This window comes from Pipra filicauda, unplaced genomic scaffold (genome assembly GCF_003945595.2).
Source record: "Pipra filicauda isolate LSUMZ 115617 unplaced genomic scaffold, ASM394559v2 scaffold133_size2016399_pilon, whole genome shotgun sequence".
Classification (NCBI taxonomy): Eukaryota; Metazoa; Chordata; class Aves; order Passeriformes; family Pipridae; genus Pipra; species Pipra filicauda.
The window spans coordinates 362,739-425,969 of NW_024103807.1; the positions used below are offsets into that span (position 1 = coordinate 362,739).

Sequence of the window (63,231 nt, forward strand, 5' to 3'; positions counted from 1 at the left end):
AAATCAAAACCCCAGAAGCTTTTACTGATTTCCTCTTGTTTGTATCTATTTATACTGAAATTGTTATTGGAAACACTTTTGACACTTTGTATTAACCAAAAGGCCTTTTCTTCGATAAGCTTAAGTAATTGACAATGTTACTAAAGAAAAATAGTATTCAGCCTTTGAGGGAAACTAAAGCTCTCACTGGGTAAACTCATGACATTTTAGCCCCACTTAAAAATGAAGCTTAGTCATAAAAAGGAACAGGCAAAGAAACTGAGATAAGAATCTTTACTTTTTTTTTTTAAAGGTATTTTTTGAAATCTCTTATCCATGCGATTTGTACGTATAGAAACATTGTTTTCAGCTCAGTGGGTCTTTTTTGATGGATTTCTTCAACTTGAATACTTCTAGTGTTCATGCTTTGAATAAAGTAATTTGTATATTTTGAAACTGCCCTGCATCATGGTCATTGTTGTTACTTGTATAAGTCCTTACTATTACTCTCATTAATGGAAGATGTAGAGGCTGTAAGATGACCCAAGCGCTAATCAAACACAGAACACAAAATATGGTTCTTGACTTAAGTTGTCCTTAGGCAGGACAACTGGCAGACTGCAGTTCAGGAACAACAACAACAACAAGCCAACAACAACAAGCCAACAACTGAGCAGCCAGAATTACCTTTATAATCATGACATTTAAAGTAATAATAAAAAGGTGGCTGCCTTTTATTTAGTTCTAGTTTAGGAATCTTTAAATATTTTGTACAGAAGCTCAGGCTTTCTGCAACCTCTTAGCCAGAGGACAAGAAAGCACTATTTTTAAAATGAAAGCCGAGAAACCCATGTAATCAGAAGCTTTAAGGAAAATACCAAGTGTCATGAGAGTAGGCAGCACTGTAGTTCCCTACCACAGTTTTCCTTCAGATTCTGTTTTTAATGCAAAATTAAAGGTTCTTTTGCCTTTACATTCTTCAATACTATGGTTAAATGCAATATGGTGCCCTTTAAGTAAATGCTCTTTTTACAAGCAATTTGATCATCTTCAATTATGCTATTATCAACAGCTGAGATTAGTTTTTTAAAAAAAATCAAAGGTTTATAATTATATCCAATTTTCCTCTCATTAGGGACAGTAAAGTCTAGAAAGTCATTTTGCTTTTTTGTTTATTATAAGCTTCCTGTCACAATAATTTTCAGACTGATGCATTAGAACAACATGAAATGGTTTGAACTGCAACAAAAGAAGCAGGAAATAACTTGCTACAAAAATCTTCATTTTTTTTTTCCTCTAGGACTTCGAAATCACATGGAAGTATTTATTTGATGTAGATTAATTTGGCTACTTTAAATAAAACTTTAATTCAGAGTTAAATTTGATCTACCTGTCTCTAATTTGGAAGGGAGAATCCCGAGATTTATAGATCATGTTCTTTTAATGTAGTGCCTGTAACATAATATGCCGGTGCAGCAGTGAATGGCAGAGGCTCTGCCTGTGAAAATCTTCTGGAACTATTTGCTTTAGAGCTCTCTGATCTGATTGTGAATTTATATTAATTTATTTTAATAAAATAGCCTGCTAAGGATAACACCACCTAGTAGATAACTGTAGCAGAGACTGTCTGTAGCACACCATGTTAGTGTTTCTGGAAGTGCAACAATACTGCCCTACCAATAAAATGAAATACTAATAAATGATGTGTGCAGAAGGCATTCCATCTGACTGTCTTGAAGTCGAACTGGAGGAGCTGCCTGACAAGGGCCATCCTCTGATGATGCAACAAGCATCATAAAAGTCCACCCCAGCCTTCCCAAAAGCAGCTGGGAGTAGCTGTGACTCCCTGGTAAGAAGAATGGGTAGAAGGTCAACATGTACTGCAAGACTTGGGCTGAAACAACAACAGCCTCTCTCAAATTGTGTTGTCTTCTCGGGATCTCTGTCTCCAGGTACTGCAGTAGATAAACAACTGGTAACAAATGTATAAACATCCCCGGAAGAGGATATAGAGCCAAAACAATGGTGTAGTAGTATCTGAAGCTCCCCCAATGCCACAGACGATCTTAGGAGATAGCTGAAAGCATTCCCATTTCTCTTCTCAACAACATTCTCAGTACATTGGGACAGAGGAGCAGAGTGTATTGGGGTCCTACTACCCAGTGCGTGGTCAGAAGGAAGCACTAAGCTGGACCTGCAGTGCTGCACGGGGGCTGAAACCAGGCAGCCAGTGCCCACGTGGATCAGGCAGGGTGCTGCTCTGCTAGCTGCATGGAAGGAGTAGCTGGGTTACACACTCAAATTCATTATCCTGAAGAAACAAAACCCATGTTAGCTGTTTGTAAGAGAAGAATTATTTTCTCTCCATCCTAGAAGCCCATGCAGGGAGTTTGTACCCCTGGGGTAGGAATGAGAATTGTCAGCATATAGGAATGAGCAATAAGTATTATCAGCATGTAGAACCTGGTAACATACTACAGATGACATTGTAATCAATCCAGAACAGTATGATTTATATTAATAATGCACCAATTATCTAGATGAAGTACTGGTTCCTTCCAGATCTCAAGTCTAAATTGTCAATGGAGAACCCCCAGCAAACGGGTGATATTGTAGGACTTTCTAAGAAGAATTTACATCTAACCCATTCAGTATTTTAGTCAGAGACCAGAAAATTAAATATAAAATTACTGCTGATAAAATTCACACGTGACATCAAGATTAGCGAACTAGGGAAGAGGAGGTGTTATGCTATCTGATCTGGGAGTGCTTGATGTGAGAAGTATGGACCCACTCCCAGAAAGGGGTTTTGTGTGCAGCGCCATGCATGGCAGTACAAGCACAGGCCATTCCCAAGGGATGAAGGAACATCCCCTGGATAACAGCAGCTCTGTAAAGGGTAAAGGACAAACAGCTTCATGAGGAACTTGCAGTTTCATGACATGACAAAATACTATGATGATCCTGAAAGCAAAGCTGTAGAGATATTTGTATATAAATATATACGTGTATTTTTGGTTAAGTGGATCCTATATAGCCAGGGGGCAGTTCAGGCAACCATATTTTAAAAAGGATGTTGAAAAACTGAGCGGGGTTCACACGAAAAACCAGGAAAACAATATAAGGACTGGTAAAAATAAATAACTTCTGTTGAGAAAAATTTCTTAACTTAGCAGAAAGAAATATTTTGAATTGACAAGATGACAATATAGATAATACCTTCCCAGGAAGAAAATACTGAGAATGTATCAAAGCATAAAGAAAAGTATAAAAAGAACCAGTGGCTAGAAGATGAATGCAGCCAAATTCATACAGAGAGTCCAAGCCCAGATTCATAATAAGGAGGGGGGGTGACGACAAAGGGAAAGATAAATTCTTTATCTCTTGATTTCTGCAGATCAGAACTCAAGTGTCTTTCTTAAAGACAGCTTTATAGTTAAACACAAGTTATTTGGCTCAAGTCAGGGCAGCTACTTGTGATATACAGGAGTGCACATTCCTGTGGACTGCCAAAACATGTGATGGATGCCTAGAAACAAACCACTGCATTTTGAAGTGCTTGTGAGCAGAGACATTCCTCACTTTCCAGTCTTTGGGCCAGCTACGGAGAGACCATTTCATATGGAAAAGCAGTTCTGGTTATTCAGTAAAAATATACCAGTGCAAATTCTCAGATCCTATTGTTTGAAAAAGGCACTATTTGAATGTGCCTCCTCTAGTCCAAAAGATTTCAGGACAAGTTTTGGGCTAGGTGATTTTCTTTCTGGCTATGATTCGAGTGCTCATTCCGCTGCCATCCCTGCAGCCTGAGGCATGGGCACCAATCTGGGTACCAATACTATGATAACTAAGCAGCTTTCTTCTTCTTTTGGTGGGTTATGACCCTGAGACTAGCTCAGTTAGTTAGAGCATGGTGCTAATTATGCCAAAGTCATGTGTTTGATTCCCATACAGGCCATTCACTAAAGACTTGATGATCTTTGTGGGTCCCTTCCAACTCAGAATATTCTGGTTCTGTGAAACCAGTTCAGCTTTCTGCTCCAGCTCATGGTCTGCAAACAGCCTTGTCAGCACAGCCAGGGCTGGGGAGCCATGACAGCACCCACCCACCACAGAGCAGGAAATACTAAAGATATCACTGCCTCAGAGGTGCAGATGCCTGGTTCATTGTTGCCAAGGGAAAGGTCCAGCTTTCCTCCTCTCCCCCAGTAGCATGGTCCCACCACCTCTTTTTGCTGATGTTGGCAATTTCGTGGCTAATTCTCTGCTGGGTTAGGCATCCAGCTCAGAGAGAGCAGCCTAAGGACTGCTGGAGTGGCTCTATCTACCTGCTGCATCACCCTATCTCTATCATCAGACCACACCCTCAATTACCCATATAGCTCTACAGCATTCCCAGGAAGGGCTGGCTCCATATACTATGCTAAACCCCAGGCAGGATCATCCCTTTCTCCCTGCTGTTTCTATAAGTGCCTTTTCCCGCTCCCTTATTAGCACCAGAGCTGCTCTGGCTCCGGGATGAGCAGGCTCAGTGGCACAACAGGTCAAGCTTGGAGAACAGAGTGAATGGTAGAAGGTTGCACCCAGAAGTTTCTTGCTTACCAGTTGAACTCAGCAATGTGTGTCTGCCTTCTTGTGGAATGGTTCATCAGGTTTATTCCAGTGACACCCATAAAATTCAAGGAGAGCACTCCATTGCTAAAGGATTCATATTCTTCTACCAATAACAGTGGAAGACTCACACAGCATGATGAGGAAAAAGACCCAGCATTGCTGAATAAAGGTCATTGCTGTTTCTATCGTATAGCAGAAATAAAAACACAAGCTGCAGCTCTGCACAGTTACATGCTCTTCAAAGAGCTCTTCCCCCGCACCTCTTTCAGTGCCTGTCCCACCCTGCTACAGTAATTTGTAACTATGGGTTTCTGGCCGAGTTTCCTTCTCAGTCATGTAATTTCCTTTTCTTTTGTGGGACATTTGCAGATTTTCAAAGGGAAAAATTTGTATTCTATTTCACCATCCAACAACCCATCAATGTGGAAGAGAAATGTACCTAATTTTTGTGTGGCTTCTTACCAATGTTTTTAATGCTAAAATACAGTTAACAGTGAGTGAGAGCATCAGGACAGTGGTCCTGCAAATCTGAATCTTTTCTGTGTGTAGGAAAGGTGTTACCTGGATAATAGCAATAGGATTAACCTTTCTACTTGCAACAGAGTGACTTTTCCTGGAGGAAGAAAAACTTCAGCCCCAAGCAACTACTTCCTTGAAGCTTGGGAAGCAGATGTCAGCCTTTTGGTATTGATGTGGTTATGTAGGATGTTGACAATCTTAAACAAGGGAATGTTCAGTAATGCCAGGGCTGCTGTGTGCAACAGCTTGCAGAAGAACCTGTACGTTTTTCTGCCTTTCCTTAGGCACCCCGTTGAAGACAGTCAGGCATCCCCCACCACCCCAGACCACTTCCAGAATGGGTCCTGACTTCCACTCTCTTTGCAATGTTGAGCCTGAGCCACTAGGCCTTTTTAGGGAATGATATGCTCATTGCACAAAATACATCCAGCCTCTTTTGCTGCAGGGGTTGAATTTCACAGCCGACAGATGTACCCGCAGATGTACCTGCCGACTCCCAGCACTTTGAGCTCTGATGATCATTTAAGCGTGGTTGTTGACAAATTCAATTCAGTTTTATCCACTTTCACACACATTATTTTTCATACCACAGGCTAAAAGCTCTGTGTCAGTAGAAGAGCCTTTTTGCCTCTGCAGGGGACTATCCAGCATTTCATGGAGGAACAGATTTGATGGTATAATACTGGAAAGTGGACACCTAATTACCTCATTCCTTACTGATGTTGCCATTTGTAAAGTTTTTTTCTGAGAGCCTGTCAGACAGAGGGGAATTGGTGTGGGTGATGGAGTGAGGCTGAATGCACTCATTAAAACAAATTAATGCTATATCTTCTTAGTAAGTGAAGAGGCAGTTTGTTGGAGAAGGGGAGCCTTTCCAAGCCCCAAAGGTAACATTTTTGCAGAGAGAGTACAAGTTTGCACTATGTTCCTTTCATAATAAGTTTCTAGACAGAAAAGATACATCTTCTTCACAGGGATTTTATTTCCTGATGTGGTGGGTTGACCATGGCAGGACATCAGGTGCCCACCAAAGCTGCTCTATCACTCCCCTCCTCAACTGGACAGTGGAGAGAAAGTACAACTAAAGGCTCATGGTTTGAGATTATGACAGGGAGAGATCACTCACCAGTTACCATCAAGGGCAAAAATGACTCAACTTGAGAAATTTAGCTTATTACCAATCAAATCAGCATAGGACAATGAGAAATAAAAACTAAATATGAAAACACCTTCCCCTACCCCTCCCTTCTTCCTGCTTAATTTTACTCCTAAATTCTCTAACGCCTCCCCTCCAGCGGTGGAGGGGATGGTGGGGAGGGGGTGGGGGGGGATGTGGGGGGGAACGGCGACAGGAGAGAGAGAAGAGAATGGGAGAGGTGGCCAGTGGGCCACTGCTGTGGTTAGTTCAGAAGTTGTCTATGCTGCTCCTTCCTCCTCAAGGGGAAGACTCCACATACTCTTTCCCTGTTCCTGTGTGAAGTCCCTTTGATGGGCTGCAGTTCTTCACAAACTGCTGTCGTGCAGGTCCCCCACAGGGTCACAAGTCCTGCCAGGAAAGTTGTTCCATTGAGGACTCTTCTCTCTGTGGGCCCACAGGTCTTGCCAGGAGCCTGCTTCCAGTGTGGGCTTCCCATTGGGCCATAGCCTGATTTGGGCATCCACCTGTTCCAGTGTGGGATCCTTCAGAGGGAAAAAGTAGATATCTGCTCCAACATGGACCTCCATGGGTTGCAGGGCCACAGCCGGCCTCACCATGGTTTTCTCCACAGGCTGCCAGGGAACCTCTTCTCTGACATCTGGAGCACCTACTGCCCCTCCTCCTTCAACTGCCCATGGTGTCTGGAGAGCTCTTTGTCTCACATATTCTCACTCATCTCTCTGGCCGCAATTGCTGTTGTGCAATTTTTTCCTCCGTCTTAAATGTGTTATCCCAGAGGCACTACTACAGCTGCTGATGGACTTGGCCTTGACCAGCAGCGGTCTATCTTGGATCTATTAGACACAGGGGAAGCTTCTGGCAGAAGCCACCCCTTTGCCCCCCCACAACCCAAACCTTGCCACACAAACCCAACACACCTGACTATTAAACATATTAAGGCAACTGACACACATTAAGACAATGCAACTCCCTCTCAATAAATTAGCATGCCTGTGTCTACAAGAAGACATAATAGCTGTTATTTATATTGTACTTACATATTTTCTTTATAAATAAAAGCTTTATGCCTCCCTTTGAGCCTGCTCTTAGAGCCTTTGACTACAGTACCTACAACTAAACTACTACTTCAAATTAGCATGGCGTTCAGTGTGCATTTGTATTACTGCCCTGATTTTTATTGGTTTGTTAATTATTATTTTTTTCTCTCAGTTCATTCATCAATCATATTTACAAACCCGTTGTTGTACTTACTGCCAGATTAGTGTTCTCACACATTTCAGCACACAGACAGAAACTGCAAACTAGGGCAGCTTTATTAGGATCTCTAATATTTCTGAGGAGTTTGAAGGTGCTGACAGCTTATAGTATGTCTTTCCCAGGCAAGTGCAAGTGCCTCAAAGTCCATCTATCTGCAATTACTGGAAGGGGTAAAATTACAGAGCACGCTTTTCCTCTGAGAAGGAATCCTCTCCCCAGAGGTTAGGACTGGGGAACAAAAAGTATATTACAACTGGAGATGTGACAAATTATACTCCTCTGAACTTCTGAATAATCATCCGTGCCACACTGGCTGCCTTTGCAAAGCAAGCTTGTTTAGAACCCAAGCTGATTACCTTCCTTGTTGTTTTGCCAGGTAGTTTAACTTTAGTCATACATCAAGACCTAACCCTGAAGTTCTGCCACCCCTCAATGCTCACTGACAGCAATGGAAGCAGCTCAAGGATGGCAGAAGCAGGCCTCTATTGTGCTTGGGCTATGTCCTTTTTTACTTTTTGTCCTGACTCAATTATTCTCTGCTTCACACCACTCTTTTATAGTAGGCACCTCAGGGTGGAGGGTATGAGGAAAGGGTTTTATTTTTCAGGACTGCAGAAAATGGTGTTTCTCAGGGCTACAGAAAAAGGGAAGTAGTTTCAAATATCCAAGTGGGCACATTGTCACCACAGCCCTGTTTGCATACAAGCCCATTGTCAACCAAAGAAACTGGAAAATTATGGCTATTTATCTATCCTTCTTTTTACCCCCCGTTGTGCCTCTTTTGGCAGAGCAGCTGAAGAGTTTGCATTGTTTCAAATTTAATGCTTGCAGATGGTTTTATTTAGAATCTGTTTTATTGGTGAGACATGCTTCCTCTGTTTATTAAATTATGCCTACTTTTTTTGTCATCCATCATGTTGCCCGCAATTTCTGCACAGATCTCGAGGGTAGGGCTGGTTGTTGCTGTTGCCGTTGGGTGGATTACTTTTTTTGGGGGTAATTTGAAATATGATCGAACTCCGAGCGCCAGGGAAACACGGCTGGTGCTGACATTTTTCTCACAGAAGAGCATGACGTTCCCGACGGGCGAGCAGAGGCGCGGGGCGCTGCCGGTGAGAGGGGCGCCCGGCCAGGGGCAATTCCGCCCCTGCCCCCGGCCGACGGGGGAGCCCCGGGGCACGGCCCCGGGCGGGGGTCACGTCTCGCCGCCGTCGCCCGGAGGCGGGCGGCCCCGAGGGCGCGGGCTGCCGAGTCCGGGCCCGGCTCCGCGGAGCGCCGCGGCGGCTGCCGGGCGGTGGCAGGTGGTGGCCGCGGCAGCGCTCGGAGCGGAGCCCGGCGGCTCCACCGGGCCGGGCCCCCTCGGCCGGCAGCTCCCCCCGCGCGGTGCCCGCGGGCCGCCCGCGCGGTTTGTGTCCTGCGGAGCCCCCTCGAGCCCCCGGGTGGCCGCGGGCGCAGATCGCCGGCGGCTCCGCGCGGAACTCGCCAGCTCGGGAGCAGGAGGTGGGAACCGCGGGCGGTTTGGGTTTGCTCGGCTTCTTCTGGGTTTGTTTGGGTTTTTTCCCCCCCTGCTTTGTGCGGCTTTTTGGGGTTGGTTTTTACTATTTTTTCCCCTCCTCTTTTCCCAGCTCGGGTATTTGGAGGGAAGGCGGGAGCACCGCTGCCCCGGGAGAGACTCGGCGGGCCGGGCCGGACCGGGCCGGGCGGGCCGGCGGCACCTCCCCCCGGTTCGGGGGGTCCCCGGGCTCGGCCCCCGAACGCCCCTCTCTTCCGTTCTCCATGTCATTTCCTGTGCTAATAAGATGGTGGTCACGGCCGGGAGGGAGGGAGCCGCCGCTGCCGCCTCCGCCGAGCCCGGCCCGGCCCCGGGACCCGTCCTCGCCTGGGACTAGCCAGCGGGGCCGGCGGGGTGGGAGGGCGCAGCCAGCCGGGCTCCCCCCGCCCCTCCCAGGCGGAGCGGGCCCCCCGACGCCGAGGCGGGCTCCCCGCGCCCGCAGCGCCGAGGTGAGTCAGCCTCGCTGGTAGCCAAGGTGGCCACGAAAATGGCTGCGGAGCGACTGGGGGGGGACCCGTCCCAGCCTGGGGGGGGGTCCGGATTAAGGGGTGCCCGCAGCGGGCGGGGCGGCGGCAGCGACCCGCGGGCACAAGTATCGCCCCCCCCTCCCCCGCTCTCCCCTCCGGGGCGGGCAGCGCGGAGCCCGGCCCGTCCCCGCCGCTCCCGCCGCGCCGCTCCCGCCCGCGCCGCGGCTGCGCCCGCCCGGCTCCCCCCGCACCCCCGCGGCCGCCAGCGCGGCCCGTGACTGACGCGCCCGGCGGCCAATGGGCGGCGGGGGCGGACGGGCGCGCGCCACATTGGAACGCGGGGGCGGGGCCGCGCGGGGCGCTCCTGGGGGCGGCGGCGGGGGAGTGGGACCGGGGTCGGGACCCGGGGGAAACGGGAGTACAGCGGTGGCTGCACCCTGCTTGCGGGCACCGTGCTTGCAGCATCACTCGGGCCCCGTGCAGAGCTCCAGGGAAGAGTTGCCCTCGCATAGCTTAACCAGGATGCTCTGTTAACTCACGTGGAAAAACTGCAAATGCATATTCTTGGGCTTTTTCCCCTCTATTATTTTTTTTAAAGTTATAGAATCTTTCAAGCTTCCTTGTAAATGTTCCTGTATTCCTTGTCCTATTTCTAAGGGAAACAGAAGATGCCTCCCGCCTTGCCTTTCAGATTCTCGAGAAGAAAAAAAAAAAGCTGGCCTGTGGGCAAAACTGTTGGCTTAGTGTTGCTTCCTCTTTCTCCTGTGATTAATGCCTCTCATTAATGGGAGGAGAACTGGCAGAACTAGCTTAAAAAAATACCAGCCTAACTGTAAGATAAGGTTGTTTTCCAGCACTGCAGGTGTGTGCAGTGTTTTGTTGAGCAGCAAGAGAGCCCCAGCCCCAAATATCCAGCAGCCCCCTGGATCCAATCCTGCTGGTGAGGTTTGACTCCCTTGACTCCCAGAGAGACTGGCAGAGCATGAGCTCACTGCCTGGATTGGGCTTTGTGTCCCCTAAATTTCTGTGTGTCCAGTCACCAAGATTATAAGCAGTGAAAGCCAAAATGGAAATGACTCTCCTGTCTCTCTGGATTTTGTATAAACCCCACAATAGATGCACATGTCTGATGAGGACGGTGTGTTTTTTCAAGTGCAGGCTGCAATCGGAAACGAAAGTGTTCAGTTGATGGGTGTTTGCTTCTTGCAAGGGGCGCTCGGACCAAAGGTGCTTCTGCTCAAAAAAGAATAGTTTAACACAGGACTGAGTGATGTAGAGCTCTTGAATCACATGCAGCCTGCAAAGAGTTCAAGTGTCGGGGCTGTTGGTGGGGCCAGAAGAAGGACTGTGTTAGTGAAGGAAGGGTTGGCTAGCTGGAACTGCTCACCAGGGAGGATTTGAGGTAGCCACGGGAGATGCTGAAGGTTGCCCTGGCTCTTGGCTAGATGCTGAATTGGCCAATCCCACTGCAGTGTGGAGTAGCAGAATAGGGGAAGTCACAGTTCCCTCCTGCCTAGGAGTAATGTCAAAAGCTGCTGCTCCTTCTGGCTCTTTGTGGGGCATGAAGGAAGTCCTGCAGTTCTCAACTCAGTGCTGGCTTTGGTGTGGAGCTTTCTGGTTTTGGGATACCAGCCTGTTACTCCTTTAGCATCTTTGTGGACCATGCATGAGGCATGGTGTTTTCTGGGCCAGTTTATGGGGGACTCTTTCAATGCGAGCCTTACTAGTCGCTGATAGCAATTACTTGCACTTTTTTGACAATTAAAGAGGAGGATTATTGTGAGTGTGATACCTGATTTTAAATAGTAATGGCAAAAGCAAGAACTTCTCTGAAACGTTATTTTTTATGAACTGAGGCAAGGTCCATCTAATTGGAATGGGGTGGGGGCAGGTTGTTGCTTGTATTCCTTGCTGGAAAGTGATGGACCTGCTTGAGATGGGTAGGAGCAGTGTAAAGGTTGTGTCCATGAGTACTGCAAGAGGAGCCTGAAGCGGGAGGGCTCCTCCACTGCAGCAGGCTGGTATTGTGATTGGGGGCCCACAGGCATTGTGGTCAGTGGAAGTTGCCACCCTGAGTCAGGAATCAAAGTATATGTATATATTGAGGAGAAAAACAACAAGCCCAGGCGAGAGAGGTCTTTTTATAGAGAGTACTGTGTACACTTTATCCTTCTGTGTTTTTTTTTAATATTCTTTTTTCCTTTTGTAACTCCTGTCTCATGCTGGTTAATTCCCAAGTGGAGTTGTGGTTTTTTAAGCTTTTTTCCCCTCATGTCCATTTATGTAAGAGAAGTACGTGCTTTTACCTAGCTCTTTATTCTTAAAGTTGCTGTTAGCAGGGCCTGTCTCTTGCTGGTTCAGCTGTAAGTGCTACTAAACCATTTCCAGAGCTCTTAAAATACTGCCTATCATTCGTGTCATTTTGGAGTAGCATATTTAAAATTGTTTTTCCCAGCCCAGTGTTGTTACACAGGTGTGAAGATTTGCACGGAGAAACTAAAATAGTCCCAAAGACAAAATGTTTTGGGTTTGTTTTTAGTTTGATAAATAATAATACTGTAGGTTAACTGGGGGTCCTCCAGAAGGAAGAAATAAGCTGTTAAAATTTGATCTGAGGATACAAGTCAGGGCAACTGTGAGAATTAGCTATTCTTGTTCCCAGTGGCTTGAGTGCGGGTGGGAACTTCTGATGCCTCTTTTGCATTGGGAACATGTGTATCTGAGACCTATGGTTTTCCTAAGTAAAAACAAGCAAACATCTCTTTTATTCTTCAATTTGGATTCCAGCTTTCTGGCATTTTTTAAGAAATCTGGAGTCAGTTGGATGCACGTCAGGGTATGCTTGATGTATCTTCTTGCATCAGTGTTGAGTTGACTGATCTGGTCTATCACCTGAGCACAAACCCTTGCGACCCCAGGGTTGAGGGCTGCTTGAGGCACAGGCTGGGGAAGGGGAGTCAGTACGTGCAATTGAGCTTGCATTGAGCAAGTGGCAAAATTCCTCCTGGCCTGCCACTGGGCAGCCTGGCTGTGGGATGCTTACTTTGCTGCTTCATGTTTCGCTCCTTGTCATGCTTGTGGTGTATTTCATTGCAAGTGCGTCTGTACAGCACTCCTGCCTGAGGCTCTGTTGTAGTGGGTGAAGTTTCTTGGACCAGAGCTCTTGTGCAGCTGCAGACAGTTTTAGTGCCTCCTCTTGCACTGACCTCTCTTCAACAGTGGAGTAAAGAAGGCTTTAATTTCACAGGCTTTTCCCTTCTTCCCGTGACCTCTTCTCTGCTACTGAAGGCATTTATAAATAAAGCCTCTAGAGCAATGTTCCATCTAAAGCTGCATAGTGAAATGTTGCTTTTCAGGAATCCCTGCTAGTTAAACTTGCCTGTACAAGTGGGTTCCCGTAGCAAGTCCAGCCACCCAAAGAAAAAGCAGAGATAAGGTGAGAGGTTTGTATCACCCTTAATGACATTTTCAGAAAGAAGATGAGGGAAAAGTGCTTTGGAAAGGGAGGAAGTTTGCAGATAAAAGAGGCCAAAAAGCAATGGAAAACACAGCCATTGTGGGGCATCTTTGAAAGGTGGGAGCAGCCAAGGTGGATGGAGAAGAAATCTGGTGAGGAGGGCAACACAAGTATCCCATGTTAGAGAACCTTTTCTTTATAATGCCCACCATGTGATAGGCACTACAATGCGATAGAAAAGACCGGGAGGATTGAGAGCAAGGAGGCAAAAAAGCAGAGGTGAAGGGGTAAATTTTGGCTTGACATCTAGAATCATGTTTGCAATGTGATTTTTTTAGAAGTCTAGTCACTGTCTTCACCACGTAGGCTTTGGACTTCCACTAGAGTCAGTGAAGGTGGTACTAGCACTGACATTTTTCCTCCTTCCATTCCAGCCTCTACACATAATTGTCAGAACCTATGTTTCTGCAGAGAGACAATCAAGCAATTAAGAACATTGACACTTAAGGCTTTGCTGTTATGCTTCTGGGTCATTGATCCGTTTGTGGGAGCAGGATAGTTTGTATCCTTCAGAGCTGTTGCTCAAATGCCTCGTTATCCTTTAGGACTGGGAGGCAGTACTCTGGCATTTCAGACTCAGAACAGTTTCCCTGCAGTCAAAAGGTAAAAACATTATACATATAATTTAAGATTTAAGCTGCAAAAACTGGCAGCCTCCAGAGGGAGATCAGTAATGCGTACTGCAGAACTGTTTCAGTGCAGTCCCTCAGTCATGGACAGCCATAGTAAGGGGCCCATCAGAAGGGTCAATCATAAACCAAGTTGTCCAGTTCGAACACACTCTGATAAATGGCTTGGTTTCTCTGCCCCCTTTTCTTCTCTCCTCCTTATGCTTTGGCTTTTCAGAAAGACTAGTTTTCCTTTGCCTGTAGTGACTTGTCCCAGAGAAGGGACTGCTGTTCTAAAATCTCGGCATTGAGCCCTACCAGGGCTGCCACTCCCAGCGGCTCAACCAGGCTGCCTGTGCTGCTGTCAGCTGAGGGCTGGCTTTTGCCGGTGGAAACTTAAGTGTGGGTACTGGGTGAGGTGTATAAGGACAGAGTGGTAAAAGTGCATGGGAGGTGATGTGGGGGATTATCTTGTGTGCCAGCTATAGAACTGCTGTAATTAACTCCCCCTGAGAGTCAGTGGTGCTCCTGCCTTGCGCACTGGGGAGCTGATACACTGAGCATCCTTTGCCAGCCCCCAAGCCAAGTTATTGCTTCATGCTGCAGAGCACTCTCTCCAGGCTCCTGACTATGGATCAGGCCATCTGGGGCTTCAATGGCCCCCACTAACATCCTTTCAGTGTTGAAGGCTGGTACTTGGAGCTGATATTGGTCAGGGCCATCAGGCATTTGCAGGCTGATAATCATTTTGAAATATTGGCCAGTACATTCTTTTTTTGGTACAATGAAGCTTGATTTTGAAAATGCATCATATAAGCTGTATCATAATATGCTGAGTGGAGTTAAATGTGGTTCTTCAGCTGCAGATTAAGTGTACACAGCATCTTCCTGGAAAGATGTCATGAGTTTGACTGGGATTACCTTTCCGCTCCCAGCATGTTCCTCTTCACACCTTTCATTTCTATAAACCTTGACTTCCTCATGTCTGTGTATATCAAGGGGGTTTGCTGTTGTTTGGTTTTTTAAAATCTCTCTTCTTCTGAGGCTGCTGGAGTACTTCATGTCGTCTTCTGTTTTCTTTACACTGGAAACCTCTTGCCTGGAAAGGCTAATGATAATGTTAAATATGCCACAGTTCACAGAGTCCAGTCTTTTTATTCCTTCAGATGAAATGAATGAAAACACTTGGACACTGACTTCAGGAAAAATCAATACTGATGAGACAGAAACATACTTTTATGAACAATAAAATATGGTCTGTAGTTGTCATATTTCACACCGAGGCATGCAGACTATCTTTTCTGAGATCAAATTAGTTCAATCAGCTTTTGAAGAAACTTTTTAATTACTAATTTTCTCTTCCCTTCGTGATTGGAAAGAGAACATTCTTAGGTATGATATGTGTGTAAGTTGCTTTGTTCCTTGAGAAATTTTACCTAAATCAAGTAGTTAAGGACTAGTGTTTGGGTGTAGTGGTATCTCACCCTTGGCACGGAGTCACAGCAGCTAATGCTGCATTGCTGTTGCAAAGGCAGTACCTCCAGGATGGTGGATCCACTTACTGCATCTCCTGGATGTGTTGAGAGCTTGCACCAACTAAATCAGATGCTAATGTATCCTCTTTAGGTTTGATGGACTTAACGGGTGGTTGGTTGGGTTTTTTTAACTAGGTCTCATTCCTAGTCAGGTGATGAAATTCTGTTAGGGTAGTTGGTGAACTTTGTAGTCCCTCAGTGACTTATGTATGTGAAGTGACTCTGATGTGCTCCCTCTGCTTATTGGACTGGGATTGAATGAGTTCTTGGGCTCTTTTCATGCTTCTGTTAATCAGCGTTTTAAAACTGTCCATAGCATAAAGGACCAGGTATTTCTGTGCAACCTAATGCCTTTATGTAGAAGATGCACTTGAAGAGCGGGGGTTACACAAATGGACCAGAAGTGCTTGGCCCCTGCTGGAAATTTTTTTCTAGTTAGCTGTGTTACAATCTACAGGGTTTGAACACCTCTCTCTCTCTATGGAAGGGAATGTGCAGATCAAGTGGTGGTAGTGGTGCATTCAGCACACGGATATCTGATTTCTTGGCAGATCCGACACTGGAGTATCTGGACTCCTGCCTGCCCCAAGGAAAAGGGTCGGTGTGACCCATGCTCAACCAGTACTTATCCAAGCCAGTAACATGAGCCCCTAACCTGTAGACAGATTTACCAGCTCTGAATAATGTCTGTTGTGCTGTGAGATCTTATCTTCCTAATGGCCTGCAAGAGGGTACAAATGAGGAGAAATAAATATGGCTCTTGCTTTTGCTTCCTATGCATTTTGTGGAACTGTCAATTTGTTCTCATTCTTCCAACTGTGTTCATTAGTGCTTTTAAAAGATTGAGCTAGTTTGTCAGAATTTTGGGAACAAGTATGATTTGCTCCTACCTTCTCATTTTCCCCCAAATATTCTTTCCCTTTTTGCTGAACAAGTAAAAAGAAAGGAGCCACTTGCCTTGTCCTGAGGCTCAGGTAGAGTGAAACCACTGTAACAAGCATAGAGGAACTGTCATATAACATCCTTCAACAGAAATGAACAGGCACCAACTGGATAAATGGTGCCAAAGCAGGATTTTATCTTTATTTTGCATCTATACACACAGGTCCCAATGGAATGGGGATCCCCCTGCACCTGGCACTGCCTCTTCCTAGAGGTATCCGTGCTGCAGAGGCTTTACAATTTGACTGTTGATTCCTGAAGCTTTTGAGTTGGATGGTGGGAAGGGGCATTGCTCAATAACCAGATGCCTACTGGAAGTCCAGAGGTCTCTTGGAAGGGTGACAGTTTCTCATCTGTCTTTGGAATAAAGAGTTTTGGATTGTGATTTGTAAGTAATACCTTCTGCTCAAGAAACTTTCCGTCATGTGGCTGTGTCAAGGGTGAAATTGTGTTTTGTTGTTCATGACAGAATTTAAGGGCAGTCTTACAAAAAAAAATTGATGTATATAAAGGCAGACCAGCAGTTGGTTGTTGCTTTTGAGTGTGGTGTTGGCTTTGTGCAGGAAAAGGGAGCTCCAGCAAAATGCACTGAGTTTTCTGACTCAGTGAGGCAGTTTGAATTTAATGCGTAGCTTGGCCATGGCTTACAGATGTGTGTGTGAGCCTGTCCATCCTGTCCGGTCTTCTGACACCACTAAACATTTGACACTGGAAGAAAAAGACAAAGTATTGCAGGTAATTTTTTTTTTTTTTTTAGGAAAAGAAAAAGCTGGAACTTCTAGAAAAGTGTTAAGTGAAAGCCTGTCTTGTTAGAATATGGATGTACTTTCAGAGGGGCTAATTTAGACACTAAGGAAATATATGTGGAGCTGATTACTGGCCGGGTGCCAGTCACTGAAGGGCACCGGAGGCTGAAATGCCAGGCACTGCTGGTAGTGCTGGCACTTCAGCTCACGACGGTTGGGTTGCATGAATTATCTCTCTGCCTTCCAGCTAATTTTATCCTGTTGATTTTTCATGAATCATTTCCCATCTCTGCGGGTTAGAAATTAAAGTGGAAGTTTGCTAGCCAGAATAGCCACATCTGCTATTTAGAAAATAGTGTCTGGGGTTTGCTTCCTGCCCACCCCTGCGCCTTCCCTTCCCTTTCCCTTTTTGCCTCCATCATTGTTCAAATACATGAATCACTAGTGTTGCTCACCCACAGAAATTTTCAGGCTGGCCAACCTGAATGAGTGCAGGGGTCCTCTGGATGTGCGTGACCTCAGTGTGGGTGGCTGGGCAATGGGGGTGGCAGGCGGGTGCTGAGTGCTATGTGGCAGGGTCCCAGATGCACAGTGAGGCTGGCAGGACCTCACTGGAGCATCTTGAGTTTCCTGCATGTGCCTTATAAAATATTAAAGGCACTTTTCCCTCTCCCGACACAGCAGAAGAGTAGGAGTGAGGCGGTGGCCTAGCCTGTTGCATGCCTACCCAAGCGCTTCCTCACTTCAGCCTTTTTGTCTGTCCATGGACGAGAGTAGATCATTTAGGCAGTAAAGTCACATCTCTGCTTCCCTTTGTTGAGCTGTGTGCTCTTGATTTCCATTGAGGCTGACGTCTGGGCCAGCAGCAGGGAAAGGATAAGTTCATTATCCAGAAGTTGAGCACTACAAGTAGGGATCCAGGGACACACATAGCAGTTGTATAGCTTGGGGCCCTGTGGGTAAGCAAAGTTTTGCTGGCAGCTGTGCTAAGGAAAAAGCACATTCCCATTAAACATAGTGAGCATTAGGTGAATGAGAGGAGGTCTCTAGCTTGGTGATGTTCATTTTTAATCAGTCTTGGGATCACAGCAAATGCAGGAGACTGAAAGAGTAATCGTATTGGGACGGTTTTGAAAATTGCCAAGTGGATGGCCCAGGAAATGAGAGGCTGAGTAGCATGACACCAATCCTGGGTGAATATAAAGTTATTTATGCTTGAAAACTGGTGTTACAGAACGTGTCTTGTACTTCTTAAAACAGGTCTGATTTTGTTCTTTGAGAAGCTTATCATTGGTTTAAAGAAAGATCTGTAGATGTGATATATTTACATATAGAAGCATATAAGTCAGTGCGTGAGAACCCAGTTAATATCTAATGCCAGGGAATATTAATAAAATACGAATGGCTTAGGAACTGAAGGTAGTGATTGATAGAGAGTCAGCATCCAATAAATATACTGAAGTGGCAGTATAAATAGTAAAGAGGATGAAGGATACTCTAAGGTAAAGGACAGTATTAGCACACTAATAAATCAACTGTTTGCAGATTAACTTTAAGCTGAACATAGAAAATGGTTTTTCAGCATCAAAAGATCACAGTTCTGGCATTGCCACTTTAGATGAGTGGAGCAAATAATCCAGCTATTTTAAGCTAGAGCTTGATCATTTTACAGAAGAGTCTCTGCAACATGATATGTGGAGGCTGCATTTTCAAAGAAGTAGACTTGATGACCCTTCCCTTCAGATGAGAGGAAGAGAGAAGCTAGTTCTGCCTGACACTTACTCAGTGATGCAGAAGAAAGTATGACACCACTGACAACACGTGAAGATGAAACATGTTTGGTGGATTGTAGCTGTTGATAGGGGCAGGATGGTATAATGCAGTTGGTTTGGTAAATGGAGCCATTGAAACAAAATAATTTTCATGCAGCCAAGTGAAGAGTTATGAATCTGGAAAGGCACGTCCTGAACGTGATCTGCGAAGGGAGGCTGTGTCCTGAGCAGTCTCGTGTGAGAACATAGGGGTCAGAATGGGCAGGCAGCTCTGGGGAGCTTTCTGTGCCAGGTCCTAGCTGGAAAAGACAACCATGATTTTGGACACAAACAGGGCGGTAATGAATCAGGGTGAGGAGGCAGTTTTATGTCTGTAACCCTTACATTTACTTCAGACTCAGTCTCACATCAGTGTGGCTTTCTAGTGCCAGCATCTTGAAGCAATGTAGAGAAAATTGGAAGGATTATACAGCAGAATGATGAAAATTGTTGGAAAACTGAGAAGATATTGCATGGGTACATATCCAGGGCTCTGCTATGTATGTGGTTTAATTCAGTGCTTATCGCTATTGCTATCCAAACACCTTTCAGTAGTGCTTTAAGGAAGAAGGCTTACACCTGCCACTTAGTTGTACGCTTATTCTGTCCTTGGGGAGAAAAATGTTGGTGGAATAGCATCTAGTTTTAGTACTGGGGTTTTGTGTCTGTTTGTTCTAACTTTATAAATGAAGGTATATATTTATGTTGAAGAAGCCAAAGGCAAAGGAGTGCAACTGGCAGTTCTGACCAAAGATGGTCAGAACACCATTAACCTGGGAAGCAATTCTTTCCATTTGTTCAAAGCAATGTCCCAAGATGTCAGGTATTTCAACCTTTCCCGCCTAGTTGCAGGGCCCTTTGAAAGAACAACTGACTGGTGCCCAGAACTAGAGAAGTCATATAAAACTTGTCTCTGAGGGGGATTAACAGTTGAGATGAACTTCTGATGAAGTGTTGACTTCTCTCCCTCTTGCTAGACTCAGATGGAGGCTTTTGTCCTGTTTGTAGGCTAAAGGAAAGGGAATGGGACATACAGGGGATCGGTCACGTTGACCTAATTCTCCTTCCTACCCTTAAACTGTGAATCTGAAATCAGTGCAAGGAGCTGAGCACAACAAAAATGAGAAGTTTCCATGTATTTTAAAATTGCAAGTCACATATTCAACTGCAGTACCTGCCTTGGTTCTGTGGCATGTCACACTGTTTCAGAGGCTTTTAGGCTGCATAGGAGCTTTATCTTGTTAGCATCCTGGTTTTTTGAGTCCTTACTGAGCACTTAACATAGGGAAGTTGCATCAAATAATACCTGGTTTGCATACACTTGTGCTGATCCATGACAGCATATGGGTCATCTTTCTACTCTTAGATCAACAAAGGGCAAATGCTCCCAACTGACCATAATACAGAATTTCATGTCAAATCTTTTAGTCATCAGCATTTTCCATCTTCACTAGAAGCCACCATAAAACAAACTTAAGACTGGTTCAGGGTTTTTTTTCAGAGGTTCTCTTCCTTCTTCCCCCTCTGAAACGCATCTGTCATGAAGTGGATCATGGCAGGTTTTGATAACCTGTTTTGCCAATGAACCATGTAGGAGTGACAGTGTGAACACATCTTGCATCCATTTGAAATGACAGGAGGAGTTCCAGGTTGGCAAATGGGAATTTCCCTATTCCCAACCTGTCTGCAGTCAGGATGACAGCGGGAATTTGGTGTTGTGGCACCCCTATGCTGTTTGTCATGTCAGTTGGGCTAGTCATTAAACCATTGGTCTTGGGCTAGTCATTAAACCACTGTGAACTCTAAGCCCTCCCTGCTGGAAAACAGGTTTAAGTCTTTGCGGTTTTGAAGCTTTCTCTCCAACCTTCTTCAGAAAGCTGCAGAAAAACTGGTAATTTTTCCAGGTATCTTTCATGTAGTCCTGACATTCTTCAGCGTTCTTTCGAAGCTCAAAGAATGTAGTGGAGTAATTGGCAATGATTTAAACAAGTCCTGATCACAGTCCATGGCTGCTCAAATCCTACATCATGCATGCCCTATAATTTTCACTAATTAAGTTTGAATTTGTGACTGCTTCAGCTTGTCTCCAGCTGTGCTGGCTGCATTCAGCCCTGCTCTGTGGCTGTCAGAGAAGAGTCCTGGTTTTGCAGCAGGTTGGGAGGCAGGTCATCGGCTCTTGCTGTGCCACCACCAGCCTTCACTGTGCCAAGGCGCTGCTTTGCTGAACCACAGGGTGGAGGACAGCTTCATCCACAGGAGTGTTGTACCTTTGGGGGGAAAGTTACGCCAGCACTGTGGCAACTGTCAAGGCAAAAGCAATTTTCCTAGTGGCGCATTGGGTTATATCTGTCTGTGGACAGTGGTCCTCCTCTGAGCAAACTGGTTCTCCCTCTTATTTTGTGGGATCTTTTAGTGTTTGATTTGGCTGCGAGCATGAGCTGCATAGCCAGCTGGTACTTCATAAAGTGACCTGAAGTGGTTGGCACGGCCAAGGACCTTGGTAAACGAATTCACCTCAGGGAGAACGGTCAGCCTGGGTCTTCCATGGCTGCATGGGGAGGAGAGCTCAGAGCCTTGAATGCTGTGCTTTATTCCCCCTTCTCAGCTCATCAGTAGCTGACTGTTCTGGATTACTATTTCTGGTAATAATATGCAACTGTAGAAAAAGCATATGAACTCAAGTCCATCTTTCACCATGGGCCTGCACTTTAAAAACGTGGTACAAGCTGTGCGAGAACTTTCTTAAAAGAGGGGATGACCTCCAGAAGGCCAGCAGAGAGAAACTGAGTGAAGGAGCTGTGTGCTGAGAAGGGGATGGATTCCTATACGACTGTTTCACATGCAAGAATGTCCGAGTCTGGGAAACCTGCCAGTAAAATGTAAAATTAAAGCTCTGTTTTGGAGGCTGATCCACGCAGATAAGAGTCTGTGACTGTTAACTAATAACTACAAGAGGGGCAGTGATAAAGGCAGCATACTCGAGGACAGGAATTCACAGGTTTGTTCATGTTTAACCCCATTTGGAGGTTTTTTCCTGCATTAGAGATTAACAACTCAGATGTTCTTGTGTTTTCTACTTCCCTGATTTTGAGCAATATGGTGAAATCACTGGGAATCTTAACCTGTGTCATGCAGAAATGTGACAGGTCCTCGCCTACTTTTGAAGAAAACAGGAGAGGTTATGTGGCAGTGCCTGTGAACCTGGGGACAACCCAGGGACGCCTCTTGGGATTTGCAGCAGTCTCACTGGTGTCCTGGGCCCACTGAGGACCGTTGTGCTTCATACCTCAACTGCCTTTGCTGTCCAAAGAGCTGGATGTTGTGTGCAAACAGCACCTGAACGTCACAGCATCTCTCTCACCTGGGGGTTGTTCTCTCTGACATGCTGCTAGGACTTTACAGTAGGCTGTGTGCGCATTGACATTTGGAGGGCCGAACGTCCTGGTGGGCGCAGGAACATACACGTGGGAGGCCAAGTACCCCCTGGGAATACCTTTAGCAGTAACCAAGGAGCCTGCTCTCCTTATGCTTCTTGACATCACCTGAAATCTTCAGAGGCTCTTCATATTTAGGTGCTAGAACAAACACAACGATAAAAATTGCCAGTAAAACCCCACAACAATGAAGTGGAGGCAGTGAAAACTGCAGAATGTGAACTCTTGTACCTGTGGAAAACTAAAGGGGGAGGAGAAAGGGCAAGAAAGAGAAACTAATGGGCAGTGAAATTAAGAAAAATTAAACACCGCTTTAAATAAATCAGAAGATAAAAGAGTCCTAAAAGCACAGTCATCTGCTGAGGTCTGGAACTGGAGAAATCTCATGTGTTTCTTTTCTGGCAGAAAAGCTAGAAGATGGTACCAGTTACAGCAGCAACGTAATGCTCTCTGTTGTAGCAGTAGCTTGGGAAATTACCAAATAGCAGCTACTAGAGCAGTACTCTTTAAAGTTTGCTGTTCTGACTAACTTGCTTTCAGGGATTCTAAAAGGACTGGCTGAGCAGCACTCTCTGGGTCATAAACGCTAATTTAAAAATAATTTTTTTTAAAGAAAAGCATACATAATGACTTAGACTGAAAAAATGTTGTGTGTTACTCATAAGGAAGTAAGCCAATTTCAAGTTTAATTGGGCAAGCTAGAACACTAACTGCAATCTGATGTTTGCTTCCAGTAAAATAATGTAATAGCTGATATGTATTGTTTTGTTCATGATTTGAGCGGGTGTTAATTGTAATATTCAGTCTGTACTGATTTTTTAAAAATCATTCTTTTCTAACAGTGTGATTTTCTGGTGTTGCTGTAATTTTACTTGATAAAGGTAAAACTGTTGGTATGTCTTGCATGTTTATTGCAGTGAAGTTGTGCCACAGGTCATGGGAATAAACAGGTAGGATGATTCAGTGTGTCACACACACACTGTTGGAGTGAGTCCAGAGGAGGACTGTGAAGATCAGACGGCTGGAGAACCTCCTGTGAAGACAGGCTGAGAGTTGGGGTTGTTCAGCCTGGAGAAGAGAAGACTCTGGGAAAACCCTATTGTTGCCTTTCAGTACTTGAAGGAGACTTGTAAGAAGGCTGGGGACAAACTTTTTAGAGGGGCCTGTAGGAACAGGACAAGGGGGAATGGCTTTAAACTGGAATAGGATAGATTTAGATTAGATATTAGGGAGAAATTCTTTACTGTGAGGATGGTGAGACACTGGAACAGGTCGCTCAGAGAAGCTGTGGCTGCCCCATCACTTTAAATATTCAAGGCCAGATTGGATGGGGTTTTGAGCAGCCTCATCTAGTGGAAGGTGTTCCTGCCTATGGCAGTGGGATTGGAACTAGATGATCTTTAAGTCCTTTTCAGCCCAAGTCATTCTATGATTCAATGCATAAAGAAAAACCTGACTAAATAAAAGGTCACATTTTTTTGTGACAACAGAAGGAGAGCCATTGCTGATAATTGTAGTAGTGTCAGCTGGGAATAGTTTTTTTGGCTTGATGCTATCAAGTGGCAGGAGTGAGTCTCTTCTCTCATTTAACAAGTGATAGGATGTGAGGAAATGCCTTCAAGTTGCACCAGAGGTGTTTTAGATTGGATATTAGGAAAAATTTCCTCACTGAAAGAGTTATCAAACATTGGAAGAAATTGCCCAGAGAAGTGGCTAAGTCTCCTTTGCTGGAAGATGTTTAAAAGACACGTAGCTGTGGCACTTAAGGTTGTGGTTTATTGGTGGACTTGGCAATACTAAGTTTATGGTTGGATTTGATGATTTTAAAGGTTGTTTCCAGCCTAAATGATTCTGTGATTTAGTGATGGACTTGACAGTGCTAGATTTACATTGGGCTCGATGATCGTGGAGGTCATTTGCAGCCAAAATGATCCTTTGATTTTAAGTTTGTTGGTGTCCTGGAAGAAAACCCATGAAATTGGGTTATGTTTGTGGACAACATAAAGTCTGGGCAAGTGGCAAGTAATGAAAAGAGGTGAGTCAGTGGTGGAGTTGGGATTGAATGTGTGCTGAGTGAGACAATGAGGAGGTGTGTGAAAGCCTTAAAGCAGTCATCTAGTCTCAGGGCAGGTGGGAGGGCTGACAGGATGCATGGTGGCCTGGGAGCTGTCGCAGGAGCGAGAGCTCTTACAGCAGCACGGCAGCTCACCAAAAACAGAACCCAAGCTGGGCACAGTTGGCAGAAAGTAAGTGCATTACTTGGACACAAGCATGGATATCCAGAGCAGGGCCAGGGAGGGTGTTATCTTGGTGCAAGGTGCTGCTCCTGCCAGCACAGGAGTGCTGTGGCCAGTGCTGCACAGGAATGTTGCTGATAAGTTAGAGGGAGTTCAGGGGGCACCATGAGAAGGGAGGGCTGCAAAATGTGCCATACAGTAAAATATGGAGCTTTGTGTGTAAAATAAACACTGTGTTTCTTCCCTTTTTTTCCCCCCTTGTTTGGAGATATGCTGTGATTTAGCCTGAAGTTCACTGAAGGAAGCACAGTGACCTGCCGTGGCAGAAGGTCAGACTGTGTCGTCACAGGGTTTCTCTTGCTCTGTAAGTCTCCATGAGGCAAGAGTGGGAAAGGAAAAGCCACTTTATCTTCAGAGACAGATGTCTGTAACTTTTCCTACAGAAGCCTTGGGGGATATGGGTGTTTTAACTCCAGGTGTCCTGTCTTCCAGGTGTCCAAAATGGAAGTAGTTGGTTGTTCTGATTGAGAGCATCTGCCCTGCAGCCAGCATCCACCTTTCCTGTGCCAGTATAGGCCCCACAGCTAACTAGCTCTGGGGCACCTGTCTCTTCTTGTCTTTTAACATTTTCTCCCTCCCCAAGCTTTTTCCCTCTTCAGCTACTTTACTGCAGACTTTCCAGAAAAGACTTCTCCTTTGGGAAGGGCAAGTAGGCCCTACCTGCACCACCAGCTGGTGCATAGGTACGGGACTGGAGAGCTTCCCTCTTGCTCCAGAGAGCACAGACAAGGGACTCAGCTTGCCAAAATAATGAGCCCCTCTTTGCCCTTAGTATCGCTTTCCTTCTGAATGATGGTGGTAATTCTGAAAGAAAACGTGTTTTGTTTTTGGCATTCTGTACAGGCTTAAAAGTGCATGTGTTTGCCTGTGTCTAGTACTTACGCTGAGGCTTTGCTTTCAGACCACTATATGAATATTAAGTAATGCTCCTTGATACAGCCCTGATAAATGTCTTTCAGGGTGCACATTGACATGTGAGAAGTGGGACTGGAAGAACTATTCATTTGTTCCCTGGCACAAAGAGGAGCCAGAAAGGTTGGGGATAGTCTTCTTGCTGTAAACAGAGCAGAAATGAAGATCAGACTTCCATGGTGTTCAGCCCCATACAAGCATGTGTGGAATAAAAAAATTCCTGTCTTCAGGGTTTTATGAGCTTAGAACTTGAATTTAGGAATGCCCTGAGCTGAGTCATGATGGGGATGGGCTCTTCCACCAGCTCCCCCAACAGAATGGGTCTGATCAGCTGCTTAGGCCCTTCCAACAGCACTGCAGGTGTGCAGGATAACAAAGCATGTCATCCAGCAGTGGACATGGAAAGGGTGATCCCAGGGGGCTTTGGGGGGAGCAGTGTGAAATCTGTCTGATCTGGTATGGTACTTGAGAGCAGCCAGTTCATGTGCTTTGGAGGAAATCTTAAGATGAATGCAATGAAGTGACAAGCACTCAGCTTTATTACTCTTCTCAAGCTGGGATGCTCTTAAGCTTAGTGGCCCTTCCAAAAATCTAAATTAAACCCATTCCGAATTATCATCACTTGACACATCTATATTTTCTCTTCAGCACCATCCCATGATGGGATGAGGAGGGAAGTGTTATCATTTTAGAGCTTGCTGTCCTTAGACATCATTAAGTGACTGTTGATTCTGTGATTCTGTGAAGTGGCTCCTGGCTCTTTTGTTGAGCAAAGGGAGAGGCATTTTCACTACAACAGACTCATGTGCCAAAGGGGTGGCTCAGTTCTGGACCTTGCAAAGGACAGGAAGATTGAGACCATAATTTGTGCAATCTTGGTGGAATCCTGAAGGGCACTGTAGGCACTTACCTGTTTGTTAGAGGTGTCTAGAGCACATGGAAAGCTCCATCCACAGGGGTGTAGTACACTGCACTCTGTTCCCAGATGGAAACTGGCATATGTTATGTCCGTAGACAGATCCTGGTTCAGTGCCACAGTCTGTATTCCTCTTTATTGTCGTTCTGTCCCCAAAGACATGCTCTGAGGTAGTGGTGCTCCATGTTGCCATAACATATCACACCCATCAGTCTTAAATTCCAAATGCAACATTTTTAATGGGCACTGTGAAGCATACTTCAGATTCTCCATGCCTCAGGTTGCTCTGTGGTGTTTCATGCTCTTCATCTGACCTAGAGCTGAACTGCTTTTCCCTCCCCAGCCCTGGAAGACTTTTCCACCTACATGCATGTGTAGGTGCTCCAGTGTGTGATGGCAGCTCTTGGTGCCAGGAGGGTGCCTGCTCTGCTGGCTGTATCCTGGCCTGGGAGAGGAAGCATGTGATTTCCTGATGCTCATACTTCTCCTCCCTTCCTTCATTCCCTTTCAGAACATGAGTGAGAACTTGAAGGACTGTTTGATCCAGACCCAAGCTTCCTTAGGTGAGATGGTGACGATAAAAACAGAGGCCTGCTCTCCTTGCCGGGACCAGGAGTATGGACAGCCTTGGTATGTGGTTGAGCTTCAGACTGATGTACTCCTTCTCTCCACCTACCCCCCAGCTGGTTTTGGGGAATATACTTGAACTTCTTGAAGTTAGTAAAGCCCTCCCTTGTGAGGTCAGCCTTGGAGTGTTTGACAAGGGTGCTCACCTACTAGTGCACCTACTCTAGATGAAACCACTACCTGCTGTAGGCTTTAACCTTAAGCCATCTCAGATACTAGCTTTTGGCAGGTTGGATGGCAAGTTGAATTATTTCTCTGCTGCAGTTTTAGGACTAAAGAAGTTTGTCAGGCCCCATTGCCTCAGCTCCTCTCTGTGTGCAGTCCCAATGTCTTGGTAGGTTAAGATCATCTTTCTGTCGTTTCCTCCTCAGCTCTGGAAGGCCTGACCCACAGTCCATAGAGATGGAGCCCAAGAAACTGAAAGGGAAACGGGATTTAATCATGACCAAGAGCTTTCAGCAAGTGGATTTCTGGTGTAAGTATATTGTGAGTGAGGGAAAAGCACCACTGCTGCTTGTATAGACTTTGGTCTGTCCCTGCTGGTACCCTACTGGTTTGGGGCAAGAAGCAGGGAAAAAAGAAGCCAGGGACAAATTTACATGCTCTCCTGCAAAGACCGGCACATTTAAAAGAGAAGCTGTTGCACAAAATCAGCTTGTCCATGAAGGGGTTATGCAGAGGTAGGGAACTAGGTGGAAAGTAAGCTGGAAACATGAAAACACACATTGGAAAATCCTGAGAGTCTGCAAAAACTGAAGACTTGAATTCACAGACTGCAAAGGGAGCACTGTGCAAACAACAACTCTTTCCCCTATAGTCTGGAAAAGAAAACTGCTGCCACTTATGCATACCTACAAAAAAGCAGACCTGCATCCCTGTCTGGACACAGGGAAAGTGCCTGGGGATGCTGTCTCTCTCCCAAGCACAGAATGAAGGCTGTAGTATGAGGGATGTTTGTTTTAGCTCCCTCTTTGGCGTGTGGGGAATCAAATCTTGGTTGGAGGACTTAGCTGCTAACCAGGGATGTGCAGGAACCTCCAGCCTCTGTCTCTGCAGGCAGTGACGGGGCCTTTCCCTGTGCATGCAGCCATCAGTGGCAAATGTGTGTAGAGCATCAGGGTTTATGCAAATGCATGTGTTGGTTAGGCAGGTGTGGGTTGGGGCAGAACCCTTGCTGAGAGATGTGGAGAAACAAACCAGTGAAGTGACTGCATGTGTGGATACTGGAGAGGGGGCTCAGCTTGGCAGGGGGAAGGACAGGGAGCTGGCCTGAGCACTGTGCATCCCGTGCATTGCGTGAACTGCACAGACATCACGTGTGCCCAACCTAACCCTGGTTCCCTTTGCATCTGCAGTCTGCGAGTCCTGCCAGGAGTACTTCGTGGATGAGTGTCCGAACCATGGCCCCCCAGTGTTTGTGTCTGACACGCCAGTGCCTGTTGGCATTCCTGACCGGGCAGCGCTGACCATCCCTCCTGGAATGGAGGTGGTTAAAGAGCCCAGTGGGGAGAACGATGTGCGCTGTATGAATGAGGTGATCCCCAAAGGTCACATCTTCGGGCCGTACGAAGGGCAGATCTCTAGCCAGGACAGGTCTGCAGGATTCTTCTCGTGGCTGGTGAGTGACGAGTCTCCCCAACTAAGTGACACCTCAGCCATACAGCTCAGAGCTGGGGGAGTTATGGGCTTGTGGTGCCAAACTTTAGCCATCTTCCCCCTTCTCTGAAGGTCTTCTGCTGACCCACATGTGCACGACGCAACCATCGACCTACCAGAAATATTAGCAACTTAAGGGTATAGATATGTGAAAGGAGACCAGGTGCCATGACATCTGAGTTCAGTTCACAGTTGTAGGAAGAAGAACTTGCTTCTGCTCTCTCTCTTGCCAAGAACCGTGTTCTTCCATCCCCACTCAGTCTAGGTGTCCTCTAGTACCTTTCTCTGCTCTGGTCATCATTTTGATGATAGAGGAAGGATTCTATCTAGAGATTGCAGAGCTCTCTCATGGGCCTAGAGCACTCTCTTCCAGATTGCCTGAGCAGAGGAGATGGCCAAGAGGGCAGAAAAGAGATCCAATCCATCAGGAACCGATCTACGTGCAGACTCCAGCACCAAACCCTGTATTTTTTCCCCTCATACAGGCCTTGGGTAGCATATGAGATAGACCTGTCACTGGATCAACAGATGTTAATTATTATGAGAAATGCAATGTGGGATTTGAGTTATAGGTGGGGAAAAAACTGAGAGCTGCTGATATTAAATGCTCCTCATACTTCTCCATTTGTAAAATAAATGTGTCTCAGCCCTGTCCTGAAAGGGAAGTTAATCTTTTATTTCTTGGGATTGTTAGCAATTTTGTTAGCTGCATCCATGGTTTTGTTACAGATATCTGTACATAGAAAATGCCTCTTAGTTCAGAGTAGCCTCCACACACACATTCAGGTCAGCAGCCTGTTAGTACCAGGAAAGCTGAGATTGATGACAGAGTTTCACATCTTGACTTAGGGCTGGAACTGAAGCAGCGATCTGAGATTCATATACGTTCTTCTGCCTTGACCTGTTGGTTGACGTGCTGCATCTGTTCTCTTGTTCCATAGATTGTTGATAAGAACAACCGCTACAAATCCATTGATGGGACAGATGAAACCAAAGCAAACTGGATGAGGTGAGTCCAGTTCTCTTCTGCCTTTCCTTTTGGGGCTCTGTCTTCAAGAGAGAGGCCATCAAACACTACTTGTTGTTTGTCAGAAAAAAACCCCAAAATATCACCACCCGTTTTGTAAATGGTGTGCTTGTGCTCTTTCGGTATTTATTTTAATGAGTATCCTTTGGTGTCAGATTCCTTTAGAAAGGATCTAAAACAGGACATAGATGTGTGTATGGAGGGATGACTGTTTTCTGGAATAAGGATAAATGATAAAGATGATCCTATTTATCTACTCTTAAAAATGCTGACAGGTCTTACTCCATTTTTTTATTTTTTTTTTTTTTATGTTATGTTCAAATATTTGCAAAATGCTTTGCATTATCCCCAGGGTAACATTTGATTTGGTTTGGGTTTTTTTGTTCCTTCCTATTTGAAAGAGACTGAAAGAGGTGCTTTTTTTGTTTTCTTTCTGGGCTTCACTTGAAACAGCTGTCTGTGGTGGTTGTCATTTGGCAGTGTCAGCTGTCCTGTGCGAGGAGAAAGGCAAAAAGAGTGAGCTGCAGCAGCACCAAAGGCAGACCTGATGCATGGGCTTGCGCTCCCTCTGCCGGCCCCGCGCCTTGGCAGAGCAGGGTCTCAGTACTGAGCCAGGAGTGGGGCTGGCTCTGGTTTGGGAACTGCAGCAGGAAGGGAAAGTGTGTAACCATGACGCAGTGTTTCAAGTGCTGGCATATATCTGTAAAATGTAGGTCACTGAGGCCTCATATGTGTGGTATGTCACCAGAACAGGACATTGCTCTATACCGAGGCCTGTCCCACATTCAGACCAATCCTGTTTTTAGGGGTGAATTTTGGAAGCAGTTATTTTCAAGAAGACGTTTCCTAGAGAGTAAAACAGTGTGGAATTACCTGGTTTGTCAGCCTGGATGTCTAGGATTTTCAGCTGTCACTCACTGAAGGAACAAAGAGTGTAAAGTACAGGTAGATGCAAGATTGACCTAATTGGTCATATGTGGTTGCACTACTTTTGCTCCATTTGAGTCTTTACATGGATAGCAGCTGTTCTGTCATTTGTGTTCTTTAAGTTCAGCAAAGGATTTAATTTTTCTGCATGACAGTGAAGCTGGGGCAAAACAGTCTTGGAAAGCAAAAATTCTATGATGATCTCTTTTTTCTACTGCCATGAACATAAGCTTGATATCTGGATTTAAATGGGCACTACTTGTGGTCCTAGCACTGAAAAGCAGAATGTTCTTGCCTGAACTTGTATTTGCCATGATTCAGTCTCAAGATGAGCGTGGTCTGTGCTGTTCTGTACAACCTTGAAAGGCAAGGAGGTTATGGCTTTGCAGAAGGGGTATGTTTGCAACTCTTCTGGAAACGGGTGTACCGAAGGACCTGTGCAGGTTATACCAGTAAAATCCTTCTGATTTTACTCTTGAAAATTTTACTCTTGAAAATTTTACTCTTGAAAATTGCTTCTAACAGTAGTATTATGTAGAGTGTCACTGACAGTTCACGTGGCAATAGAGGTCCTCAAAAAGCCTCAATTTGGTTTGTTAGCACTTTTCAAACTGAGGTGTGCTTGGTATCCTATGCCAGAACATCACCTGACACTGAGATTGCTCACAGAAACCATACTTTCAGGACGCTGTAGACAGCGCTCTTTTTGTTTTTCAGATGGTGCTCTTTGCTATCACTCACAGATGGAGTGCTTTGCAAAGTAGATCTACTCACCCTCTGAGTAGGTGGGTATGGTGTGGGGAGGGCACCTTGTGCTGACTCCTCTCTCTTCTTGTAGATCTCTGCCTATTATTTTTGTTGTTTGAATACCACATCTGAGCCCATTTTCATTTTCCCACTGAGGATAATATGTACACTGCAGCACTTGCTGGTTTAATTTCAAGTGACTGTTTACCCAGGGCAGTGGATGACAGGGAGGAAGGAGTTTGAAGCACAGCAGGTGGCATGACAATGGTAGAATCCTCGTACCCTTTCTCTCGTCGTTCAGTTAGCCAGTGTGAACTCCTGATGCTGGGAGCATGTTCTCCTAAGCTGGATGCTGGCAGAAAAATAATGCACCCTTCATCTCTGTCCAGAGTAAAATGCTGTTGTTTGCAATACTTTATAAAACTGCATGGCTTTGATTTGTGCAAACGTCCTCCTCTGTTTTTATTTTTCTGGGCACTGATTATCATGGATTGCAGCAAACCCCAAATAAAATTAATGCTTTCTTGGACACAACCTGTAAATTGCTTCTGATGGGAGTTCTTGGAGCTTCTGAAGGGTTGCAGAGAACCATCCGTTTTCGTGATTGCTTCTGAGGAAATTCTGTTATTTAGTTGTTACTGTTCTCTAGAAATAATGGATATGAACAAAAAATTAAAGTAATTCAGAAAGTCCAGGAAACATTGCTCTGTTGATGTGTCACTTGGCCCAGACTGAGATGCAGGATAGGAAGTACCAGCAAACTGATGGTGCCCAACTGAACTATTGGAGTGCAGTGCCTCATATTTGGGTTTCCAGGCTAGTTTAGGCATTTATAGTCTGTATCCCTTCTTACATGTGAGTACCTGAGTTCTTAGGCTTTTGGCACAGTTCAGATTTATCCTTTCTCATATGAAAAGTCTGGTGCAAGTCTTCCTCACTTCTTTTTCCTTTGTCTTCCTTTCTGCCATCTTTCCTCTCCAAGCATAGTAACAAAGAGGTCATGGGGAGCCAGACTGTTCTATAAATCTTCCTGTATCCTTATAGTGGAGATGTCTGTGATTTGATCTTCATACAGTAATAAAGCCTGGAAGGGAGCTCTGGTCGAGTACTCCAGCAGCCTGCTTAAAGCAGGACCAACTTAGATCAGTAGATCCTTTAAGTACTAAACTGCTGTTTCAACTTTACAGGACCTTTTAAAAATAAACATTAAAAAAAGTCAGGGTTACTGTGACTGCCCATGTGTTCAGGGTGAGTAAAAGTCACCAGTTTATGAATGTCATTTTGTTGAACTTCATAAACTGATTTCTGTTACCTTGCAGCAAATGGAGCAAATGTTCTTATCCACTGCAAATTTATGCAGAGCAAAAGGATCCTAAAGTACTGTGATCCCTGTAAAAAAAACCAAAAAGGCCCTGGGAAAAGTTACATACTTGTTTCTTAGAGGCCAAGAACAGTGGAGTTGGTTGATATTTTTTGTGGGGTGATCATTAAGTGCCCACTCTTCAGGTAGTTTACAATGTCAATTGTTTTTAAAGAAATAGCTGTATTGTTTTGCACCACAGATTGACCTGGGCTGAGGTGTGAATTCACAGCCTCACAGCTGGGATTCCTCTGGAACTTGCTAAAACACCCCGCATGGCAACCCAGAGAGGTGCTTGCAAATATTGGTGACTGTCTCTAGGGACATACTGCATGCTAGAGGAAATGCATGAGGGGAAACAGATCTCTCTGCTAGTAATACTGTCTGCATTTTTATAAGGAGGAGGTAAATGTGCCTGCTAGGAACCTAACATTAATTGAATTTGTGATTAAAACTGACCAGAGTTCATTACTCTCTCTGTGGCAAGTTTGCTATTGGAATCCGTTAAGTTGTCTTAGATGCTGGAGCAAATGAATGGAAACTCTGAAATCTGAATATCTGGACCTACCACAGGCTGTCCTAAATGCACTTGATGGGATACCCTGTCTGGGAAGAGCAAAAAAGCTCTGATTCCCAAACAGTTCAGTTTTGCTAGTGACAGTAGCCGTGAATTCAGCGAGAAGAGGGTGTGTCAGGTTTCCTGACCCTGCAGCTAGCTCTGGGGAGACTTCTGTTCTGCAAGCTCACTGCTACCCAGGAGCACTTTGCAAAATATTGTTACTTTTCACCAGAGCAGCTTGTTTCTGCCACATGGAGGTTTGTTTCTGCCGCATGGAGGCACTGATGATACTGTGCAGTCATGAGTACCTGCTGAGAATATACACGAAGCCCAGTTTGGCTGAATGTGATAAAAATCATAGTGTGAATATTCCCTTGCTCAATGTTCCGAGTAGCCTTTTCCCTCTTTCCAGTGTTCAGCTGGGAGAACTCCTTTTTCCTTTTAATTTGGTGAGGGGTTTTTGTTGGTTTTTTTTGAGGTCAGTGTAGCAAGTGCTTTGCTGGCTTTTCATCTTTCATTGCCATCTTCTCTAAACGCTCCTTCTTCCTCTCTATAAATGAAGCTCCACCAAAACAGTATCTCAAGCATGCATTTATGTCTGTTCCAAAGAAATACATCTGTGCACTTAGGTCCCAGCTTTCCCTGTGTATGACCTCGATTTGAGCAGCTTTTCCTACTGGTTTTCCAGCTTTAACCAAGCTTCTGACACTTTCCCCAATGGAGGGCAGCAGCATTAGTGAGACTGATTAAACGACAGTGTTAACAGCACGGAGGAGAAAATAGAACAACAACCGACAAGGGTCATTGCCTTTCTGTAGGTTTTTCTTACTCTGCAGCCCACAAGCACCTTTCAGAGGAGTGCATCCTAAACGACTTATCTTGCGCTGGGCCACGGCAGTGCTTAGAGGCATCTATCTCTGAGGAGGCACCAGCAGGGCCATCACAAATGTGGAGCCTTCACTTATACCAGTTTTTCAGAAAGTACTACAGGTGGGTTTTCTGCCTGCACGGAGGGCAGTTGGCCAAGATCTTACGATTAAATGTATTTCTTCGAAAGGGGAGGGTCTAAGCTAGCCCAGCCAGAATTTATTCCCCTAACATTGCAATAATACTAACAATAGATCCCAAATTAAATGAAATCAAACGTTCTGTCTACTAGTAGTAGCATCTTTGGTTTCATTTAATTTGGGGCCATAAGCCGAAAGAAACTGAACACATTGAGAAACCAATAGGTTTTCCCGCCCATGGTGTCACTTCAGAGATACAGTTGATAGGTGTCATAACCATTAAGATATACTTCTTGTATGTGGCCTCTGATCTCCTCTGTGCTGTGCTGCATACATATACACAGATGTCCATTGCCCAGGCTGCAGATTATTCCTCTGTCTGCAATTCCACCTTGTTTATGTGCAAAACTGCATGTTCAGACAGTCTGGTTTTTTCCTTCCCTATTAAATAGATCTGCTGCCTTCTTTTCTTTCCCCAGTAAAAAAACATAGTTAGGACTAATGTTTTGTTTATTTTTAAAGTTTCCTTTGACTGTGGCTGGAAAAATTAACATACACTCCCTTTGGACAAAACTGCTTTTTCTCAGGACGGCTGCCTCTTCTTCTCAATGGGCTGAGGCTATGAGTTGTTTGTTTGAAGCACCAGAAACTGGGTGCAGGCTCCTGTCAGTGACAGTGATGGAAAGCCTAGCCAGGAAAAACAAGTGGGTGGCCTCATTCCTTTTAAGAACAATGGGAAACAGCATCCATTTCTGGGTGAAGCAAGAGCTTGCTGTGAAGCAGACAAATGCTGGATGTGCAGTACCATGATGCTGAAAAAAAGACCTTTCCTCAGGGAAAGTGAGTTGCAGAAATTGCCTGAGTCTAGTCAAAGTTGCCCTACGCTAAAAAACTGATTTGATACAGCCTCTGCATGACATCCTGCAAGTTGTAACAGAAAGGGTGGTGTAAACAACATTCCACTGCATGTTGTGCCAGGCAGAACAAAACAGTGTATTTCAGGCCTCTAAATTTCCCTCAAAATTTTGAGCAATATCACCTTAGAAGCTAATTCACTTTGCGAGTGATTGTGAGTTTACACACTTTTTTCTGTGTACGAACTGTGGCAACTGATACGAGACTGAACTGAAATTCTCATATGTAAGTCAGGACATCAGAAGAAGTATAAAATTTCATTTTACCTGTAAAGCTGAGAAGGCTCCTTCACACTAGTGTTGCTTGGTGTTTTTTTTCTTAAGCTTGAAAATTTCCTCTTAAAAACAAAACGGCTGCCTTTTCCTGGTGCGATTGAGGAAAACTGAGAGGTTGTTGCGGGTGGGGGGAGCTGGATCCCACCGAACTCCTCTGCCCCAGTGCTGCACTGGCCAAGTGGTTGGATGCAGGGGGCTGCTTTGCACTGATTTCCTTTTACCCAATTATGCTTTGTGGGATGTTCAACCCAAGGAACATGGCTGAACGAAAGAGGAAGCCCAAGTTTTCCAAGGAAGAACTGGACATTCTGGTCACTGAGGTGACCCGAAATGAAGCCATGCTGTTTGGGAGGGAGACAATGCGTCTATCCCATGCCGACAGGGACAAGATCTGGGAAGGTATAGCCAGGCAGATCACATCAGTCAGCCAGGTCCCCAGGTCTGTAAAAGACATTAAACACAGATGGGACGACATGAAGAGAAGGACCAAGGACAAACTGGCATTCATGCAGAGGTCCCTCTCCAGCCCTGGCAGCATGGGGCGGCCCTCGGCCATCGTCCTGACCGCCCACGAGAGAGCCATCGAGTCGACACTGCATTCATCCCACCAGATGCACGTCTTCCAGAGAGCGGATCTGGACGTGGTTGACAGCCTGTCAACAAGCTGTAAGTATCATTGCCTTAACACCTCTTTGTCTTATGCTTGGATACCTCAGTTTGACACCATAAGAGCACTGTGTGTTGTGTGAGATGCTGGGTTACCTGTCAAGACAGGTCTTACTGCTGTGGTTGGTTTCAAGACAGCCTGCTCTGGTGGTTGTGGGGTGTTGAGGTGGATTATTTCCAAGTTAAGATCATCTTCTTTATCTGTTTATCTAGTTCTTTTCTATACTGTCTTCTAAGGGTAGATGATGGATTATAAATCTGACCTAATCCTACAAGTGAGGGAGCATCTGTAGTTGAAGCGCAACTACCTCCAGTCTGTGGGGAAGATGCTTGTAATGGATTAGGGGATCTTCACTGTGATAAAACAGCAGTGTTATCAAGTTGGGGGTCATCTGCCAGTCACTAATGGATCACTTCCAAAAGGACTGTTGGAGGTCTCAGTGATCACTGGTGTTCGTTGCTCTGAGACTGGGCCACTTACGATTTCTCAGTAGTGGTCTGAAGGATCAGCATAAATGCTGTGAAGAAGATAGATGATAACGACTGCTTCTTCACTGGTTTTAAAGGAACTGCTGGCCCTGCTTTTGAAGTTTTCTTCCACAATTCTCAGACACCTTCCAGCGCTAAACCACAAGCTGCTTTTGCAAGTTCTTTCCATAGCTGTGTACACACAGGTTTTCGTCATGGAGATGCAGCTTCTTGGTCTGTGAGCTTTTAGGGGTACAAAGGAGAGAAAGGGGATAACTTCTTGGGAAGTGAGTCAGCTAACACCTCATGAGTGGCACTGTCCTACCACATTAGATCTGATCTCATATTTGTAGTAGTGTTAGTGGGAAAGCAAGGACAAAAATCTTCAAGAACTTAAAAAGTGGGAATTGGTCATTCTTTGCATCATCTGTCTTGGAAGCCAGTGGCACTATTTTAGAGGTAAAAGGAAAACAGCTTGTGCAAGGAGATAGTGGGCAGTTGCAACAAGTGAAGTCTTGTCTCTTCTTACTCTTGATATGCCTGTACCTGTGAACTGGCAGATCACTATATATTTATCAGACTAATGAGAATTTTCCCCTAGTGTTTTGCTTTGGTTTTGATTTTGCATCAAGTGTACTTGCCTGATTAACATAGGGTGCTGTTGCTGCTACACCTGACTGCCTCATTGTCTTAGTGATATCAAGCTACATAGTGGTTTTGCAGTACACGCTTTGCGAGCAGCAGATACTACATGTATGCTTTTCTCAGTGCAGGGATTGTAAGAAATGACACAGGAGCAGAATTTTTGCGTGAGGAGTTTGTGTCCCTCCAAAATATTGGAGTGTGCTAGCTACTTATGGTTTTGGGGAAAGGGAGTCATTGCTACTGTCTGAAATGGATTTATATTCTAGTAACAAACGATGCTGTGTACAGGATACCATAATAGCTTGGGTTCATCCACTCTTCCAGCTTCTTATGGCTAAGCTTGTCACCCAGATGCTAACGTTGCAGCACTTGCATGTTGAGTTATGCATTAGAAACTACAGGCTTGTCTGAAATGGCAAACTGAGGGGAGGGGAAAACCCTTTTTACATGTTCTTTGAGATACCCTGAAACAGAAGCCAGAGTTGTGAGGGATTTCACACTAATAATTCATGCTTCCTCTTCTATTTAAGCTGGTGAAGATGAAGAGATGCCAGGCACTTCTCAGGAACAGCACTTCGCTTCGCTGCAGAGGGCTGGTGCAGGAGTCAATCATCTCTCCGGGCCCTCCTTCCTCCGCACTTCTTCCTCATCAGAGCACTCGGAAGCTAGCAGCCAAAGGCAGGAACTGCACTGTCCATCCCCACGCACCACCTCGTCCTGCAGACCCCCGCACCCCCGCACAAGGAACCCACCCCTCTCCAGCTTCGATCGCCAGCTTCTCCATTCCCATGCTCAGCAAACAGACATGTTCGGGCAGTTCTGCCAGGAGCTGGTGGCCATTCATAGGGACATGGCAGACAGCATGCATGCCGTCAGTCAGAGGATGGCTGACCTCACCAGCCAGGTTGGCCAGATGTGCCAAACACTAACAGAAATACGTAATGGGGTCCAGGCTCTCCATAGGACACAAGATCCTAGTGTCATGCAAGGGTCTTGTCAACAAGACACTTGCCCTAAACAGCCCCCAGAACCTAGTTCAGTGTCTAACCAAAACCCTCTAAAACAGATGACTCCTGCACGGACTACCAGGTCACAAAAGAGAAAACATTTTTAGTCAGTGTCATATAAAGTAAAGAAGGGTGCTCCTTCCTGAGCTGCTGCATGCTCACATGGCTTCTCTATGTGTATCAGTACTCTGTGGGGAAGGTAAACAGCTGACCCAACCCATCCACCCCCCTGCCAGCTGTATGAATTATGGCAGCTAAATAATAGGACTTTCCCTCTGCAATGGCAAAGAGGAATCTTGGAATGTAGGACGTCTTTCTATTCATAGAGAGTAGGAGTTTTCACTGATTTCCCCATGCTTTAAATGCTCTATAAACTGAGATGCAATAGGAATCATTATCTGAATCTCTTCCCATACCTGTGAAATGTTATTTATAGCAACAACATGCTACAGAGCTCCCTTTGCAATTGACTAACAAATTTACCCTACTACTGCCTTCCCATCCTGAAAATTAGTATAGGCGATATGTGCAGAAATACAGCCTTATGACTCTAAAGACTCTTACTGCTCATTCTTTTATTGTGCATTCAGCAATAGTGAGCAATCCAGGGTTTACTGTGACTTATACACAGTTTTGGGGAGAGGGGTTTAAAAGAGCTTTTGCAGAGAAGTGAAGAAATCATGATGTTGAGGACAGGTCTGAGCACGGTGGTTTTAGACTTCTGAGAAGGGCTGTGATGGCATAGGCCTGGATCCTGCAGTAGCACAGGCACTTATATTAAAGAATTTAAATTTTGTTTGCTCAGGTCTGAAACCCTTACCTACCCTTCACAGTTGCAGTTAAAATACAATTATTTCATAATACGACAACATTTAAAGAGAATTGTATCATATTATTTTCTTGCATGTTGTAATCTTCAGTTTTGGATCACCTTACCCTCTTCAGAACATGAAAGACTGCACAGAAACAACAAAAGATATAGGGCCTACTTCTGACCTTAAGAACAGTTTGGTTTTGTTTCATTGTAATTCTGTCAGCTTCAGTACAGTTACTCTGCACTTAGTGTTATTTAGCATGGGATCTGTTCTGTGTTCTCCTACTGTGAAGAGTTTACAGTCTAAATTCACAGCTACATAGATTAAAATCTTAGACGTGTTGATTTTGTACTGCTTTCTTTCCCCATAGAGATGCAAGAAAGGACTGTGTTACAACATTTGAATTGTTTAGTGCTGTGTGAGGCTCCCATGTACAACCCTGATTCTGGAACTAGGCTTTAATAGTGTCACCTCAGGTGGTGATAATGTATGTGGTAGCTCTTTTATAACATGTCTGTTTTCTCCTTGATTTGCACATCTGCATCTACCATGCTGCCCCCATTTCTGAAAAAATCTGGATCATTATCATGATCAGCAGGGAAAAGGACCAAGGTGTTAACCACACACAGCACACCACTGCTCTCCAGGCTGTCCTGTTGTTTTTGGAGGCAGGTTGCAGGAAGATATTCCAGTTAATATGGATGAGCATCATCATGCCATGTCTGGGCTACAAACTTGGCTAAAAATTTACAGAAACTTCAGTGGGAATTGAACATAGGCAGCATGGTAAAGCAGAAGAATGGCTTGTTTTGTGTGATCTTCAGGGATCTTCTCTAGTCTGTCTGACCTGTCCTTTGAAAGTATAGTGCACTAGCTTCTCTTCTGGAAAGATCATTGTATATCTGTTGTGTCAGGTATACTTGACCTGCTTTTCCTTTTCCTTTTTTTTTTCCTAGATGTTCTGTAATTTTAATTCAAGTAATTTATTTTTAGTGGTGCAGTAAAAGGCCCTTGCTCAAGGAAGCAGTGGTCTGGCTAGGAGAAAAGCCTCCTTTCTGGGAAATCGCTTGACTGGTTTCATGCCGAGGACATTCCTTGTAGTGCTGGTGCCAGACCGGGGCAGAACTTGCTCATCTTCCTCTGAGGATGTCCTTTTACTTCTGTTGTAACATTTGTATTCTACAAAAGTCACAGTCTCTCTTCAGATGAAAGAGAGATTGGGAAATCTGGCGGAAGTGGATCTAATTTATGAATCAGAGAGAACTGAGAAAAGGTGATATGCTTTAAAGGCTTTCTGGGTCGATATAATGCTGCTACTATATATTAAAAGTGGTATTTTATATTTTTATAATATTTGGTCTCTGCTGATGTTCTCCCATGGGTATACTGATAAGATTAGATCCTCTGATGTTGTCCAGGGGGATCTCTTCTGGGAACCCTCAACTCTGCAAGGAAGGAGACTCCTGCAGGTGCTGGGCACTGGAGGGAGTTAGCATCATTGCTGCCATCCAATTGCCCGCACAGATTGTGTTAAGAGAGAGAATCCTGGTGAAGGATGCACAGCTCTCAATACAAACCCCCAAAGGCTGGGTACTGGTCAGGAAAAAGGACTTTTTACTGTAGACTGCATGATATCTCCCCCAGTTTCCTCTGTGGACTATTACAGATTGGTCCAGATCAGGGGACATATCTCCTGCCCTGTGTAGACCCCTCGGTGGAGTGGCTTTTCTGTACTGGCTCGCAAAGGATACTTCCTCCTGCACCCATCATGTTAACTGGCTGTTGAAGTAAGTGCCTGTGTCAAAGCAAACTGCTGTGCTCAACCCCAGTATCATGTCTTGTACATGCTGAAAAAACTCTCTTTCTAAAAGTATTTTTGTTAAGAATGCAATAAATATATAACACTTTTAACACGGCTGCTGTTGAGTCATTTGTTTCTCTCATACAATTTTTGCCTGAGCTGGTAACAAGCCTGTCACGGATGTGGGTCTCCTGGAGACACTCAGCATCAGAGTGCTGAGGCAGGGTCTCTGGGTATGGCGTCCCGGGGCACCAGCTTGGGCTGGTGGCAGCTCTCTTGCATGGGATCTCCTGCCCTGACTCTGTGCCCGATGTTGATTTTGGAAAGGCCAGTGGCCTGTTCCCTGCAGTGCTCTACTCTGCCTGTCAGGGTGACATCAGAGCACCCCTGGGGCCAGATGGAAGGTAAGCAATGGAGTGGGTAGGAGGGAGGCATGAGGCAAGGCCAGGGGGATAGCAGAGGGGAGAAAGATAAAAGCCTGAGCCTCCAGCTGAAAACGTCCCCTTCCTCTTTGCTGTCTCTTCTGGAGGGTCTGACCTCCTCCTGGGAGGAATGGTCCCAGCTGCCAAAAAATACCTTGACATTTTTCTGGGCATGCTCACTTGACCATCCCAAAATGTGGCAATTTGGTGTCCTGAGTGGGCTGTGGCTTAGAAAAAAGGGCAAAATGATGTTTATTTGCTACTAGCTGGAAAGTCTATGAGAAAGGTGGTCCTGCAAAGCAAGGAGCTGTGCCTCCAACAGTGATGGGGTTGATTGAAGCCCCAATAGCTACAGCTGGGTTATAACTGGTCTCCATTGGTACAATGGCTGGTCCTGAGTAGCCTGGGCAGGATCTGAGCCTGACCTGTCCCAGGGACTGGGCAGGACATGAAATTACCTATTTGTGGCTGGTAGCAATGCACCTTTGTAGGACCAGATGCAGCTGAGGATGGCTGGATATGTCCTGGGAGCAGTATGACCCCAGTCCTCCTCTGAGGATCGTGGTCCCTTGGGAAAGCTGCTATACAAGCAGGGCTGTGCCCATCTGTGTGCATTGCTTGGGTCAGCCTAACCATGCCTGTCCTGGGCATCCAAACCAAGGTAGCCTCCTTGCCTCAATCCAGACTGAGTATTTGGCATTGGGGGGGGAACTGGGTACTTTCCAGCCTTCACAGGAAGGGTTGGGTTGTTCAGGATGTGAGCACTTTGGCTTCGGGACATGTGTCAGAGAAGGCAGATCCTGCAGTCTCTCCTCAGCAGGCAATTTGTGTTCCCTATTCACCAAGCAGGCTGCCCTTTTGTGGAATGACTTTCTCCATCCTTGGAAAGCACCTGTGGTGTGCAGCAGCGCTAGGTGTCTTAGACCAGTATAAGATTTATGCAGTCCTTTGTAACCTGTGTCTTGAGCTTCTGGGGACACTGGAGCCTGAGGCTGGGCAGCACTGGGTTGTTTGTGTGGATGATCTCATCCCATTTACCTTACCTGAGGGAAGTATCACAGGTGGAAAGCTTCCTCTCCAGGACGGTAAACCACTTACTAGCTGGGAGCAGCTGTGGGGAAACATGTTTGTGACTGGATTATTCCACAACTCTCTGTTAAGGGCTCTTGGTGAAATTGGCGGGGCTGGTAGCTGCAGGAGGCTGGATGGGAGTGAGCGGCCAGGCAGCATGCTGCAGGGTTGCAGCAGTTCTGCAGCTCATACCCTCCACACTGCGCTCTCCTCCCAGCTCCCCACTGCTCCAGGAAGTGGCCAGAGCTACTGGACACAGGCAGCAGAGCTGAAGGACGCTCTCAGGCAGAAACTTGGAGGCTGTAGAGGCAGAAGGAGAGCAATAAATAGGAAAAGCATGCTCATGCTTAACAAAATACTTAATAATAAAAGCGAGCCGTGGTGGGAATAGATAACCAGACTCTCCCCTTCCTGTTCAAAGTTGTATTTTAGGGAATTTTCTAAATCCCACTGTCAAATGCAGTTTTCTGTGACTGCACCGGACCATCCTGGCACTGCTCAGTGAATTCCTCGGTGCCACTGGCTGTGGGGGTGTGAGTCCTGTATGTTGTGTTAAGGATCTCTGAGTGACTTCCGGTTGGTAAATCTTTGCAGGTATCCAGGCTCCTTTGCAGGGGCACCCTGATCTTGTCACTATACTGTTGTGGACAGTGGGATGCTAGGAAGCATCCTGACATTTTGCTTGGACTGGGGAGAGCATCCTCTAGCATCTCCTGTACTGCAGGGTATCAGACTGACCACAGCACATTGGTATATTTCAAGGCCTGTGTATCTCATGGCTGTCTGAATGCCTGATCCACCTTTTGATGAGTGATCACTAACACCCAGAAGCAACAGCCTGCCAGCTGTGCCATTGCAGGGCCTCCTTCCCAATGTGCTGGTCCAGGTCTTTCTTCCTTTTCAAATACACAAACTGGTAGTTTAAAAGTTCTTTTGTTTTGTGACCAAAAGTAAAAGAAGGGTTAATAAAAGCCAATTTTGGCAGTGCCAGAGTCTACTGTTTAAAAAATTGCTGAAAATGGCAGAGAATCCTGGGTAGCACACATTAAGAAAAATACAACTGCTTGCAGGCACGTGCACAGTTGCTTAACATTAAAACCAGAATTGCTGGACTCTTGGGCAGTCTGAGACACTACAGACTTGTTTTATGTGTTTTGTGGGAAGTTTCACCAAGTTTGTGACCTTATGTATGTGGGTTAGTGTGATCACCTGCAGGTGGGCTTGTGTCTTAATTAGTGCATTCACATGGCTGGAAAAGGGAAGAATATGCAAGGAAAGTTTGGCAGATTTCTTAAGCCAAAGATATACCTGTCTGTATAAGGGAACTTGAGCAAGGACTAGTAGCAGCAGCAGTCAGAGGAGCCATATGCCACTTGCCTTCATTAATGTTGCTGCATCAGGGAGCGCTGAATAACAGAGGCGAATGGCATAAGAAGAGAATAAGCTTTATCTATGAACCGTTCGGGTGTGCTTTGGGGTCTGTACATGCCATGATGGGTCCTCCTCATGGTCCTGGGTAGGTGTTGCGAGCACATGCTGGTGGCAGCTGGAGCCAGTATTACCAAGCCTTTTTCATGTCCACTAGTAGGAACATGAGTCATCATCATGGCCAGGTTTCGCGAACGAAGATTTGGGAAGGGCTCTACCCACGTTTGTTGCAAGCGCGTTGGTGGCTGAAAAGGCCAATACGAGACAGGCATGTCCGGTTGCAAAAGGCACAGCAGAAAGACTCCTTAGATGGTATATTCTGCAAGGCACAATTCTTTCTGCGTTGTCTTTTCTCCTCAAGGGTGATCCTGTCTGCTTTCTCAAAAGCATCCACAGCGTTATAGATGGTGTGTCTCCAGGCCTCCCGATTGGAGGCCAGAGTAGACCAGTTATGATGATCAATATGGCCAAGGCTGAGATGTTGTTTCAGGGAGTCCTTGTATCTTCTCTTCGGGGCTCCTCTCATGCGGCAGCCGGTGGCAAGTTCACCATGAAGCAGGATCTTAGGGAGGCGGTGGTCCTTCATCCTGGAGACGTGCCCTGCCCAGCGCAGCTGCGTTCTCAGTAACATGGCCTCAATACTTGTGACTGCTGCTTGCTCTAGAACAGATGTGTCGGTCACATAATCTGACCAGTGGATGTTTAGGATTGTTCGGAGACAGCGTTGATAGAAGCGTTCTAGGAGTCGCAGGTGGTGGCGGTAAATGACCCATGATTCAGAAACGTATAAGAGAGTAGACAGCACTATGGCTCTGTAAACACTGATCTTGGTACTTTTCTTCAGGTGTTTATTTCGCCAAACTCTTTTATGAAGCTTTCCGAAAGCTCTATATGCCTTTGCTAACCTGTTGTCTATCTCTCCATCAATCTTACCATCCGAGGAGATGAGGCTACCTAGGTAATTAAACTGCTGGACTGATTTGAGCTCTGATTCGCCAATGGTGATATGGAGATGAAGGAGGACTTCCTGAGGTGCAGGTTGATGGAGAACTTCAGTCTTCTTTAAGCTGACTTCCAGCCCAAAAAGCTCAGCAGCATCTGCAAAGCAGGATGTTAAACGCTGCAGGGCTGCTTCTGTGTGTTCAACAAGGGTGGTGTCATCAGCATAAAGCAGCTCCCGGACAAGATGGTTTAAGGTCTTAGTGTGGGCCTTCAGTCACCTTAGGTTGAAAGGAACATGAGTAGTGTGAGAGCAAATAATATGACCCTAGTGATAGATCTCTGTCTTAGCAGGTTGCTTGTAGTGGGAATAAATACATTTTACTGAGCTGAAAATTAGCTGTTTTAAATCAGGAAAATAAATCCCATGCCCAGAAAGTGATCTTTCTGTCAGTGTTGCCAGGAGATCCCCACAATGTGGTGCTGGGGTTTCCACTTGCAGAGCTGTTTGTATTTTTATGTCACACCCTGCTGACCTCTCAGCTGCAAAACTTTCCAGTAGTAGAACATCCTTGGACTACTGGCACATGCCCCCATGCACATTAGGTATCCATGTTTCTGTCCTTAGAATCTCAATTCCGCTTGTCTGAGAGGAGAGAAGCAAGGAAATCTGTTATCTACTAAAAAGGAAGGCAGTGTTTTGGGGAAGTAGATAGGCAGAGGAACCCTGCCATATTCTAGATGTTCCTGAGAACAAGGAAGGAAGCCCTGGGATGTGAAGTGATGGTGGGGAGTCACAAAGTCCTTGTTTCCATCACTAGACAAAGATATTTCTGCCCAGGAGAGTCTGTGTTACCCTTACTGGCAGATACCCCTTCAGGCTGGATATGCACTGTTGTCATCCCTTCCCCAGCAAGAAATTGACCCACTGGCTTAGTGCTCCCTGGATGTCCATGCTCATTGTTCTGTATCTCTGGAAATTTGCACACCATTGCTTATAATTCCATGCTTTCCAGTCTGGCTGTGTTGATGGCTCTCTCTGAAGGTCATTCTGGCTTCTTCATAGTTGTCATTCTGATACAAGGTGGGGCACAGGAGAGAAGTTTGTGCTTCACACCTGCCTTGTCACCTTGCCCTCAGGTACGTCATCATCTCCCGGGAGGAGAGGGAGCAGAACCTGATGGCCTTTCAGCACAGCGAGAGGATTTACTTCCGTGCCTGCCGTGACATCCACCCTGGGGAGAGGCTGCGGGTGTGGTACAGTGAGGATTACATGAAGCGGTTGCATAGTATGTCCCAGGAGACTATCAACAGAAATTTCACAAGTGGTGAGTCCCTTCCGTTTCCATCCTCTCTCCTGATCCCCTTGGGCTGCCCCACTTGTTGGCCCAAGTGTAGTGGGTGAAGTAGGTGATGCACAGGCTGTGTGATGAGAGATGCACTTCTAGAAGCAGAGCATCTCTGGGTGAGAGCCTCCAGCTCTGCCTGGCATGGATGGATGGGTGTACAAGAAGAATAAGATAACCATTGTCATCGAGATCATGAAAGAAAGATTTTTGCTATGGTGTGTCATGTCATGTGTTGTGTTGTGTCATGTCATGTGTGTGCTACAAAGGCCTAATGCAACACCCAGGGATCACAGAGCACCCTTGTCACAAGACTTTCTGGCCTGAAGATTGCCAAGCTGGTGATCCTACAGACAGCTTTAGGTTTTTCCTCTGAACATGCTGCACCCTCTGGCTCCTATGAGCAGCCTGTTTGAGGGAGCTCCAGCTGGTTTCATGGGCCTATGAAAGATATTTCCTTGGTGTGTTTGTATGTCCATTTTCCTCGTTTAATTTATCTCCTCTTTCTTCAGAAAGATAATTTGGGATCAGCGCGACATCAGCTAGAGACTCCTTAGTCTCACAACCTTAGAGTGTATGTACAACATACAGGAGGCTTTGTAATTATCAGACTGATTCTTCCTTGGATAGAAATTGTTATCTTATCTAAAGAGTAGCAGTGTTGGAACAAACCCAGCAGTCCTTTGGGCCAGCATATTGTCAGCAATACAGGAAGCTTTAGAGGAAAGCAGAAATTCTTAATGCATCTGTTCATCTATACAATGCTGATACCTGAAGTTAATTAGGAGCATTTCTTTCTAGGCTAGATGCAGAATGGCAGGGCCTCAGAGGGGCAGCCACACTAAATATAACTTTGTAATTAAGATTCCCGTGTATATTATTACACAGCTGCTGTTGCTGCCTTGACTTGGTAAAAGGTGTCTCCTCTTCAGTCATGGGGTGGACAAGATGTCCTGAAAAAGCTTGTTATCTCTATCACCTTAGGATTATTATGCACTTGCAGTGTTACATCTTGGTGGCTGTACTTGGGCAATTCCCACTTCTGAATGAACATCGTTATGAATTTGCTTTTTTATATTAATGAACATCACTGAGTAGGTACAGCTTCAGTGATTTTGCTGCAATAACATGCACACATTAGTCATCCAAATGGCTTAGTACTTTCTGAAAGTACAGCAAGACAGTCTGTGCCCTTGGACCAGCTGCTGTAGAGGGGCACCAAGGCAATGAGCTATTGCCCTGCCATACAGACATGCCTTTAGTCGTGGTTTGTCATGGTGTGGTGGTTTGTGTGAGCTGAAATGGTAACTCACAGCCTGCTCTGTGCTACAAGTGCAGTGAGGATCTGCCTCTGGACTCGTCAGGACCTGCCATAGCCTAACACGTGCTCAGGTAGAAATCCATGTGGCTGTGGAGACCATTCCAGAAATGTCTTGTTGACCTCATCCTGCTACAAGCTGAGCTCAGCCTGTGTTCACAAGAGGGGCGCAGAGATGTTGTTAAAAGGGGGCATCACTTGGGCCATTTCTAGACTTGCAAGACATCAAAGCCTCAGCTGGGAGGGCACTGGGAGGTGGTCAGGAAGCAGCACAAAAATTTGTTGAGTTACTTTCTGTTTAAAAGATTTCAAATCCCCTGCAGATGAGCCTGTCAAATGAAGTGGCACACTTTATTAACTCACAGAAAAATGACATTGTTCCTGGGGTTCGTTTCTGTAGATAGTTTCTGACCCGCCTCATCATTAGAGCTGAGACCAGTATTATGAGGGATTGTCTTGTGATTTTTAGCTTTTCCATAGGGCTGAAGCACTCGGCTGGTTGGGGAAAAAATCACCAAGAAAGAAGAATTCGTTTTCTAAATCCCTACCTCTGACAATAGTTGTTATAGTCTGTAACAGGGAAAATACTTAAGACAGAGACTCAAAGCTTTGTCCATAGAAATTCTCATCAATGTGTTGAAAATGAGATCTGTTGTTATGGATTCACTAAAAGAGTGGCTGGGATTCCCAGCCAGCATCCAAACTAAGTGCAAAATCCCATCCATTCAGGCCAGCCCTTTTTACAGTGCCTTACTCTAACTGTTTCAAGTCTTGCATCTTTTCTGCATTCTTAGCATTGCTCTCCTTAGAGAGGGAATGGTAGCTTATGCTCCATAACTCTTATGAAAGCATGAATACACTTTAAAAGCAAACAAAACCAAAAATCAGCATAAAGCAGCGTCTTGTTTGGGAAGCCTTCAATGCTTGAAGTTATTTACAAGATAGAAGAATGATGGAAATTGAGCCAAACCTATCGTCTTTTGAATTTTCAGGTAAGGAAATCTGGCTATTCCCTTTATTTTAAGCAATTAATAATTTGTATGAGGTTGCTTTTATTTTTTTTTTCCTATTACTGAATGGCCATACTCTCAGACTCCACCGGGACAAGCTACATGTCCCATCCTTGGCGGGCATTCACCCGTTGTAGCTCTGTTGACAATGAGTACCTTAGGTTTTAAGAGTGCAAGTTATTTTTACTCCTTTACATTTGCATTTCTGGAGCAGCCTCCAAAGTGAATGAGAGTAAAGGGGCTTGCAAACTTTGTGCCATGGCGTGCACAGACGCTGGGGTTGTCATGAAATGGTGTAAATCTCTCACTGCACTGCTGTACACTTGATACCTTTTACCAAGTCAAAACAGGCACAGGACTTCCAGCCAGCCAAAATGGCGCTTAGGCTCTGGGTATTAGGTTCCACTATGATCAGTCATTCACCTCATAGTCCTCTTCCAGCACAGGTTGGTTACACCTTTAGGTTAAACAAACTGCCTGTAGTTTCTCTTCTCTTTAAAGTGTGTGGGTTCTACTCTGCTGTGGCTACCCAGGATTGTCTCTGTTTTTGCAGACATGCCCATTAGCAGGGCTTCTCCTCTTGCAAGCCTCAGTTTCCACTGAGTTGTGTTGGTTCCCTGGCTTGTAACACAACATGCAGACCTGCAGAGATCCAGTCTGCCTTTTTGTTCTTTTTTTGTTTGAGTTTTAGATTGAGGGATGTTGCTCGGTTCCCAGTGATAATCCCCACACCCCATTTTCCTTTCTAGGAGACAAAAAGTTACAGAGTGAAAAGTCAGAAAAGAACATAGAAAATCAAGAGGATGCAAGGGGGCCACTCCACTTCACCACCTTAAAGCAAGGGAAGAGCCCCTACAAGCGCAGCTGTGACGAGGGGGAATCCCACCCCCATACAAAGAAAAAAAAGATTGACCTCATCTTCAAAGACGTCCTGGAGGCTTCTTTGGAGTCTGCCAAGTTTGATGAGAACCAGTTAGCAACAAGTACACCACTTGCCATCAGAAAAGCATCTAAATACCAGGCTGAAGACATCTTTGAGCAGTGTGGCGGTGCCATGCAGCACAGCTCCCTGAGCCTCAGCAGAAACCAGAGCGAAGGGGAATGGAAGGTCCCCCACAGTTCCTCTTTCATCTCAGCCAAGGAGGTGGGCATCCTTGAAGATGAGGAAGAAGAGCCCCTGTCACTCAAAGCAGACAGCCCAACCGAGTTGTCACTGGTCTCTGCACAAGGCAACTCCCATGAAATCCCCAGCACATCCTTTTGCCCCAACTGCATCCGGTTGAAGAGGAAAATCCGGGAGCTACAGGCTGAGTTAGACATGCTGAGATCTGGGAAGTTACCTGAGCCACCCGTGTTACCGCCCCAGGTACCCGAGCTCCAAGAGTTCTCAGACCCCACAGGTAAGCCCTGCCGAGTTAGAGCATTCTCCAAACCCTGCCTAAGGAGAGTAGTGAGATGCCTGTGTGCTGTGTACCCATCTAAAGCATTTTGCTCTGAGTATTCAGGTGAACCTGTGGTTCCATGGAAGGTTCACTGTCAGGTTTTGTGACTGGGTGGGCCAGGAGCTGACGCTGTGGGTGCAGTGGAAAACACTGTCTGGGAAAGACTCTGTATGACAACTTGCTCTATTTGTTGCCATTGTAATTGATAATACACTGTCAATAAAAAAGACATTCCATTGCAGACAGTTTGTTTGCTGTATTTTTGATGCATTCTCTTTCAGCGGAAGCCCCTCCACAATACCTCACATGCTACCAAGAAAATCTGAATGACTCTGTGGTAACACTGAAATGTGCTCTCTTTGTGTATGAAATGATGTCCTGCTGTGTCCCTTGTTGGAAAGCCCTCTCTGTTTCCTCCACTGCCTTAACACAACCATGTGTCCCTTTCTGAAGATACATTTCCTTTCCTCCAGGAACATGCTGTCAAGCAGCCAGGAGTCTTCAGTAAAGGGAACATTTGGGTCAAACAGTGTATTGTTCAAGTGGCCAGGATGTAGTGTCCTTTCTTGCTGTTCGTTGTGGCATGTTGGAGACAAAGTTCATATGCAGAAATATTGACTTCTTTTCCTTTCTAAGCCATGATTCAAATTCTATCCATAATGTGTTGTGGGCAGGAGAGGGGAGGTTGTGTCCAGCTCACTGGGCAATGCTCTACTGTCACCAGTAGGATGCTTCTCTAGCTCAGCAACTTTGTAAATACCATATTTTTTTCCTTTTTTTTTATTTTTTTTTGTTACAGCTTCAGAAAGCATCATCTCAGTTCCCACCATCATGGAGGACGATGACCAAGAGGTGGATTCTGCTGATGAATCAGTTTCCAATGACATGATTGCTGCTACAGATGAGCCTTCCAAGATGTCTTCTGCGACAGGCCGGAGGATACGGCGGTTCAAGCAAGAGTGGCTTAAAAAGTTTTGGTTTCTGCGGTACTCCCCAACACTGAATGAAATGTGGTGCCATGTCTGTAGACAGTACACAGTGCAATCCTCTCGGACTTCAGCCTTCATCATTGGCTCAAAGCAGTTCAAGATACACACGATAAAGCTTCACAGCCAGAGCAACCTCCACAAGAAGTGCCTGCAGCTTTACAAGCTCAGGATGCACCCAGAGAAGACAGAAGAGATGTGCCGAAATATGACCCTGCTCTTCAATACAGCCTACCACTTGGCCCTAGAGGGCAGGCCCTACTATGACTTTCGGCCTCTGGCGGAACTACTGAGAAAGTGTGAACTCAAGGTGGTGGATCAGTACATGAATGAAGGAGACTGCCAAATCTTAATTCACCATATCGCCCGGGCTCTTCGAGAGGACCTGGTTGAACGCATCCGGCAGTCTCCCTTCCTCAGCATCATTCTGGATGGACAGAGCGATGATTTGCTTGCAGACACGGTTGCGGTCTATGTGCAGTACACGAGCAGCGATGGGCCTCCGGCAACTGAATTCCTGTCCCTTCAGGAGCTGGGCTTTTCTACAACAGACAGTTACCTCCAAGCATTAGACCGGGCTTTTTCCAGCCTGGGAATACGACTGCAGGATGAGAAGCCAACTGTTGGCTTGGGAGTTGATGGTGCTAACATTACTGCCAGTCTCAGAGCCAACTTGTTCATGACAATCAGAAAGACCTTGCCCTGGCTTCTCTGCCTGCCCTTTATGGTGCATAGACCCCACTTGGAAATTCTGGATGCCATCAGTGGGAAGGAACTACCGTGTTTGGAGGAGCTGGAAAATAATTTGAAGCAGCTGCTCAGTTTCTACCGTTATTCTCCCCGACTCATGTGCGAGTTGAGAGTCACTGCTGCCACTCTGTGTGAGGAAACTGAGTTCTTGGGGGACATTCGAGCAGTGAAGTGGATCATCGGGGAGCAGAATGTGCTTAATGCTCTAATCAAGGATTACCTTGAGGTTGTGGCCCATCTCAAAGATGTCAGTGGCCAGACCCAAAGGGCAGATGCTTCTGCCATTGCCTTGGCCCTCCTGCAGTTCCTGATGGACTACCAGTCAATTAAACTCATCTACTTCCTGCTGGATGTGATTGCTGTGCTTTCACGCCTTGCCTACGTCTTCCAAGGGGAGTACCTTCTTGTGTCGCAGGTGGATGATAAAATAGAGGAGGCCATCCAGGAGATCAGCCGGCTAGCAGACTCACCTGGGGAGTACTTGCAGGAGTTTGAGGAAAACTTCCGTGAAAGCTTTAATGGCATTGCTGTGAAAAACCTACGGGTGGCTGAAGCCAAATTCCAGTCGATCAGAGAAAAGATCTGCCAAAAGACCCAGGTGATCCTGGCCCAAAGGTTTGATTCCCGCAGCCGGACATTTGTGAAGGCCTGTCAGGTATTTGACCTTGCAGCTTGGCCCAGAAGCACTGATGAGCTCATGAGCTATGGGAAGGAGGATATGGTACAAATATTTGAACACCTGGAGACAGTCCCATCATTTTCCAGAGAGGTTTGCAGAGAGGGGATGGACACCCGAGGGAGTCTGCTGATGGAGTGGCGAGAACTCAAGGTGGATTATTATACCAAAAACGGTTTTAAAGACTTGCTTAGTCACATTTGTAAATACAAACAGAGATTTCCCCTCCTAAATAAAATAGTTCAGATCCTCAAAGTCCTTCCCACCTCTTCGGCCTGCTGTGAGAAGGGGCGCACTGCCCTGCAGAGAGTGCGCAAGAACAACCGCTCTCGGCTCACGCTGGAGCAGCTCAGTGATCTGTTGACAATTGCTGTTAACGGGCCACCCATTGCTAACTTTGATTGCAAAAGGGCACTAGATAGTTGGTTTGAGGAGAAGTCCGGTAATAGTTACGCGCTGTCAGCAGAAATGCTGAGCAGGATGTCATCTCTTGATCAGAAGCCGATGTTGCAGAGCATGGACCATGGCTCTGAGTTTTACCCTGATATTTAGGAAGGAATGCCTCAGATCAGAAAGCAGTTGAATAATTTTTTAATCTATACTCTAAACTTTGATATATTATATAAAATATATATATTATCTATATTAAGGAAAAACCCACACTGAAAATTTAAAAGTTAGACGATGTGCGTCTGATAGAAGCTAAGCAGAATTTTAAAGATTGAGACAATGTTTAGACATTTACTAGTGTCTCCAACCATGGCAGCTGCAATGTAGGTGGCAACATTTCATTCTTCAGAAGCATGTGCTGGGGCCATACTCTACATGTTCAAACTTAACAATCTATAAGCTACACAACGGGTCTTTGTCAGCCTCATCCTCCCGGTGGTTTCCTTTGTATGTGTGTTGTCGGTTTGTTGGGTTTTGGGGTTTGTTTTGTTTTGGGGTTGTTTGTTTTTTTGTTTTCCCCTCAGTTTTAATCTCTGCCTCTCCTTCCATTGTTCAGTCCAGTTATTGAGCCATTTGAGCCTTTTGTTGGCAACCATCACATTTCTGATTTCCGACAGAGCATCCCGTGTGTTTATGTTGCCCTAAGCTTCCCAGCTCCACCCAGTTCTCTTCAGTTGAATGGAAGCTTTTTTCGCTCAAGAGATTACTGGCAGGAGGGAAGATCTGAGGGCATGATTTTGGGTTTTTATTCTGACTTAGAAACAAATGCCTCCATTAAACTGTGATGCCCCTTTCTCAGTTCTCCCTACCTTTGGGCTGTAGAGTAATACTTGGCTTTCAGCTCTGTTTATGATAACCATAATACCAGTCTATTATACATATATTATAACATGATGTCATGTGCAGACTATAAAATAGCAAAATAGAGAAGGCAGGGGGAAATTTTTGCATTTATATTTTTATATTGTATGAGATAAATATATATATATATATATTCAACTATTCATTCAAAACCAGGGCTGCTGTGGAAGCTAGACAGCCAATGAGTCGAGAGCCATCTCTGGGTGGAGATTCAAAGGCTTAAAAAATTATATTCTAATTTACATTATTTATACTATGTCTTTATAATCCTAGATTGTTGTGGGGTTTTTGTTTTGTTTTGTTTTGTTTTGTTTGGAATGACTGAAAGAAAAACCTGCTGCGGTTTGGTGGCAGGAGCTATCAATGCAAGATTATCTTGGATTATATTCATGTGATGATGTCCTACAAAGGTTCACGTATTCTCTTGTGACCAAGGTAACATGTTCCACAGCGCAGCAGACTGATGACAGCAGGAAGAAGGGATGCTCCACTTCTTCCTGCGAAATCTTTCTTCCTTTCTTGAAGGAATGTGGAGTCCAGCTGAAATGTGAATGGGGGACTTGCACCTTCCATCACAAAGAGATTGTTCTGTGGGCTTGGGGCTCTTTTTTGTTTTATTCTTTTAAAGTAAACAAGCTCCAGGCATCCACACAATATCACTTCAGGTTAGAAAAGAAAAAAAAAAAGGAATAAAAAAAGCAACAACCAACCAAAAAAAAAAAAAGAAAAAACACAAACCACACAAACAAAAAAGGTGCAAAAACTCCACAGATGCTAGTGCCTTGCCCTGCTGATGTGGCATGGACAGCACCAACCTGACCAGACCATCATGGGAGTGAGACCTGTTGTCCAAAAGGTGTCCAAGCCAACATGTTCTCACTTCCCAGAGGGATGAGCTTTGTGCCAAGCTGTGTTGTTTGGAAACATGATGGTGGTATCAGCAACACTGAACCTTTCCTTTCTCCTGTTACCCCCCCTGCCCTTGGTCTTGGTGCTAAGATATCTCTAGAACCGTTGCTGCTAGATGATAGCTTTTCATTTATATAAAAATATATATATATATAATATTATTTTATTTTTTAAATGTTTTTGTTTGTTTTCAATGGAGATGTAGCATGTTTGGAACCGATCTCTCTCAGAGTCACTTTCACTGCCAGGGTTCACGCACTGTCTTCCCCAGGAAAACACACACTTCTACCTAGGTCTCACTCACCTCCTGCTAACCCCTTTGCCTTCAGTAGAACTTCACAGCCAGCACTGGGCAGAGGCATGCAGCCAAGCCACTACGGACTGGTTCAGCTTTCACATCCCACAGGAAGAGCTAGACTGGTGTTGATCAGGGTTTTGGAAGTGTTTGCCGCTGTCCCTATAGGACTGAGGAGGGACTGAGCCCACCCAAAGCACTAGTGGTGGCTCATCCTTGTGCTCAGACTCTGCCCCCTTTTCTGTAAAATGAGGCCTTTTGGTCAGACAGTCCCAGTGGAGTAGAGTAGACCCTGTGAATATAGCAGCGAGGGCTGGTCAGGCAGCGTACCCTCTGTAGCACTTATTCCCTCTGCCTTACCTCTGACAGCATGTGCAGCCTGAGGGTAGCTCGGGCAGGAGGGGGCACCTGCGCCAGCGCCATCCACCTTTTGCCAAAGTGCTGTCAAGGTTGTAGGCACTGAGTGCTTTTCCCTGTGGTCCTCATGGAAATGTCACAAGCTAGGTCAGGGCATCACACTGTCACAGCACAGGGACATCGATATGTAACACCTAGCAAGCAAAAAAATGGCTTTGTTTGCATTTTTTTCTGTTTTTCCCTATAAATGATGTGATAAAATTGACTCATTCATCCAGAGGAGTAAATATTAAACTGGAAACCCTCTGCCAGCTGTGCAGACTTGGATGGTTGTTTGCCTGATCATAAAGTAGGGATCTTTCTACACAAGTTACTTGTAGCTCTCCGGGCCTGGTAAATAGGCTCTGCTCAGGGTGCTGCCACTAAGCTCATGGAGCTGCTGCCTGTTGAGGAGACGGCAGGCTTCCTCCCTTTTTAAAATGTAAGGAGATGCAAAAAGGTAAAAAAAAAAAGATTGCTGCTCCATTAGTTTCCAACCTGGAGATGGGCAAGGTGAGCATAATCATAGAGTCCGTAGGAACTCCATTAGCTCTTTGTGGATGGAGTCGAAAAATCACCTGCCTTTCTGTTAGCAGCAGCAAAAGTTCCTTGGCACAGAACCCCATCAAAGTGCCTGGCCCACATGGAAGGAAGGGATACTTGAGGACAGACTCCAGACACTTTGGAGACAGGAGTGCTCTCCCAGGGCTTGTGCTGAACCACCTGAGGGGCCTGTTTACAACTCCTGATCTGAGCCTCCTAACTTTTGCCACTGGGGAGGAAATGGTGCCTTGCCTTCTCGGCAAGAGCTGCCAGAGGTCCTATTCTGAAATGATTCCTCCAATTTGTCACTCCTTTCCTTTGCTTCATTTGCAAATCCTGCTCTCATCAGTGATACCTTTCATCGGCAGCTGTTATTCCTAATGGCAGAGTGAAATGTACAGCAGGTGGGATTTTTTCTCCAGGCAGTCAGCTGACACAGGGAAAGTGCTTGTTTCTTTAGCAAATAACTTTGCTTACACCTGCAAGCAATGTCAGTAGGAAGCATGATTCCCTGCCACTGGATGTTGCAGATATTCATGATGGGAAAGGTCAGAGACCCCTTGCATTGGTGATGGGGAGAGACAAGAGGTTGGCAGAGCAGCTGGCCCAGCCCAGGCCAGCTCCTTCGACACAATTCCCTGTTACACCCCCATCAGAAAATAATCCTGGCCTTTATCCTAGGCTAATGCAGGTGCTTTGCAAGCTTTCCCTCCAGGATTACTTGCCTATCTCAGATCTCTAGCTCTTACTTTGATGGATAGTCTGTGGATGGAAATGTGCCAGCATAAGCAAGATAGGGAGGAGGGAGGAATACTGATGCAAAATGCCCCTGGCTTACCAGTACCCCCCCAGACTTTCCTGGGAGCAGGTGCATTTCTGTTCCCTGTTTGCCTAGGCCTGTCCTGGTGTCAGTGACACCAGGTGTCAGTGACACCAGGAGGCAGCAGCAGGCATAGGGAGCACACAGTGGAGCACAGGAGGAGGCCTCCTTGGCTTGGAGATCACCGTGCATCAGGTTTAATCGATGCCTTTCCTGCTGTGCTGAGCGAGTGAGAGGAAATTGTTTTGAATGTGTTGCTCACAGCATCTTGAACTTGTTTCGCTGCAAAGACAGAAGGGTTCAGTTTTTCTCAAATGAGCTCTTTATTCTCTTCTTCCCTCTGCATCTTAGCTATGGCATCTGACTGTGAATAATGCACACTTCTCCCGACCCTTGGGTTTGTATTTCTAGCCCATAGGATTTTTGGTTACCAATTTCCCTTCCCCACTTTTTGCTCAGGCTCCTTGCCTCTTTTACCCTGCTGTGAAGCAGAAATCCGTGAAGCACATTCAGACGTCCTTTTGCAGGGCTTGCCAGTGTCTGCAGGGGTCCGGGCCCTCCAGCCATGAGACTGACCTCAGCAGGGATAATCTTCACAAGAGACCAAAGCTCTTCCCATACCAGCAAAAGCACACAGGAGTTATGGTGGGTTGTGAGGGGACGCAGTGGGCAGGGTCCTGGTATGTCATCTGCCTTGGATCTTGAGCTGACTGCGGCAGTGTCCCCCATGCTGGTCACACTTTTGCTGATATGACTATTCAGACATGATTCAGGCTTGGTCCATCTCTTTCTCACAGCACAAACTCAACCAGGTAGCCCGTGGGGGTCTTTGGAGTCCCGCTCCTTTCTTATCTCATGAGGATTGCTGTTGTTTGTTTGACCAGTGTGTAAGACAGCCTAGACAGCCAGCTTGCGGATAAGCAGAAACAGCCTCTGCCTTTGCAGATTCCCCTCTCAGCCCTGTCAAAAGAGGTCTTAAAAGCAGAGAAATGGTACGTTGATCCCCCAGCCATTGTATACAATGCAGTAATGCCTATGCAATTCCTGTCTCCCTTGGAGACATGTATGATGTGTGTGCATGTAAGCTAGTGTATGTATACAGTACATATGCATATGGTCTATATATTGTATATACGCACATCCCAGTACATATACACACAGTAAAAAAGATTAAAATCACATGCTTATATATCTATAAATAAAATCCTATATATTTATATATTTCTATGTTTTCGATAGATATAAAGATATAATATAGAGATAGACTCAACCACCCTTGTGTAAGGCTGGCCCTGTGTTCTAGCACAAGGCATGTAACACTGAAGACTTTGGACTTTGAAATGGTTTTAGCCATAACTGAGGCCTACATTTACATGTACAGTACTCTATGGAGAGGGGCTTTACTGTGTTTGGGGCAAGGGGTTTCCTTGCTGGCATGTTACCCAAGTGATAAATAAGGTTTGTTTAATAGAAGAATGTCTTGGTAGGGAAAAATGCTCGAGTGTCCTTGTCTTCTCCCAAGTAAGCCTCTTGCTGAGGTCCTGTGTGTTCACACTTGGACAGATACATATCCCACCCTCATATACACTTTTGTCTCTCTGCATGGATGCATTTAACAACAGTGGGTGCTGGTGCTGGAAATGTGGCTTTCTGCTCTTCCGCCTGGTGTTTCTCAGTAGTTGCCGGCACACTGCTAGGGACACCCTGCACTGGCCAGTGCTCACACAACACGCAGTGAGAGCGTGGGTTAACCTGGGGGCGCGATCAGTGATACAGCCATGATGCCAGGATAAAGGCAGCAGGAGAGCAAAGGTGTTACTGAGTGGGGGGAAAGTTACTGCCTCACAGTCGGACATGGCAGGGATGGTATATGGAGCTGGAGCAATATGAATGAGAAGGAACCATGAATTTGGAGCAATATGGATGGGAGTGTGTGATCCCCACTGGGGAGGCACATTCAACTCTGTTGGGTCAGACTGACTGCTCCCTCAGGTCTCACAGCTACTCCTCAGCTGGTGAGCAGCCTGCCTGGCTGGGGTCCCAGGGAGGTTTTCTGGAGGAAAGAGATTGATGTGATTGTGTGGAAGACATGGTCGGTGATGCATGTGTGCCTTTGGGCCCCAACACACAGCATATGGACCTTGCCAGGCTGAAGCACCGAAGGGTGCAGGCCTCTTACCCTTCCCATGCAAAGAGTCACCTACTTTCCCATGACCAGCATTTCCATGCTGGGATGGGGGTGGATCCAAACAATGGATCAGCCTGGTGTCTCCCAATGCCTGTGGGATGGATAGCTGCCTCATCCCTCCATCCCTCCCTTCACACAGCTGCTCGTAGGCCACTGACCCTTCTGCATCCTGAAGCCTTTGGCTGACTCCGGAAAGGACCCACGAGGTGCCTCTGGCCAGTCTGGCAGCTGGTGGTTACTCAGTGAGCTGCTTCCCCACAAGGGTTGAAGGAGGAGGTTTGCCTTTGCAGCTCCATGCCAGGCCTGGCAACCACTGCACTCCTTGCCGTTTGTTTTATTTGTTGACTTCAGTCTGGAGGAGGGTGAGTTGTAATTCTGACGTCCGAATGACTTGTTACACTGGTATTGCCTGAGCAGACACTGTGCAAGCTCCCCCCAAGCCCTGTCACACACCTCAGTGCCCTCTCCCAGGCCTCTCTCCTCCACACAACTGGTAATCCACCTCAGCCGCCCCTGCCTGGCGGCAGCTCCCCACTCTGCCACAGCCCCTCAGCTGTGCAGCACCACGGGGATCTCCTCGACACCTGTTCCTCACAAACCTCAGAGACAGTTTTCTCACTCCTAGCCCCCTCCTCAGATGCCACTGACACTCATGTAAGCTCAGCCCGCGGCCTCGCCTCCCCACCGCCTGTGCTGGTGGTGCTGCCGCCCGGCGAGGGGCTCCCATGCACTGCACCTCATGTCAAATAAGCTCGCTGGGCTATGTGGGGGAACCATGTCTCATATGCTGTAATGTCCCAAATGCTACAGGAGGGCTACAGAGTTTTCTGCCAGTCATGGCATCCTCATAGACTCACCCGACAGTTAGCAAAAATGCATTTCTACTTCTAGAAAATGAGGCTTTATCTCAAACCTCTCTGTATCCACATCCAAGCACAGCCCTGCTGAACTGTTTCAAGCGATCTCTCACCCACCCACTCACCTACCACACACACATATGAATGAGAGAAAAATATCTAGACGTCTATTACTACATATGTATTAATATGTTAATATCACTCTTTTCGAGAACATTAAAATGTTATTACTTTACAGACTATGCTTTATAGTACCTGTGTGAAAGGACCTAGGACACTGGATACGAATAGAGCTATGTTGATATATCATAGTATGTACACGAGAACTTTCCTTTTGTCATATTATCCTTGTAATGTAAAATGATTGTTAATAAAAAAAAAATTAAATTTATCAAGTTGGCTTGCTAATTATTTAAATTGTTCTTGAAAGTTAATGTCGTTTTCCCAGACCAAGGTTGTCTAAGCTGATGCGGTCTCACTTCCCCAGCCCAGGATTGTAAGGAGCAGATCCAGTCCTAATTAACTGAGAAGGGTTAATTGCAGCCCTTTGAGGTGCTGGTAGTTCTCCCTCCTGAGTGACTGGCTTCCTCATATGCTGAGTGTCACTGCAGCCCCTCAACATCCTCACCTCAGTGATCAGGTCCAAAATATCCTGTGATGGAGCTGCATCATTTCACCATGGGCTGGGTTATGCTGGTACTGTGCCAAGGCTGCAGCCTGCAGAACAGGAGCTGACACCTTCCAGCAGCCCAAGGCTGCCCTGGGTCAGCACCAGTGCAGCTATGTCAGAACATGCTATTTTTGGGTAGGGGGGCAGAGTGAGTGCCCTTGAGGCTCTGTGCTCCCTTTCTAGTCAGGTACAGTGGCATTATTGTTGGCTTTGCTGTGGTGGGCTGTGCTTGTAATGCATGTTGACAAAACCTTGCATGTGTGCCTGGTTTGGTTTGAAGGATGGAGAGATTTTTCCTGAGCTCTACATGCTCCAAATCCAGGGGAAACTGGACTTTTTGTATCTTAAAATAAAGGGCTGGCTTAACTTTGGATTGTTCTTCTTTGACGTGAAGTTTGGCTTGAGGCTGGGTTCACAGTGGATTAGCTAAAAGTGCAACTTTTAAAACAGTTCAATGAAATAAGACTAATCTTGTACATGGAGAGTCTTACATCTGCTAAGTCAGTGTGGGTGAGAGAGACAACTTCTGAAACACGTATGTGTGTCCATGGATTAACACCGGGCTGAAAACATTGCCTCCTTGGGCTGAGCCTGGCTTCTACTGGGGATACGGCCCATGGCAAAGGCACCACAGGGATTATGGGTCACCCTTCCTTCACTGCAGCTCAGGTTTGCATGGTAGTGCAAGCAGGGACAACCTTGCAAAGGTTTAGGCCACCCCTGCTACAGGGTGGCAACCACAGCTAGAGAGAAACATAGGCAGAAAAAAACCCCTTCCAGCACAAAGAGTTGATTGCTCAGTTGTAAATGTGTCCATGTGTCAGGGGGGAAGCAGAAAACAGGAGCAATCTGTGGAGCTGACGGTATAGATCCTGTGTGTGGCACTGTGTGCTGCAGGTGTTGATACCAGTAGTATTGCTGAGCTTCATTATGTAGAAATGAAAGCATCAACAGGACTGGCTCTTTAATTTAATCAGGTGTGAGGGATCCAAGTTTTCCAGTTGGTCTTGGGAACGGATACCAGTGTATAAACAAGTGTTAGATGGAGTGGGCAAGCAGTTTACCCCTCTAGCAAGGGTTTATGCAATAGATACATATGGTATAAAAAGGGTTTTGCTCTCTGTTTGAGGTTCCACAGTCATATGAGTGCTCATAGTCTTGGGCTTTAACTTGATGCCTAGCTGTATTGCTCTGGTGGCTGTTCTGGTTGCAGGGTGCCAGTGCAGCTTGCTAGTCCTCACAAAGGAGGGGAAATTTGGATGGAAATTCTGGCTTTGTGGGAGGTTTGGGCTTACAGGACTTTAGGCCCAGGAGAAGCATGGAAGTGGACCCATCAGTCCCCACAGGTAACGGGCTGTGCAGAAGCTTTGGTTTCAGAAAAAATGCCTTCAAATTTTACCAATGGAGAGAGGCCACAGGAGCTGGAAGCAAATGACGGTTTTTAGGCTGAGAAGTGAAAATACCCCAAATTAGTGATCCAAAAGAAAAGGTTGTTTTGGTGACTTCACTGAAGTCATCAAGCACTCCACATATTACAGTTTGCCATTTTCTGGCAACTTTCACTGTAGTGATTTAAAATCACTTATTTTTGAGCAGTAAGCAAACCCAGCAAAATCCCGGTGGTTGTCAGGGCTTAGCTTCAGTTTAATGGGCTCTGGGTTTGCTGGGCACCTGGCAGTCAGAGCTTGAAACTTCATTCCTGGTGTTTTGTCTTTGCTAGTCAATTGGCAGCACACAAAGCAGGACAATGCTTCACTTTCAGCAGCTCAACCATGTGTAAAGAGTCAGAGCTGCTTGTGAAATGCATTGCTGGGTTGTAATTCGTTTCCAATAGGCAGTTTTGAGCTGTAGACTCTGGGTCATTGCCACTGGCAATGATCAGCCTTCTTGCTGATAACTTCAAACCAAGGACTTAAAAGCAAGATCCCTTAAAGCAAAGTGCACAGTCTGAGCTTGTGTCAGGAAAGGAAACTTGCACAAATTCATCTGATCTAGGGCTAAAGGTGTCCTTCCTATTTAGGACCACTGATTCTCATGTCAATAAGAGCGAAATGAAAATTGAAAAAATTCCTCTGTGATGGTTGTCATAGCGTTAAAGCCTGGCATGCCCTTCCCAAGCTCTGCTGGTATCCTGAACATGCTTCATGGAGATGGCTGTTGTCAGCAGCTGGCACTTGAAACTTGATTTAGCAAAAAAACCAAATGTTTTGTTTCTTCCTAGAAACAGGAGAACAGGTGCCTGTGACGCTAAGAGCTTGCAGGCATAACCAGAGGGGGTTTGCAGCTCTTTCTTAGGGCTGTCTTCCCTATCTGACTCTCCTGAGGTGGAAGGGAAAGCATGGGCAGCTTTGTGGATTTAAACAGGCGCCCCCCCCCAAGGTGTTTAAATCAGGAGGTAGAGGCAGGGTGTCTGGGCAGTGCCAGGTCCAGCTCTGCGGTGGCACTGAGCAGTGGGCACAGGGGACCAGAGGCTGTTTCTGGCAGAGCTGTTGCCACACAAATAGAGCTGCAGTTCATTTACAAGGGGCTCTAAAAATATCTGCAGGATAATCAAAGGCTCCCACAGAACAGCATATGCGCTAACGACTTTTTGATTCTCTGAAGTTTCCTGTTTGAAGTTGTTATGATCAAGAGGAAAAACAAATGTGGTGTCTGCATGGCTGTCAGACACCCTATTTCTGGGGACGCTGGTGGTACCTCTGGAGGTACACAGGGGTGGGAGAGCCTCACAGAGGTCCCAGTGCTGGGAGGGGGAGCCATGTGCAGCAGAGGGTCAGGGTTTGCAGAGCTGTGCTCCAGACCACAATTGCACTTTGTGGTGCTTGGGAGAGCTGTCTGGAAAACTGAATTGTGTGTAGGTTTCAGGTCTGACCTATCTTCTCAATGGCATCTTGGGGCCCTGTCTTCACTGATCACTAGGAGTTCAGGGAAGTGGAGGAACTGGCTGCAGACCTTCAGGGATAGCACCAGAAATGGCTGGATTAGGTTACACTCTCTCCTGGCAGACAGAGGATTAGGGAACAGTTCCATTTTAATTTTTAAATACCGGGGCGGGGGGAGGGGGGGGGAAGCTTCTAATAAATCTGA

General features: G+C 45.8%; 1 protein-coding gene across 5 annotated transcripts; it reads left to right on the top strand.

The window, feature by feature from the left end:
- Positions 1-8,810: 8,810 nt before the first annotated feature.
- PRDM11 (PR/SET domain 11) lies at positions 8,811-59,865 on the top strand. 5 transcript variants are annotated; one of them, XM_027719566.2, is made up of 8 exons: positions 8,811-9,028; positions 26,777-26,895; positions 27,264-27,367; positions 28,248-28,510; positions 29,490-29,557; positions 45,768-45,955; positions 49,051-49,701; positions 50,543-59,865. In XM_027719566.2, exons 2-8 carry the CDS (start codon positions 26,780-26,782, stop codon positions 52,705-52,707), a joined length of 3,555 nt encoding a protein of 1,184 aa, XP_027575367.1. In that variant the 5' UTR covers positions 8,811-9,028; positions 26,777-26,779; the 3' UTR covers positions 52,708-59,865. The 5 variants fall into 5 exon arrangements, with proteins under 5 accessions (XP_027575367.1, XP_027575365.1, XP_039234186.1 ...); XM_027719564.2 differs by lacking the exon at positions 8,811-9,028 and adding an exon at positions 9,209-9,529; XM_039378252.1 differs by lacking the exons at positions 8,811-9,028; positions 45,768-45,955; positions 49,051-49,701; positions 50,543-59,865 and adding exons at positions 9,209-9,529; positions 35,619-36,031; positions 37,675-40,877.
- The last annotated feature ends 3,366 nt before the right edge of the window (positions 59,866-63,231 follow it).

Bases quoted from the DNA above. Each gene is read 5' to 3' on its own strand.
- PRDM11 (XM_027719564.2), top strand. From the start codon at position 9,305: ATGTCATTTCCTGTGCTAATAAGATGGTGGTCACGGCCGGGAGGGAGG. The intron at 29,558-45,767 runs GTGAGTCCAGTT...CCTTGCCCTCAG, and splicing joins ACCAAAGCAAACTGGATGAG to GTACGTCATCATCTCCCGGG. The intron at 49,702-50,542 runs GTAAGCCCTGCC...TTTTTGTTACAG, and splicing joins AGAGTTCTCAGACCCCACAG to CTTCAGAAAGCATCATCTCA.